Source organism: Hyla sarda, chromosome 4 (genome assembly GCF_029499605.1).
Source record: "Hyla sarda isolate aHylSar1 chromosome 4, aHylSar1.hap1, whole genome shotgun sequence".
NCBI lineage: Eukaryota > Metazoa > Chordata > Amphibia > Anura > Hylidae > Hyla > Hyla sarda.
Window position 1 is genome coordinate 295,424,881 of NC_079192.1, and position 57,225 is coordinate 295,482,105.

At 44.3% G+C, this 57,225-nt stretch overlaps 1 protein-coding gene and 1 long non-coding RNA gene across 3 annotated transcripts; one reads left to right on the forward strand and one right to left on the reverse strand.

Moving 5' to 3' along the window:
* Positions 1-23,965: 23,965 nt before the first annotated feature.
* Positions 23,966-40,121, forward strand: LOC130369388 (speedy protein 1-A-like). 2 transcript variants are annotated; one of them, XM_056574580.1, is made up of 6 exons: positions 23,966-24,122; positions 32,519-32,691; positions 38,393-38,451; positions 38,593-38,675; positions 39,559-39,727; positions 39,810-40,121. In XM_056574580.1, the coding sequence occupies exons 1-6, from the start codon at positions 24,076-24,078 to the stop codon at positions 39,996-39,998; spliced, it is 720 nt and encodes a 239-aa protein (XP_056430555.1). In that variant the 5' UTR covers positions 23,966-24,075; the 3' UTR covers positions 39,999-40,121. The 2 variants fall into 2 exon arrangements, with proteins under 2 accessions (XP_056430555.1, XP_056430556.1); XM_056574581.1 differs by lacking the exon at positions 38,393-38,451.
* LOC130369392 (uncharacterized) lies at positions 38,398-43,241 on the reverse strand. Its single transcript, XR_008892737.1, has 4 exons — positions 42,551-43,241; positions 41,370-41,476; positions 39,493-39,717; positions 38,398-38,634 (listed from the first exon to the last, which is right to left on the reverse strand). It is a non-coding gene; the product is annotated as an uncharacterized LOC130369392 (long non-coding RNA).
* Between the last annotated feature and the right edge of the window lie 13,984 nt (positions 43,242-57,225).

A 57,225-nucleotide genomic window follows, 5' to 3' on the forward strand; every position in this document is an offset into this window, starting at 1 on the left:
GCTGAACTTTGGCTGAACTAAGAATGCTTTTTATGGTGTAGAACAAGAAGGTGTTGAGGGGGTGGGGCAGTGTGATTCACACTTTTATTAGGGGAGGGTCTTATTCATATTTATCATTTTTTTTATTATTCTTTTTTACACATTTTTTTGTTCCCATAGAGGACGATAATATGAAATCACTGGATCGCTAACAAAGTTCAATGCTGTGAACCGCTTTAGGTCATCCATTGTTAGGATGTCTTGCAAATTTGGTGAAGACTTCAGGAAGTGCTTGACAACCAGATTCAACACGTGTGCCATGCAGGGCGCATGTTTCACACTTCCTTGTCGCAGCGCGGACACAATGTTCTTCCCGTTGTCGGTCACCATGGTTCCCATTTCCAGTTTTTGTGGAGTAAACCATACTCCGATTTCTTGACGAATGAATTTTAGCAGTTCCTCCCCTGTGTGACACAGTTTGCCAAGGCAAACCATGTGAAGAACAGTGCGACACCGCCATGCCCTACACACATGGTACGATGAAGGGCCCCTGAGATTTGATAGTGCAGTGGAGGCCGAGGACACGTGGAGGGTGAGGAGGCAGAGTTGCACACTGTCACCAACTGGACCAACTGCCTGAGAGCGAGAGCGTGGAGGAGGAAACGGTGTGACCTGTCCAAGTTGCTGTTGTGGCTGTGCAGGAACCACATTTACTGAGTGGGCCGTAAAATCACATGTATTGTCCCTGCCCGTAGTTACAGCTCCACACGTCAGCGCTGCCGTGCACTTTTGAACACACCGACAGGCTCAAGGACTGGCACACCTTCTCTTGTACAAACTTATGCAGGGCTGGTACTGCCTTCTTCGCAAAGAAATGACGACTTGGGACTCTCCGCCTCGGCTCGGCACAAGCCATCAATTCTCTGAAAGGTGCAGAGTCTACCACTTGAAATGGGAGGGACTGCAGCACCAGCAACTTGGAAAGGAGGACATTCAGCTTCTGCGCCATTGGATGAGTGGGCGCATACTGTTGTCTCTTGGACATGGCTTCGCCTATGGATTGTTGGCAGAATGGCTGACTACAAGTAGGAGCAGAAGCATCTGTAGCGACAGAAGGAGGGTATGACACACAGCTCCCTTCACCTGAGGTGATGGATCCTTGGTTGGCTGAAGGAGGGAGTGGCGTGCCACTGGGTGATGCCACAGGCTGGACCACCACATCTGAGCCACGGTTGTCCCAGGCCGCTTTATGCTGGCGCATCATATGTTGACGCAGGGCCGTGGTGCCAACATTGCTACCCTGTCCACGCTTCACCTTCTGCCGACATATCTTGCATGCGGCTGTGTTAACTTCCTCCGGATGCTTGATGAAAAACTGCCAGACCACGAGTATCTGATTTTACCACCAACAGTGCGCAATAATTGACTGATACTGCCGCCATCTCGAGGCACCCCTGTTCCACTACCTCCTGGGAAGGTAGGCTGCCGCGAAGCAGTTGGTCTACCTCGGGCACATTTGGCTCCTGAATTTCCACTTCTGCCACTATGCTGACTGCCAACCATGCTACCACCTTGCTGGCTCATCTGCTGCCTCAGGGGCAACCTGCAACCCTCTTTTGCTGATGATGATGAAGCCCCCTCTGCACCCGGATCCCAAGTGCTACCGGGAGCTCAGGCCTGCTGCCACTCGCCCCTAGTCTGCTGCGACCTCTGTCTGATAAATTTAGGACTCTGACACTCCTCTGAGCACATCCTGGCACTTCACTGCCTGACATACTTAGTGCGTACACAAGGGGAGTAAAATATGCTTCACTACACGCCTTTCACTGTATGTAGGCTTGTTGCAGATTAACAGGTTCAAAAAAGTACACTACTTAGATGTAGCTATGTGGTATGCTTGTATGACAGAAAAAAAAGGATCTATAGTACACTTGGAAAACTTATTTTTGCAAAACACCAGCCGGTGATTACTTTTGCCTGGACTTTCCCAGTATCTAGACTTGTTACAGATTCACTGATACAAAATAGTAGACTGCTTTGATGTAGGTATGTGGTATGCACTTATGAGGGCAGAAAAATGCTCTACAATGAGCCTAAAAACTCTGTAAGTTTTGTAAAACACCAGCCGGTGAGTACTATTGTTTGGACTTTCACAGTATGTAGGCCCTTGACAGATTAACATGTACAAAATGGTACACTTATTAGATGTACGTATGTGGTATGCACGTATGAGGGCAAGAAAATGCACAACAATACGAAAAAAAACTCTGTATTTTTGTAAAACAACAGCCAGTGAGTACTGTTGCTTGGACTTTCACTGTATGTAGGCCTTTCACAGATTAACAGGTACAAAATGGTACACTAATTAGATGTACGCATGCGGTATGCACTGATGAGGGCAGAAAAATGCTCAACAATATGCCAAAAAATCTGTATTTTTGTAAAACACCAGCCGCTGAGTACTGTTGCTTGGAGTTTCATAGTATGTAGGCCCTTGACAGATTAACAGGTACAAAATGGTACACTTATTAGATGTACGTATGTGGTATGCACGTATGAGGGCAAAAAATGCGCAACAATACACAAAAAAAACTCTGTATTTTTGTAAAACAACAGCCAGTGAGTACTGTTGCTTGGACTTTCACAGTATGTAGGTCTTCCTCAGATTAACAGGTACAAAATGGTACACTAATTAGATGTACGTATGCGGTATGCACTGATGAGGGCAGAAAAATGAGCAACAATACGCAAACAAAATCTGTATTTTTGTAAAACACCAGCCGGTGAGTACTGTTGTTTGGACTTTCACAGTATGTAGGCCTTTCACAGATTAACAGGTACAAAATGGTACACTAATTAGATGTATGTATGCGGTATGCACTGATGAGGGCAGAAAAATGCGCAACAATATGCCAAAAAAACTCAGTATTATTGTAAAAAAAAAACTGCCGGTGAGTACTGTTGCTTGGACTTTCACAGTATGTAGGCCTTTCACAGATTAACAGGTACAAAATGGTACACTAATTAGATGTACGTATGTGGTATGCACGTATGAGGGCAAAAAAATGCGCAACAATACGCCCAAAAACAATGTATTTTTCTAAAACACCAGCTGGTGATTACTTTTGCCAGGACTTTCCCAGTATCTAGACTTGTTACAGATAGAAAATAGTAGACTGCCTTGATGTAGTATGTGGTATGCACGTATGAGGGCAGACAAATGCACTACAGTGCGCTGAAAAAACATATTTGTGAACAGCAGCAGGACACAGCAGTGCAGCACCACAAAAAAAAATTAAAAACGGGGATTAAACCCAAAATTGCACTCTGTCACAGAGTGTTAAGAATGGTGTGAACTGGTTTTTATACCGTCTATAGACTATTAGAACCAGCAGATGATTTCTTGTGGAAAAATCACACAGAATTGCGCTGAAAATTCTTCCCTGCCTCCTGTGATAAGGTTAATGAAGTTCAGGCAGCTTGTTGATATGTATGAGGCAACGAAAAGCTATCTGCCCCTCTCTGATGAAATGCTCAATAAAGTGAATGGGAGGTTTATGGCGTAAAAATCCTTCTCAGTCAGAACAAGCAAAGCACTGCACTTCTCTCTGTCCACAACGCTGATTTAACCCCTTAAGGACACAGGGCCAATCCATACGCCCCCATTTCCAAGTCCTTAAGGACGCATGGATACGCCCTGCGCATTCCCGGCCCCCGCCGCTAGCCGGAGGGGAGCGGGTGCCGGATGCCTGCTGAAATCGTTCAGCAGGCATCGCGGCATATCGCCCAGGGGGGTCATTATGTCCCCCCATGTCGGAGATGGCGGCAGATCGCTGGACAATTCAGCCAAGCGATCTGCGGCGATTCTGGGTCAATTTGGTCTCCAGTGACCCGGTAGACCCGGAATTACAGGCTGTTCGGGGCCGTCTCTGACGACCCCGAACAGCCATAGCCAGCAGGGGTGAGGTGGCACTGGTGCCACCTCACGATCGCCCTGATTCGTCGGCCGGTTTACCGGCTGACCAATCAGGGCACCTGCTGCGGGTGTCACTCCCGCAACTCGCTCCGCCCCTCTTCCGGAGGACGTGAGCGGGTGCGGGAAGTTGACCCCGGCAGCTGGGGACCCCGATCCCGGGCATCCCTGTTGGGATCGGGGCCCCAGGAGCGGCGGCGGCGACGAGGGACTGACCTGTGTGCGGCGGCGTGGAGCAGCAGTTGGTGGTGAGTGACAGCCTCCTGCTGTTGCTTAGCAACAGCTCCCAGCATGCAAAAAGGGCATGCTGGGAGCTGTAGTTATGCAACAGCAGGAGGCAGACCACCACAACTCCCAGCATTCCCTTATGGGCATCCTGGGACTTATAGTTTTGCAACAGCTGGAGGCACATTTTTTCTATGGAAAAGTGTACCTTCAGCTGTTGTATAACTACAACCCCAGCTTGCACAAACAGCTAAAGTGCATGCTGGGAGTTGTAGTGGTGCATCTGCTTGTTGCATAACTACAACTCCCAGCATGCCCGTTGGCTGTCGGTGACTGCTGAGAGTTGTAGTTTTGAAACAGCTGAAGGCACACTGGTTGTGAAACTCAGTTTTTTTTTACCTAACTCAGTTCACGACCAGTGTGCCTCCAGCTGTTGCAAACTACAACTCCCAGCAATCACCGTACACCATGCACCGTACATGCTGGGAGTTGTAGTTTTGCAACAGCTGGAGGCACACTGGTTGTGAAACACTGAGTTAGGTCACAAACTCAGTGATACATAACCAGTGTGCCTACAGCTGTTGCAAAACTAAAACTCTCCGCATGCTGTGAGTTGTAGTTTTGCAACAGCTGGATGTTCCCCCCTCCCCAATGTGAACGTACAGGGTACACTCACATGGGCGGAGGTTTACAGTAAGTATCCGGCTGCAAGTTTGAGCTGCAGCAAATTTTCTGCCGCAGCTCAAACTGCCAGCGAGAAACTACTGTGAACCCCCGCCCGTGCGACTGTACCCTAAAAACACTACACTACACTAACACAAAATAAAAAGTAAAAAACACTACATATACACATACCCCTACACAGCCCCCCATCCCAATAAAAATGAAAAATGTCTGGTACGCCACTGTTTCCAAAACGGAGTCTCCAGCTGTTGCAAAAAAATTACTACCAGTATTACCAGACAGCCACTGACTGTCCAGGCATGCTGGGAGTTTTACAACAGCTGGAGGCCCCCTGTTTGGGAATCACTGGCGTAGAATACCCCTATGTCCACCCCTATGCAAATCCCTAATTCAGGCCTCAAATGCGCATGGCGCTCTCACTTTGGAGCCCTGTCGTATTTCAAGGCAACAGTTTAGGGTCACATATGGGGTATCACCGTACTCGGGAGAAATTGTGTTACAAATTTTGGGGGGTATTTTCTGCTATTACCCTTTTTAAAAATGTAAAATTTTTGGGAACACAAGCATTTTAGGTAAAAAAAATACCTACGTGAAACACCTGTGGGGTATAAAGGTTCACTTAATCCCTTGCTACGTTCCCTGAGGGGTCTAGTTTCCAAAGTATAATGGCATGTGGGTTTTTTTTTTTGCTGTCCTGGCACCATAGGGGCTTCCTAAATGCGACATGCCCCCAGAGCAAAATTTGCTTCCAAAAAGCCAAATGTGACTACTCCTCTTCTGAGACCTGTAGTGCACCAGCAGAGCACTTTTCACCCCCATATGGGGTGTTTTCTGAATTGGGAGAAATTGGGCTTCAAATTTTGGGGGGTATTTTCTGCTATTACCCTTTTTAAAATTGTAAAATTTTTAGGAAAACAAGCATTTTAGGTAAGAATTTTTTTTTTTTTTTTTTTAACATTTGCAAAAGTCATGAAACACCTGTGGGTTATTACGTCTCACTTTATCCCATGTTACATTCCCCGAGGGGTCTAGTTTCCAAAATGGTATGTCATGTGTTTTGTTTTTTTTGCTGTTTTGACACCGTAGGGGCTTCCTAAAGGTGACATGCCCCCCAAAAACCATTTCAGAAAAAAGTTCTCTCCAAAATCCCCTTGTCGCTTCTTCGCTTCTGAGCCCTCTACTGCGCCCGCCGAACACTTTACATAGACATATGAGATATGTGCTTACTGGAGAGAAATTGGGCTACAAATACAAGTAAAAATTTTCTCATTTTACCACTTGCAAAAATTCAAAAATTGGGTCTACAAGAACGTGCGAGTGTAAAAAAATGAAGATTTTGAATTTTCTCCTTCACTTTGCTGCTATTCCTGTGAAATTCGGGTTTGTCAGCTTCGATTCGCTCATCTCTAATCACTACACACTATCACTACATACACATTCATGCCCTACACACTATCACTACATAAACATTCATTCCCTACACACTATCAATACATACACATTCATCCCCTACACACTATCAATACATACACATTCATCCCCTACACACTATCACTACATACACATTCATCTCCTACACACAATCACTACATACACATTCATCCCCTACACACTATCACTACATAAACATTCATTCCCTACACACTAGCACTACGTACACATTCATCCCCTACACACTATCACTACATACACATTCATCCCCTGCACACAATCACTACATACACATTCATTCCCTACACACTATCACTACATACACATTCATTCCCTACACACTATCACTACATACACATTCATTCCCTACACACTATCACTACATACACATTCATTCCCTACACACTATCACTATATACACATTCATTCCCTACACACTATCACTACATACACATGCATTCCCTACACACTATCACTACATACACATTCATTCCCTACACCCTTTCACTACATACACATTCATCCCCTACACACTATCACTACATACACATTCATTCCCTACAGACTATCACTACATACACATTCATTCCCTACACCCTATCGCTACATACACATTCATTCCCTACACACTATCACTACATACACATTCATCCCCTACACACTATCACTACATACACATTCATCCCCTACACACTATCACTACATACACATTCATCCCCTACACACTATCACTACGTACACATTCATCCCCTACACACTATCACTACATAAACATTCATTCCCTACACACTAGCACTACGTACACATTCATCCCCTGCACACAATCACTACATACACGTTAATTTCCTACACACTATCACTACATACACATTCATTCCCTACACACTATCACTACATACACATTCATTCTCTACACACTATCACTACATACACATTCATTCCCTACACACTATCACTACATACACATTAATTTCCTACACACTATCACTACATAAACATTCATTCCCTACACACTATCACTACATACACATTCATTCCCTACACACTATCACTACATACACATTCATTCCCTACACACTATCACTACATACACATTCATTCCCTACACCCTATCACTACATACACATTCATCCCCTACACACTATCACTACATACACATTCATCCCCTACACACTATCACTACATACACATTCATTCCCTACACACTATCACTATGTACACATTCATCCCCTACACACCATCACTACATACACATTCCTCCCCTCCACAGGTGTCAAACACAAGGCCTGCGGGCCAAATCCGGCCTGCCAGACCTCGTCATGTGGCCCGCGTAGCTGCTGCTGGCCGCCAGCCTTCACCAACGTCTGCCCTCTAGCGATCCTCCATCGGTCCTCCTGGTCCTCCGCCTCTATGGTTGTACGCACGGGACGTCGTCAGTGACGTCCCGTGCGTACAACCATAGAGACGCGGGAGGACCAGGAGGACGGCAGGAACATCGCTCTCCGGCCGGGGCCTGGTAAGTGACCGGCGGCGCGTTATCTTCTTCTCTTCAGCATTCCAGTCACCGCTTGACTGGTCCTGGCACCTACTGCTATGGTCCATAGGCCATAGCAGTAGATTGTGACCCCGGGCCGGAGGAGTGGTGACCAGATCACAGTGGAGACAGCACACAGACATACAGCCTCCAGCCATACACTGTATATGGCTGGAGGCTGTATGTCTGTGGGGAGGGAGGGAGGGGGGGGAGGTGCTGCCAACCTAATGTGGGGGGATCTATACTGCCAACTAATGTGGGGGAACATGCTGCCTACCTAATGTGGGGGAACTATAATGCCTACCTAATGTGGGGGGAACTATACTGCCTACCTAATGTGGGGGAACATGCTGCCTACTAATGTGGGGGAACATGCTGCCTACCTAATGTGGGGGGAACTATACTGCCAACCTAATGTGGGGGAACATGCTGCCAACTAATGTGGGGGAACATGCTGCCTACCTAATGTGGGGGGAACTATACTGCCTACCTAATGTGGGGGGAACTATACTGCCAACCTAATTTGGGGGAACATGCTGCCTACTAATGTGGGGGAACATACTGCCTACCTAATGTGGGGGGAACTATACTGCCAACCTAATGTGGGGGAACATGCTGCCAACTAATGTGGGGGAACATGCTGCCTACCTAATGTGGGGGGAACTATACTGCCTACCTAATGTGGGGGAACATGCTGCCTACTAATGTGGGGGAACATGCTGCCTACCTAATGTGGGGGGAACTATACTGCCAACCTAATGTGGGGGAACATGCTGCCAACTAATGTGGGGGAACATGCTGCCTACCTAATGTGGGGGAAACTATACTGCCTACCTAATGTGGGGGGAAATATACTGCCTACCTAATGTGGGGGGGAACTATACTGCCAACCTAATGTGGGGGAACATGCTGCCTACTAATGTGGGGGAACATGCTGCCTACTAATGTGGGGGGAACTATACTGCCAACCTAATGTGGGGGAACATGCTGCCTACTAATGTGGGGGAACATGCTGCCTACCTGATGTGGGGGGAACTATACTGCCAACCTAATGTGGGGGAACATGCTGCCAACTAATGTGGGGGAACATGCTGCCTACCTAATGTGGGGGGAACTATACTGCCTACCTAATGTGGGGGGAAATATACTGCCTACCTAATGTGGGGGGAACTATACTGCCAACCTAATGTGGGGGGAACTATACTGCCAACCTAATGTGGGGGAACATGCTGCCTACTAATGGGGGGAACATGCTGCCTACCTAATGTGGGGGGAACTATACTGCCAACCTAATGTGGGGGAACATGCAGCCTACCTAATGTGGGGGGAACTATACTGCCTACCTAATGTGGGGGGAACTATACTGCCAACCTAATGTGGGGGAACATGCTGCCTACTAATGTGGGGGAACATGCTGCCTACCAAATGTGGGGGGAACTATACTGCCAACCTAATGTGGGGGGAACTGTACTACCAACCTAATGTGGGGGAACATGCTGCCAACTAATGTGGGGGAACATGCTGCCTACCTAATGTGGGGGGACCTATACTGCCTACCTAATGTGGGGGGGGAACTATACTGCAAACCTAATGTGGGGTAACATGCTGCCTATCTAATTTGGGGGGACCTACAAGGTACTGTACATTGCGGTAGGAGGGGTAGTCTTATATGGCGAGTATATCCCAAACTCTACATTTTAACTGTAAAAGTTGGGGGTCGTCTTATACACCCAGTTGTCTTATACGCTGGCATATATACGGTATGTGGGGGGGAGGGGTCCTACAGATACAACCGGCCCTTTGAGGGTGACCAAACTGCTGATGCGGCCCCCGATGAATTTGAGTTTGACACCCCTGCCCTACACACTATCACTACATACACATTCATTCCCTACACACTATCACTACATACACATTCATTAACTACACACTATCACTACATACACATTCATCCCCTTCCCACTATCACTACATACACATTCATCCCCTACACACTGTCACTACATACACATTCATCCCCTACACACTATCACTACATACACATTCATTCCCTACACACTATCACTACATACACATTCATTCCCTACACCCTATCACTACATACACATTCATCCCCTACACATTATCACTACATACACATTCATCCCCTACACACTATCACTACACACACATTCATCCCCTGCACCCTATCACTACATACACATTCATCCCCTACACACTATCACTACACACACATTCATCCCCTGCACCCTATCACTACATACACATTCATTCCCTACACACTATCACTACATACACATTAATTCCCGACCCACTATCACTACATACACATTCATTCCCTACACACTATCACTACATACACATTCATTCCCTACACATTATCACTACATACACATTCATTCCCTACACACTATCACTACATACACATTCATCCCCTACACACTATCACTAAGTACACATTCATTCCCTACACACTATCAGTCATGTTATAGCGTAATCCTCCCTTAGTATTCCCAGAGGAAGGGCCATACAGCAGCCATGGATTCCCTACAGGTTTCCTCCCTTATGGGGGGGTTTTCCTGTCCTGAGCGCTGCTGTACGCTCTTCCTGTCCTGAGTGCTGCTGTGCGCTCTTCGTGAATGATTGGAGGTAACAACACATTTAAAATACATATAAAATATAATAAACTTCACATTAATTACATTTTTACCTTGTCTGAGTCACTTCTTCTATTAGAATTTGTAACAAAGTGTGGATGATGAGCGGAGTGTGACGCGAATGCCCTGATGTAATCTTCAGAGGTTTTTTCCTTCTCCCTAGTAAATAGTAAAGTAGAAAAAACGTATGTGGTTAACTTTTTGCAGTCACATTAAAAGGGTACTCCACTGCCCCAGCGTTCAAACATTTTGTTCTGTTTGCGAGCTGCTGGGGTTGTGACGTCATGGCCACACCCCTTGTGATGTCACACGATGCCACGCCCCCTTAAAGCAAGTCTATTGGAGGGACGTGGTGCATGCCAAGTACCCTCCCAGAGACTAGCATTGAGGGGACGTGGCGTAACGTCACAAGGTGCGTGCCCATTACGTCATGACCCCCGCTGCTTGCACCCAGCATTCTGAACAGAATGTTCAGAATGATGGGGCAGTGGAGTACCCCTTTTAATTGTATGCTTGGAACCCTAGCTATAGTGATGTAGAGGTAACAGTCACACAAGGGCCCTGATGCCTGAGGGGGTCCATGAAGTGTTATGAATGGCACAGGTTGGTTTGGGGGTCCTTGTTACGCATTGCACATTGAAGCGTATGCTTCATGTATGATGCATATTTTGTCTCATGGTGGCCATACACAGTGGACAAAATTTGGCTGAACTAAGAATGCTTTTTATGGTGTAGCCAGAAAGAACAAGAAGGTGTTGACAAGATGTAAGGTGGTCTTCAATGGGTTTAGAGGCTATCTTTTGCAGTGCTATCTGGTTAATAATAATAATTATAAATAAATATATCAAACAGGTAAAGGAGGATCTCGGCTTATTTTCACCCAAGGCAAAGATTTATTTTGGCATCTGCCCCTTCAAAAAACTTTGCATACAGATCCATGGAGGGCATGTGCCAACCCCCACTCTGTATGCGAGGAGAGCCTGACGCAGTACAGGAGATTGGAGAGGGGTGGGCGAGGGGGTTGTCCAAGCGGTTGGACCCCCCGTGATGAGACACTTATTCACTATTCTTTGGATAAGGGATACATTTTCTACATTGGACTACTCCTTTAACCCCTTAAGGACCAAGGGCGTACAGGTAAGCCTTTGCTCCCTGGTACTTAAGGACCAAGGGCGTACCTGTACGCCTGTGGGAATTTCGGTCCCTGCTGCGCGCCAGGTGGGGACCAGATGGGGGTGACTGCTGATATCTATCAGCAGGCACTCTGTGCAAATGCCCTGGGGGGGTCATCAGACCCCCCCATGTCGGTGATTGGCGCAAATCGCAAGTGAATTCACACTTGCGATTTGCGCCGATTCCGGGTCATACGGGTCTATGGTGACCCGGAAAATAAGGGGGATCGCGGTTGTCCAAAACACCCACGATCCCCCTGAAGGCCTAGGAGTGAGGTGGCAGGGGTGCCACCCCTCCTATCCATGCTATTGGTGGTCTAGACGCGACCACCAATAGCAGATCGGGGGCGGGGGGCTTTACTTTTGGTTTCCCCGTTCTGCCCACCCACAATAGGCGGGGCAGAACGGGGAAACGACAGAGGACCGACGCCGAAGATCCAGTTACCCCGCGGGCGAGGCTGCAGGCGACGATCGGTGGAGGAGATCGGAGTCCGGCGATGTCGTGCAGCTGGCTCCCTGGATCTGAAAGAAGCCGGTAAGTTGCCTAGCAACATCTGGAGGGTACAGTTTGACACCACTATACAGTGGTCTCTAAACTATAATCCTCCAGATCTTGCAAAACTACAACTCCCAGCATGCCCAGACAGTTGTTAGGGCATGCAGGGATTTGTAGTTTTGCAACAGCTGGAGGGCCCCAGTTTGGAGATCACTGGTAGTGATCTCTAACTGTGGCCCTCCAGATGTTGCAAAACCGCAACTCCTAGCATGCCCAAACAGCAGTTTGCTGTCTGGGCATGCTGGGATTTGTAGTTTTGCCAACAGCTGGAGGTCCACAGTTTGGAGATTTCTAAATTGTAGCCCTACAGATGTTGCAAAACTGCAAATCCCAGCATGCCCAAACAGCAAACAGCTGTCTCTGCATGCTGGGAGTTGTTGTTGCGTACCTCCAGCTGTTGCATAACTACATCAGCAGGAGGCACACTGGTTGGAAAATACTGAGTTAGGTAACAGAACCTAACTGAAGGTTTTCCAACCAGTGTGCCTCCAGCTGTTGCAAAAGTACAACTCCCAGCATACACGGTCTGTCAGTACATGCTGGGAGTTGTAGTTTTGAAACAGCTGGAGGTTTGCCCCCCCCCCCCCATGTGAACGTACAGGGTACATTCACACGTGCAGATTTACAGTAAGTTATCTGCTTCAAGTATTCAAATTTTTCGCCGTAGCGCATACTCCTAAGGGTAAGCTTACTGTAAACCGCCGCCAGTGTGAACGTACCCTAAAAACACTACACTACACTACACTACAAAAACACATAATAAAGGGTTAAACACTACATATACACCCCCTTACACTGTCCCCCCCCCCCCCCCCCCCAATAAAAATGAAAAATGTATTGTACGGCAGTGTTTCCAAAACGGAGCCTCCAGCTGTTGCAAAACAACAACCCCCAGCATTTCCGGACAGCCACTGACTCTCTCTCATGTGGAGCCCTGTCGTATTTCAACAGTTTGGAGCCCTGTCGTATTTCAACAGTTTAGTGCCACATATGGGGTATTCCCGTACTCGGGAGAAATTGCACTACAAATTTTGGGGGCTTTTTCTCCTTTTACCCCTTATGAAAAAGAAAAGTTGGGGTCTACACCAGCCTGTTAGTGTAAAAAAAAAAAAATATTTCACTGACATGCTGGTGTTGCCCCATACTTTTTATTTTCACAAGAGGTAAAAGGAAAAAAAGACCCCCATCATTTGTTGCGCAATTTCTCCTGAGTACGGAAATACCCCATATGTGGGTGTAAAATGCTCGGGGGGCGCACAACAAGGCTCAAAGATCCAAAGATCTGTCAAATGCCAGTGGGGTGTAAATGCTCACTGCACCCCTTATTAAATTCTGTGAGGGGTGTAGTTTCCAAAATGGGGTCACATGTGGGGGGGGTCCACTGTTCTAGCACCACGGGGGGCTTTGTAAATGCACATGGCCCCTGACTTCCATTCCAAACGAATTCACTCTTCAAAAGCTCAATGGCGCTCCTCCTCTTCTGAGCATTGTAGTTTGACCACAGAGCACTTGACGTACACACATGGTGTATGTCCATACTCAGAAGAAATGGGGTTACAAATTTTGGGGGTAATTTTCTCCTATTATCCCTTGTAAAAATGTAAAAAAATGTTTTCATTTACACATCCAACTTTAACAAAAAGTCGTGAAATACCTGTGAGGTGTTAAGGCTCACTGTACCCCTAGTTACGTTCCTTGAGGGGTGTAGTTTCCAAAATAGTATGCTATGTGGGTATTTTTGCTGTTCTGGCACCATAGGGGCTTCCTAAATGCGACATGCCCCCCTCCCCAAAACCATTTCAGCAAAATTTGCTTTCCAAAAGCCAAATGTGACTCCTTCTCTTCTGAGCATTGTAGTTCTCCCGCAGAGCATTTTATGTCCTAACATGGGGTATTTCCATACTCATAAGAGATGGGGTTACAAATTTTGGAGTGCATTTTCTCCCATTAAACTTTAGAAAAATGGTAAATTTGGGGGAAAAACAGCGCTTTAGTGAAAAATTTATTTTTTCTATTACACATCCGACTTTAACGAAAAGTCGTCAAACACCTGTGGGGTTTAAAGTTTCAGTGAACCCCTTGTTACGTGCCTTGAGGGGTGTCGTTTCCAAAATGGTATGCCATGTGTGGGTTTTCTGCTGTTCTGTCCTAAATGTGAAATGCCCCCCAAAAACCATTTCAGCAAAATCCACTTTCCAAAATCCCATTGTCGCTCCTTCCCTTCTGAGCCCACTACTGCGCCCGCCGAACACTTGACATACACATATGAGGTATTTCCTTACTCGAGAGAAATTGGGTTACAAATTTTGATAGGATTTTTCTCCATTTACCCCTTGTAATAATTCAAAAACTGGGTCTACAAGAACATGCGAGTGTAAAAAATGAAGATTTTGAATTTTCTCCTTCACTTTGCTGCTATTCCTGTAAAACACTTAAAGGGTTAACACACTTACTGAATGTCATTTTGAATACTTTGAGGGGCGCAGATTTTATAATGTGGTCATTTGTGGGGTATTTCTAATAAGAAAGCCCTTCAAATCCATTTCAAACCTGAACTGGTCCATGAAAAATTCTGATTTTGAAAATTTTGTGAAAAATCGAAAAATTGCTGCTGAACTTTGAAGCCCTCTGATGTCTTCCAAAAGTAAAAACATGTCAACTTTATGATGCAAACATAAAGTAGACATATTGTATTTGTGAATCAAAATATAATTTATTTGGAATGTCTATTTTCCTTACAAGAAGAGAGCTTCAAAGTTAGAAAAATGCAAAATTTTAAATTTTTTCATCAAATTTTTGAATTTTTCACTAAGAAACGATGCAAGTATTGACAAAATTTTACCAATAACATAAAGTAGAATATGTCACGAAAAAACAATCTCGGAATCAGAATGATAGGTAAAAGCATTCCAGAGTTATGTGAAAGTGGTCAGATGAGCAAAAAATGCTACAGTGAAAATTGGCCTGGTCCTTAACCCGTTTTTTCATTTGACATTTTTCCTCCTTACCTTTAAAAAATCATAACTCTTCCAGTTTTTCACCTAAAATTCTATGTGACAGCTTATTTTTTGCGCCACCAATTCTACTTTGTAATGACATCAGTCATTTTACCCAAAAATGTACAGCAAAACGGGAAAAAAAATCATTGTGCAACAAAATTGAAGAAAAAAACACTATTTTGTCACTTTTGGGGGCTTCCGTTTTTACGCAGTACATTTTTCGGTAATAATTACATCTTATCTTTATTCTGTAGGTCCATACGGTTAAAATAATACCCTGCTTGTATACTTTTGATTTTGTCGTACTTCTGAAAAAAATCATAACTAGAAGCAGTAAAATTTATATGTTAAAAATTGTCATTTTCAGACCCCTATAACTTTTTTATTTATATGGGAACGGGATGATGTGAGGGCTCACTTTTTGCGCCGTGATCTGAAGTTTTTATCGGTATCATTTTTGTTTTGATCGAAATTTTTAATCACTTTTTATTTATTTTTTTATGGTTTGAAATGTGACCAAAAATACGCTATTTTGGACTTTGGAATTTTTTTGTGCGTACGCCATTGACCGTGTGGTTTATTTAATGATATAGTTTTATAGTTCGGACATTTACGCACGCAGCGATACCACATACGTTTATATCTATTTTTATTTACATGTTTAATATTTTATTATGGGAAAAGGGTGTTTTTTTTGCAGTGTTATAGCCCTCATAGAGGGCTATAGCACTGCACACTTTGATTCATTGCACAGATCCCTGCCATGGGTTACCATTGCAGCGATCAGTGTTATCGGCACTTGACTGCTCCTGCCTAGATCTCAGGCACGGAGCAGCCATTCGGGGATCGGACGCTGAGGAGGCAGGTAAGAGCCCTCCCGGTGTCCTGCTCCCGACTGACTAGCCAGGATAGTTTCACTTTCACTTTAGAAGCGGCGATCAGCTTTGACCGCAGCTTCTAAAGGGTTAATACCGCGATCGGCGATGTGTGGTATTAGCCGCGGGTCCCGGCCGTTGATGAGCGTCGGGACCGACGCGGTATGATGCGGGATCGCGGCGCGACCCCGCTTCATATTGCGGGAACCGGCGCAGGATGTAAATATACGTCCTGCGTCGTTAAGGAGTTAAGGGTTTAAACTGAAAGTGCCCATGGTTTGCTGTCTTTCCATGGATTAGAGATATTTATGAAATGTCTATTTATAAAAATAAGTTAAAAAAAAGTTTTCCCTCTCCTCCACACAGACCCCGGTACAGAAACATGCTATACCTGACCTCATTACAGATCACTTCTGATACACGTGGACAGGGGTGTAACTATAGGGGTGCACATGTATCAGTCACACAGGGGCCCTGGTTTCAGAAGGGCCCCAAGGCTCCACTGTCCCATAAAAAGACACCAGTATTTGAAATGGCACATGGTAGACATGGGGCCCTGTCACAGACTTGCACTGGGGGTCCAGAAGCTACAAGTTCCACCTATGTACGTGGACATAGGTTTGGAGCATAGGCGTGCGCACGGGGTGTGCCGGGTGTGCCCAGGCACACCCTAATCAAGCCCAGGGAGGCATCCGAGGCCACCATGAGCAGCCCGCAGAGGACCCCCCCGTCACATTCAGGACATCCCTGTGTCCCGAAAGATCTTTTCGGGACACAAGGATGTCCCGGTTACCTTTCTACAGTGGCCCCCGTGTTAACTTTCAAAACACAGGGGCCGCCGGGAAGTAGCGCACGCAGGGACGTCATTGACGTCCCGTGCGTGCGCCCATAGCAACAGAGGAGCAGAGATTCAAGGAAGAGGATGCGCGCGCCGGCCGGAATGGTAAGTGACCAACAAGAGCTGGTGTGGGGGAAACTATGTGGGGGAAACTATACTGCACCTAATGTGGGGAAAACTATACTGCACCTAATGTGGGGGAAAGTATACTGCACCTAATGTGGGGAAACTATACTGCACCTAATGTAGGGGAAACTATACTGCACCTAATGTGGGGAAACTATACTGCACCTAATGTGGGGGAAATATACTGCACCTAATGTGGGGGAAAGTATACTGCACCTAATGTGGGGGAACTATACTGCACCTAATGTGGGGGAACTATACTGCACCTAATGTGAGGAGAACTATACTGCACCTAATGTGGGGAAAACTATACTGCACCTAATGTGGGGGAAAGTATACTGCACCTAATGTGGGGGAACTATACTGCACCTAATGTGGGGGAACTATACTGCACCTAATGTGGGGAGAACTATACTGCACCTAATGTGGGGAAAACTATACTGCACCTAATGTAGGGGAAAGTATACTGCACCTAATGTGGGGGAAAGTATACTGCACCTAATGTGGGGGAAGGTATACTGCACCTAATGTGGGGGAAAGTATACTGCACCTAATGTGGGGGAAAGTATACTGCACCTAATGTGGGGGAAACTATACTGCACCTAATGTGGGGGAACTATACTGCACCTAATGTGGGGAGAACTATACTGCCAGCCTAATGTGGGGAAACTATACTGCACCTAATGTGGGGGAAAGTATACTGCACCTAATGTGGGGGAAAGTATACTGCACCTAATGTGGGGGAAAGTATACTGCACCTAATGTGGGGGAAACTATACTGCACCTAATGTGGGGGAACTATACTGCACCTAATGTGGGGGAACTATACTGCCAGCCTAATGTGGGGGAACTATACTGCACCTAATGTGGGGGAACTATACTGCACCTAATGTAGGGGAACTATACTGCACCTAATGTGGGGGAACTATACTGCACCTAATGTGGGGGAAACTATACTGCACCTAATGTGGGGGAAACTATACTGCACCTAATGTGGGGGAAACTATATTGCACCTAATGTGGGGGAAACTATACTGCACCTAATGTGGGGGAACTATACTGCACCTAATGTGGGGGAACTATACTGCACCTAATGTGGGGAGCTATACTGCACCTAATGTGGGGGAACTATACTGCACCAAATGTGGGGGAACTATACTGCACCTAATGTGGGGGAACTATACTGCACCTAATGTGGGGAAACTGTACTGCACCTAATGTGGAAAGATATACTGCACCTAATGTGGGGAACTATACTGCACCTAATGTGGGGGAACTATACTGTACCTAATGTGGGGGAACTGTACAGCACCTAATGTGGAAAGATATACTGCACCTATTGTGGGGAACTATACTGCACCTAATGTGGGGAGCTATACTGCACCTAATGTGGAGGAACTATACTGCACTTAATGTGGGGGAACTATACTGCACCTAATGTGGGGGAACTATACTGCACCTAATGTGGGGGAACTACACTGCACCTAATGTAGGGGAACTGTACTGCACCTAATGTAGGGGAACTGTACTGCACATAATGTGGGGAACTGTACTACACCTAATGTGGGGGAACTGTACTGCACTTAATGTAGGGGAACTGTACTGGTGCAGTACAATTCCCCCACATTAGGTGCAGTACAGTTCCCCCGCATTAGGTGCAGTACAGTTCCCCCACATTAGGTGCAGTACAGTTCCCCTTCATTAGGTGTAGTACAGTTCCCCCACATTGGGTGCAGTACAGTTCCCCCACATTAGGTGCAGTACAGTTCCCCCACATTAGGTGGCACCTAATGTGGGGGAACTGAACTGCACCTAATGTGGGGGAACTGTACTGCCAACCTAATGTGGGGGAACTGTACTGCCAACCTAATGTGGGGGAACTGTACTGCCAACCTAATGTGGGGGAACTGTACTGCACCTAATGCGGGGGAACTGTACTGCACCTAATGTGGGGGAACTGTACTGCCAACCTAATGTGGGGGAACTGTACTGCCAACCTAATGTGGGGGAACTGTACTGCCAACCTAATGTGGGTGAACTGTACTGCTAACCTAATGTGGGGGAACTGTACTGCCAACCTAATGTGGTGGGAACTGTACTGCCAACCTAATGTGCGGGGACTTATACTGCCAACCTAATGTGGGGGAACTATACTGCACCTAATGTGGCAGGACTTATACTGCACCTAATGTGGGGGGACTATACTGCACCTAATGTGGGGGAACTATACTAACTGTGTGTATGTGTGCGTATATATACATATATGCACGCGCGCGGCGTGAGTTTGTGCTTTAGGGTGCACACCCTAATGCAATAGGCTGCGCACGCCTATGGTTTGGAGTTACAGGTATATTTGGCCATGTTAGGACCCTTGGTCCTACTGTACGTGCAGTAAAGACTTTTGAGGTGGGATTTATCAAAACCTGTACCGAGGAAAAGCTGACTGGATGCAAAGGCCTCTGAAGCAATCTAATTGGTTGCTATGGGCAAATGGTCAACTTTTCCTCTGCACAGGTTTTGATAAATCTCCCTAGTGGTGCAGGGAAATGTTCCATACGTTGCAGGTTTCTCTTATAGTAATATTTAGGGTTGCCACCTAGCTGGAATTTCACCAATACAGCCAGTATTTTGGCCACGCTGCCGGTAATGTTATATTAAAAATACTGGCAACACAAATGCCGGTGATTTTTTGGGCAGGGGGGTGGAGGTTGCAGCCTCCACTGGTCACTTATTTAGAGTGGCCACGGGCCAATCAGCTGAACAGGAACCGGCGCCGTGCCCACTTTAACCCCATAAGGACTCAGGGTTTTTCAGTTTTTGCACTTTCGTTTTTTCCTCCTTACCTTTTAAAAATCATAACCCTTTCAATTTTCCACCTAAAAATCCATATTATGGCTTATTTTTTGCATCACCAATTCTACTTTGCAGTGACATTAGTCATTTTACCCAAAAATTCACGGCGAAACGAAAAAAAAAATCATTGTGCGACAAAATCGAAGAAAAAACGCCGTTTTGTAACTTTTGGGGGCTTCCGTTTCTACGCAGTGCATATTTCGGTAACAATGATACCTTATCATTATTCTGTAGGTCCATACGGTTAAAATGATACCCTACTTATATAGGTTTGATTTTGTCGTACTTCTGGAAAAAATCATAACTACATGCAGGAAAATGTATACGTTTAAAAATGTCATATTCTGACCCCTATAACTTTTTTATTTTTCCACGTACAGGGCGGTATGAAGACTCATTTTTTTGCGCCGTGATCTGAAGTTTTTATCGGTACAATTTTTGTTTTGATCAGACTTTTTGATCACTTTTACTCATACATTATGGTATAAAAAGTGACCAAAAATACACTTTTTTGAACTTTGGAATTTTTTTGCGCGTACGCCATTGACCGTGTGGTTTAATTAATGATATATTTTTATAGTTCGGACATTTAGGCACGCGGCGATACCACATATGTTTATTTTATTTTTTTACACTGTTTTATTTTTTTATGGGAAAAGGGAGGTGATTCAAACTTTTATTAGAGAAGGGGTTAAATGACCTTTCTTAACATTTTTTTTAAACTTTTTTTGCAGTGTTATAGGTCCCATAGGGACCTATAACACTGCACACACTGATCTCTCATGCTGATCACTGGCATCTATTAACACGCCTGTGATCAGTGTTCTCTTCCAAAGAGGTACATTCCACATTAGTATAGCTATTATAAACACATATACCATTTAGGAGCATGGAAAAGCCAGGTAACAATCTATCACCTAGCTTTTCCATGCTCCTGAATATCATATCTGCTTATATTAGCTCAGATGTTATAAACAGATGTGCCTATATGTAGAATTGTCCAAACTATTTAAATATAACGTTAATTAAACCACATTTTTTAGTATTTTTAGTCACATCATATACAAGAAAAAACAAATAAAAAGCAATCAAAAAATCCCATCAAAACAAAAATGGTGCCAAAAAAACAACAGATCGCGGTGCAAAAAATTAGCCCCATACATCCCAGTATTTGGAACAATAAAAGAGTCATAGGGATCAGAAGAGGACAAAATTTCCCCCACATATGTATTGTATATCTTATACCACTTCCTGTGATGTCACGCATATAAAATTAAATATGCAAATTAGCATGGCCGGTATTTTTTTGCAAGAAAGGTGGCAACCCACGTAATATCACAGGAGTAATATTCTCCTTCAGGACACAGTTATACATGAGGAGATGTCTCTGTTAACCCCTTAATGAAGCAGCGATATTTCAGTTTTTGCATTTTAATTTTTTCCTCATCTCCTTTTAAAATCCATATGCAATTTTAGGGGGTATAGGTTCTACGCAGTGCACTTTACAGGAAATGGATCAAGTTATATTTATTTTGTATGTCAATACGATTACAACGATACCCAATTTATATAGATGTTGTTTTATTTTACTAGTTTAAAAAAATGATTAATTTTAGTAAAAAATAAATACATAGCATGCTTCAAATTATCCTCTTCTGACTTTGATAACTTATTTTTTGTATACAGGGATCTATGTGAGATGTTTAATTATTTGTGCTGAGATCTGTTTTTATCGGCACCATATTTGTTTTGATGGGACTTATAATCGCTTTTTATTCATGTTTTTCTGGTATATGAAGTGACCAAAAATCCGCAATTCATGACTTTGTTATTTTTTTACTTTCTCTTACGTTTACATCATTGACCAAGTGGTTTTATAAAAATTATATTTTACTAGTTTACTAGATAACACCACAAATGTTTACATTTATTTTTGTTATGTGATGTCCCGGTACAGGACCTGGTCCTGTCCCTTGTCTAAGGTCCCCGCGATCCCGCATCATATCGCGTCGGTCCCAGCGCTCATTAACGGCCGGGACCCGAGGCTAATATCACACATCGCCGATCGCGGCGATGTGCAGTATTAACCCTTTAGAAGCGGCGGTCAAAGCTGACCGCCGCTTCTAAAGTGAAAGTGACCCGGCTGCTCAATCGGGCTGTTCGGTGAAATCGCGGCGTCCCGAACAGCTGACCGGACACCGGGAGGGCCCTTACCTGCCTCCTCGGTGTCCGGTCGGCGAATGACTGCTCCGTGCCTGAGATCCAGGCAGGAGCAATCAAGCGCCGATAACACTGATCACAGGCGTGTTAATACACGCCTGTGATCTGTGTAAGAGATCAGTGTGTGCAGTGTTATAGGTCCCTATGGGACCTATAACACTGCAAAAAAAATTTAAAAAAAAAGTGTTAATAAAGGTCATTTAACCCCTTCCCTAATAAAAGTTTGAATCACCCCCCTTTTCCCATAAAAAAAATAAAACAGTGTAAAAAAAATAAACATATGTGGTATAGCCGCGTGCGTAAATGTCCGAACTATAAAAATATATCATTAATTAAATCGCACGGTCAATGGCGTACGCGCAAAAAAATACCAAAGTCCAAAAAAGCGTATTTTGGTCACTTTTTATACCATTAAAAATGAATAAAAAGTGATCAAAAAGTCCGATCAAAACAAAAATCATACCGATAAAATCTTCAGATCACGGCGCAAAAAATGAATACTCATACCGCCCCGTACGTGGAAAAATAAAAAGTTATAGGAGTCAGAAGATTACATTTTTAAACGTATACTTTTCATGCATGTAGTTATGATTTTTTCCAGAAGTACGACAAAATCAAACCTATGTAAGTAGGGTATCATTTTAACCGTATGGACCTACAGAATAATGATAAGGTGTAATTTTTACCGAAATATGCACTGCGTAGAAACGGAAGCCCCCAAAAGTTACAAAATGGCGTTTTTTTTTCGATTTTGTCGCACAATGATTTTTTTTCCCGTTTCGCCGTGCATTTTTGGGTAAAATGACTATTGTCACTGCAAAGTAGAATTGGCGACGCAAAAAATAAGCCATAATATGGATTTTTAGGTGGAAAATTGAAAGGGTTATGATTTTTAAAAGGTAAGGAGGAAAAAACGAAAGTGCAAAAACGGAAAAACCCTGAGTCCTTAAGGGGTTAAAAAAGTGTGCGTGTGTGTGTGTGGGGGGGGGGGGGGCAGTGTGATTCACACTTTTATTAGGGAAGGGGCTCATTCACATTTATAATTTATTTTTTTTATTATTCTTTTTTACACTTTTTTTTTGTTCCCATAGAGGACTATAATATGAAATCACTGGATCGCTAACAAAGTTTGATGCTGTGATCGGCTTTAGGTCCCACGATCAACTTTGCTTTCGGGATCTAAAGGGTTCATAGGCATAATAGGGATATTATCTGGCCCAAGGCTGATGATTCCCCCCATGGTATGGTGTGGGATGTCATCACAATCTCGCTCCAATGCTGGTTACTCCTTCCCAGGACATCCCCATATGACCTAGAGCGGGAATGGGTAAAACTATATAGATTTTCCCATCCCAAGTAAGAAATGCTACTTCTAGTTTATATTACTATGAAATAATGAATCTCATTCATCTCGTGTCCTTTATAACAAATACATTGAATGCTCAGGATAACATATAACATAGCACATTTTTATGTTGAGGTTTTTATGTATTTTTTAACTTTGGCTTCCAATGTTGCTGTTTTTCAACCATCAGTTCATTGGGATGATGCAATCATAGTGCAGGCCCATGTAACATATTGTACTGCACTATCCAATAGCCAGACCCATCGACCAATAGGATCGCAGGGTTTTACAAATAAACAACAACAGAAAATGACAGTTGGTGCCAGTCTGCGATTGCTCTTCTAGAGTTGAGACCGGCTCCTTATTTCTCTGCGAGAAGTGACTTTTTTGGACAGCGACCCCCACCAATTTCTACACATTTTGAGGAGAGGAGGAGAGGCGAGGAGGCGAGTAGGAGGCGGAGGAGAGGAGGAGGCGGCGGAGGAGAGGAGGAGAGGCGAGGAGGAGAGGCGAGGAGGAGGAGACTGCAGAGGAGAGGCGAGGAGGAGGAGAGGCGAGGAGGAGGAGGAGGAGGCGGCGAGGAAGAGAAGAAAAGAAGAGGCGACACCATGAGGAAGAGGAAGAGAGAACTGACAGCCCTGTATGAGGAGGAGTGGTAAGTATAAAGGACACATCACTACACCATTTTATAGGGGTACATTTACAGACAAAAACTTCCAAACTAAGAGTTGTTTTTCTGCCATCCACTAGGGGAAGATTTATCAAAAATGTAGAGAAAATGTTGACTAGTTGCCATAGCAACCAATCAGCTTCCCCCCCTTTTTCAGAGTCCTTTAAAAAAAAAAAAATTTTTAAAAAGCAATCTGATTGGTTGCTATGGGTAACTGCAACACTATTCTCAGCCAAACATTTTGATAAATCTCCCCCAGTACTGTCTATGATGTTTTTTCTTTTCTAACGTTTGCACTGAGCATGTCCCATAAACTGTCATGTGCAGTGCAACCGCACTACTGAGCCTCCATGTATAACTGCTACCAGTGTATATGCTAATTGCCCCTAATGTTATATGTGATAACTGCCCCCTAATGTTATATGTGATAACTGCCCCCTAATGTTATATGTGATAACTGCCCCCCTAATGTTATATGTGATAACTGCCCCCCTAATGTTATATGTGATACCTGCCCCCTAATTTTATATGTGATAACTGCCCCCCTAATGTTATATGTGATAACTGCCCCTAATGTTATATGTGATAACTGCCCCCCTAATGTTATATGTGATGACTGCCCCCCTAATGTTATATGTGATAACTGCCCCCTAATGTTATATGTGATAACTGCCCCCCTAATGTTATATGTGATAACTGCCCCCCTAATGTTATATGTGATACCTGCCCCCCTAATGTTATATGTGATAGCTGCCCCCTAATGTTATATGTGATAACTGCCCCCCTAATGTTATATGTGATAACTGCCCCCCTAATGTTGTATGTGATAACTGCCCCCCTAATGTTATATGTGATAGCTGCCCCCTAATGTTATATGTGATAACTGCCCCCCTAATGTTGTATGTGATAACTGCCCCCCTAATGTTATATGTGATGACTGCCCCTCTAATGTTATATGTGATAACTGCCCCCTAATGTTATATGTGATACCTGCCCCCCTAATGTTATATGTGATACCTGCCCCCCTAATGTTGTATGTGATAACTGCCCCCCTAATGTTATATGTGATGACTGCCCCTCTAATGTTATATGTGATAACTGCCCCCTAATGTTATATGTGATACCTGCCCCCCTAATGTTACATGTGATAACTGCCCCCCTAATGTTATATGTGATACCTGCCCCCCTAATGTTACATGTGATAACTGCCCCCCTAATGTTATATGTGATAACTGCCCCCAATGTTATTATAGTCGGGCAGCTATATGTATCATACCACCAGAGGAATTTAGATTAAGAAGTTTTCTGGGACTTTTCCATTTATGGTCCATCCTCAGGACTGGCTATTAATGTGTTGTTGGTGGTGGACCAACACCAGGCACCTCACCCCTGCCCTACAGCTGTTTGGCAGAGCCATGGGGGGAGATTTATCAAAACCTGTCCAGACAAAAAGCTGCTGAGTTGCCCATAGCAACCAATCAGATTGCTTCTTTCATTTTGCAAAGGCCTTTTCCAAAATAAAAAATCGATCTGATTGGTTGCTATGGGCAACACAGCAACTTTTCCTCAGGACAGGTTTTGATAAATCTCCCCCCATGATGGTTTTCACATATAAACAATGGAGAAGATTTATCCAAACCTGGGCAGAGGAAAAGTGGGGCAGTTGCCTATAGCAACCTATCAGATTGCTTCTTTTTAAAAATGAAAGAAGCAATATGATTGGTTGCTATGGGCAACTGCACCACTCTTCCTCTACACAGGTTTGGATAAATCTCCTCCAATGACGGGAGATAGAGAAGAGATTTCGGGTCATTGTGAAATGCTGGTGCCAGGACACTGCAGCACAGCCCCCATTCAATTTAATGGAACTAAGATTTGACAGCAGTGGAAAGACCATAAATGTAAATGTCCCAGAAAACCACTGGAAAATCTCTTTAATAAATATGATAACTGCCTCTTCAATGGTAAATGGGATTTCTGACACCCAGTGTTATATGTGATAATGCCACTATTTTTGTTTCGATAATGCCACTATTTTTAGGCCTTTTAGATCGCTTTTTATACATTTTTTTCTGGTACATGAAGTGACCAAAAATCTGCAATTCTGCTATTTTTTTACATTTACGCCATTAACCGTGCAGTTTTGTTACCATTGTACTTTAACCCCTTAAGGACTCAGGGTTTTTCTGTTTTTGCACTTTCGTTTTTTCCTCCTTACCTTTTAAAAATCATAACCCTTTCAATTTTCCACCTAAAAATCCATATTATGGCTTATTTTTTGCGTCGCCAATTCTACTTTGCAGTGACATTAGTCATTTTACCCAAAAATGCACAGCGAAACGGAAAAAAAAATCATTGTGCGACAAAATCGAAAAAAAAACGCCATTTTGTAACTTTTGGGGGCTTTCGTTTCTACGCAGTGCATATTTCGGTAAAAATTACACCTTATCATTATTCTGTAGGTCCATACGGTTAAAATGATACCCTACTTATATAGGTTTGATTTTGTCGCACTTCTGGAAAAAATCATAACTACATGCAGGAAAATTTATACGTTTAAAAATGTCATCTTCTGACCCCTATAACTTTTTTATTTTTCCACGTATGGGGTGGTATGAGGACTAATTTTTTGCGCCGTGATCTGAAGTTTTTATCGGTATGATTTTTGTTTTGATCGGACTTTTTGATCACTTTTTATTCATTTTTTAATGATATAAAAAGTGACCAAAATACGCTTTTTTGGACTTTGGAATTTTTTTGCGCGTACGCCATTGACCGTACGGCTTAATTAATGATATATTTTTATAGTTCGGACATTTACGCACGCGGCGATACCACATATGTTTATTTTTTATTTTTTTTACACTGTTTTATTTTTTTTATGAGAAAAGGGGGGTGATTCAAACTTTTATTAGGGAAGGGGTTAAATGACCTTTATTAACACTTTTTTTTTACATTTTTTTTGCAGTGTTATAGGTCCCATAGGGACCTATAACACTGCACACACTGATCTCTAATGCTGATCACTGGCGTGCATTAACACGCCTGTGATCAGCATTATCGGCGCTTGACTGCTCCTGCCTGGATCTCAGGCACGGAGCAGTCATTCGTCGATCGGACACCGGGGAGGCAGGTAAGAGCCCTCCCGGTGTCCGATCAGCTGTTCGGGACGCCGCGATTTCACCGCGGCGGTCCCGAACAGCCCGACTGAGCAGCCGGGTCACTTTCACTTTCACTTTAGAAGCGGCGGTCAGCTTTGACCACCGCTTCTAAAGGGTTAATACCGCACATCGCCGCGATCGGCGATGTGTGGTATTAGCCGCGGGTCCCGGCCGTTGATTAGCGCCGGGACCGACGCGATATGATGCGGGATCGCGGCGCGATCCCGCTTCATATCGCGGGAGCCGGCGCAGGACGTAAATATACGTCCTGCGTCGTTAAGGGGTTAATAGTTTGGACATTTCTGCATGCAGCAATACTTAAAGGGGTACTCCACCGCTAGGCATCTTGGGGGAGATTTATCAAAACCTGTCCAGAGGAAAAGTTGCCCAGTTACCCATAGCAACCAATCAGATTACTTCTTTCACTTTGCAGAGGCCTTGTTAAAAATGAAAGAAGCAAGCTGATTGGTTGCTATGGACACCCTATCCCCTATCGCTGGGACACCCATGACCTCCGCGCACTGACCCGTGACACCCCGTGTTCTGAACAAATGCCAAGTTCTGGTGGCAGTGGTCGTGATGTCACGCCATTCCCCCTAGTGACGTCACGCCCCCCCCATGGATGTCTATGGGAAGGGGTGTGACGTCTCCCATAGACATGCATGGAGGGGATGTGGTGTTTTTTCTTTTTGATTTTTTACATTTTTTTTACAGCGTTCAACATGCAGCATGAATAATTCAATTATTTTATTATTTGGGTCATTATGGATGTGGCGAAACTCAATATGTTTTTTAAATTTTTTATGTTGTTTTCAGAAAAAGTTGATGCTTTTTTTTATTTACATTTTATTTTTAAGAGCCCTACAAAAGGACTGACAGCGATCAGTGTGGAAACTCCTCACATGCAGCTGTCATGATTTGACTGAAGTATATGAAGGGTTAATCTACTAGAAGAGGTTCCTCCGCTCCTTGTAGCTCCAGCAGGAGCACGACTATCATACTGATCCCTACACGGGAGACCCCCATTGACTTATGAAAGCACTGAAAATATGGTGGGCAAGACTAGGAACCCTTAACCACCAGGCCATTTTACACCTTAGGACCAGAGCATTTTTTGAACATCTGACCACTGTCACTTTAAACATTAATAACTCTGGAATGCTTTTAGTTATTCTTCTGATTCCGAGATTGTTTTTTCGTGACATATTCTACTTTAACATGGTGGTAAATTTTTGTGGTAGCTTGCATCCTTTCTTGGAGAAAAATCCCAAAATTTGATGGAAAAATTGAAAATTTAGCATTTTTCTAACTTTGAAGCTCTCTGCTTGTAAGGAAAATGGATATTCCAAATAATTTTTTTTTTGATTCACATATACAATATGTCTACATTATGTTTGCATTATAAAATTTACAAGTTTTTACTTTTGGAAGACATCAGAGGGCTTCAAAGTTCAGAAGCAATTTTCCAATTTTTCACAAAGTTTTCAAACTCACTATTTTTCAGTAGTGTTGAGCGGCATAGGCCATATTCAAATTCGCGAATATTCGCGAATATATGGAAGAATATTCGTCATATATTCGCGAATATTCGCATTTTATTTTCGCATATGCAAATATTTGCATGCACGAAAATTAACATATGCGAAAATTTGCATATACAACAATTTGCATATGCGAAAATTAACATATGCAACTATTCGCATATGTGAAAATTAGCATATGTAAATATTCGCATATGCGAACATTCGCTCGCCAGTCTCACACAGTAGTATTAGAGCCTTCTTTACACTACACAAGCTGGAAGCAGAGAGGGATGATCACTGTTATGTGTACTGTGAAAAAAAAAAATTATAAAAAAAACAAAAAACGAATATTCGTCATTACGAATATATAGTGCTATATTCGCGAATATTCGCGAATTCGCGAATAAAATTCGTATTGCGAATATTCGCGAGCAACACTATTTTTCAGGGACCAGTTCAGGTTTAAAGTGGATTTGAAGGGTCTTCATATTAGAAATACCCCACAAATGACCCCATTATAAAAACAGCCAATACCCAAAGTATTCAAAATGACATTCAGTCAGCGTTTTAACCCTTTAGGTGTTTCCCAGGAATAGCAGCAAAGTGAAGGAGAAAATTCAAAATCATAATTTTTTACACGCGCATGTTCTTGTATACCCATTTTTTGAATTTTTACAAGGGGTAAAAGGAGGTAATTTATACTTATATTTGTAGCCCAATTTCTCTCGAGTAAGGAAATACCTCATATGTCTATGTAAATTGTTCGGCGGGCGCAGTAGAGGGCTCAGAAGCGAAGGAGCGACAAGGGGATTTTGGAGAGTACGTTTTTCTGAAATGGTTTTTGGGGGGCATGTTGCATTTAGGAAGCTCCTATGGTGCCAGAACAGCAAAAAAAAGCACATGGTATACCATTTTGGAAACTAGACCCCTTGAGGAACGTAACAAGGAATTAAAAAAACGTTTTTTTTCACTAAAATGGGTGTTTCCCCCCCAATTTCACATTTTTGCAAGGGTTAATAGCAGAAAATTCCCCCCAAAATTTGTAACCCCATCTCTTCTGAGTATGGAGGTACCCCATAAGTTGACCTGAAATGCACTACGGGCGAACTACAATGCTCAGAAGAGAAGGAGTCATATTTGGCTTTTTGAGAGCAAATTTTGCTCGGGGGGCATGTCGCATTTAGGAAGCCCCTATGGTGCCAGGACAGCAAAAAAAAAAACAAAAAAAACACATGGCATACCATTTTGGAAACTAGACCCCTCAAGGAATGTAACAAGGGGTACAGTGAGCATTTATACCCCACTGGTGTCTGACAGATCTTTGGAACAGTGAGCTGTGCAAATTATTTTATTTTCACGGACCACTGTTCCAAAGATCTGTCAGACACCTGTGGGGGGTAAATTCTCACTGCACCCCTTATTATATTCCATGAGGGGTGTAGTTTCCAAAATGGGGTCACATGTGTTTTTTTTTTTTTGCATTTGTCAGAACCGCTGTAACAATCAGCCACCCCTGTGCAAATCATCTCAAATGTACATGGTGCACTCTCCCTTCTGGGCCTTGTTGTGAGCCCGCAGAGCCCTTTGCGCCCACATATGGGGTATTTCCGTACTCGGGAGAAATTACGTTACAAATTTTGGGGGGCTTTTTTCCCTTTTACCTCTTGTGAAAATGAAAAGTATAGGGCAACACCAGCATGTTAGTGTAAAAAAAATATTTTTTTACACTAACATGCTGGTGTAGACCCCAACTTCACCTTTTCATAAGGGGTAAAAGGAGAAAAGGCCCCAAAATTTGTTAGGCAATTTCTCCCGAGTACGGAGATACCCCATATGTGGACGTAAACTGTTGCCTTGAAATACGACAGGGCTCTGAAGTGAGAGAGCGCCATGCGCATTTGAGGACTACATTAGGGATTGCATAGGGGTGGACATAGGGGTATTCTACGCCAGTGATTCCCAAACAGGGTGCCTCCAGCTGTTCCAAAACTCCCAGCATGCCTGGACAGTCAATGGCTGTCCGGCAATACTGGGAGTTGTTGTTTTGCAACAGCTGGAGGCTCCATTTTGGAAACAGTGCCGTACCAGACGTTGTTCATTTTTATTGGGGAGGGGAGGGGGGCTGTGTAGGGGTATGTGTATATGTAGTGATTTTTACTTTTTATTTTATTTTGTGGTAGTGTAGTGTAGTGTAGTGTTTTTAGGGTACAGTCACACGGGCGGGGGATCACAGCGAGTTTCCCAGCGCAAAATTTGATGCATACTCACTGTAACCCCCTGCCCATGTACATTCACAGGGGGGGGGGCAGCCTCCAGCTGTTGCAAAACTACAACTCCCAGCATGCCCAGACAGCCGAAGGGCATATTGGGAGTAGTAGTTACGCAACAGCTGGAGGAGAACAGTTTGCGGACCACTGTAGCCCTCCAGATGTTGCAAAACTACAATCCCAACCATGCTCAGGCATGCTGGAAGTAGTAATTTGGCGAAATCTTTAGAGCCAGATGTTGCTGAACTACAACTCCCAGTATGCCTGGGCAGTCTGAGCATGATTGGAGTTGTAGTTTTGCAACATCTGGAGGACTACAGTTTGGGAACCACTGTGCATTTCCAGATGTTGCAAAACTACAAATTCCAGCATACCAAGACTGTCCAGGCTTGCTGGGAGTTGTAGTTCTGCAACATCTGGAGGGCCAGATGTTACAGAACTACAACTCTCAGCAAGCCTGGACAGTCTTGGTATGCTGGGAGTTGTAGTTTTGCAACATCTGGAAGAGCACAGTGGTCTCCAAACTGTGGTGCTCCAGATGTTGCAAAACTGCAACTCCCAGCATGCTCACCCAGCCTTTGGCTGGCTAGGCATGCTGGGACTTGCAGTTTTGTAACTGCCAGTAACAGCAGGGAGCGCCGCTTTACGGCGGTGCTCCCTGCTGCAAAGAAGACGCCATAGAAGAGCAGAAGAAAGAAGACCTACTCACCTCTGCCAGCGGTCCCGCGTCGTCTGTGCCGATCCTGCGGTCCCCGCTCCGTCGCTTCCATCTTCCCCTGGCCTGTCCAGACATCCAGGGGCCAGGCAGAGCAGGGGAAGTAGCCGACCCCCCCCCCCCCCCCCCCCCCCCATGCGCCTTGCCACCGCTCTCCTGTCCTCCAGGATGGTCCCGGCTATCTGTGACAACCGGGATCATCCGTATTTTCCGGGCGATCGGGTCCCAGAGACCCGATCAGCCCGGAATCACCGCAGATCTCTTGATTTCACAACCGATTTGCGGCTATCGTGGACATGTGGGGGTCCCGGGACTCCCTTAAGCATTTGCACGGCATGCCTGCTGAACGATTTCAGCGGGCATGCCGTTCCGATCTCTGCCCAGCGGGCGGCAGGGATCGGAAAACGCCAGGGCGTAACATTACGCCCTTGGTCCTTAAGCACCAGGGCGCAAGGGTGTAACATTACGTCCTTGGTCCTTAAGGGGTTAAAAGGGAACTCCACTGATCTGTGCAGACACCCGGCATTCTGCCACGCCCCCTCCCATAGACATGAATGGAGGGGGCATGGCTTGATGTAACGAGAATATAATGTTGTACCATATGGTCTCATAGATTTCCATGGTGTCATATTATGGCTCCTTATAACCGGGATGGTCCATTATTTGGTCGGGTGCATGAGGCCTAATACTATAGATGTTATCTCTTCTATCACAGTTCAGCATCTGCCACCCAGGAGGAGCCGGAGAAGACGGAGGACCAGCCAAAGGAGGAGGAGACGGACGGCGAGCCCAAGAAGAAGAGGGAGCAGACGGACAACAACCGGAGGGAGACCACTGATGACGTCATCCTACAGCCGGAGGAACGGGCCGCTTTTTACAGACTCCTGGGTAAAAATACATTTTTCTTTCAATGACAAAAAGTATAATATTTTATCACATGATAAAATAAAGTGTTCTTATCCCCTTAAAGGTGCCCCCCCCCCCCCCCAGGAGATAGATAGTTGCCCCCAGTGTAGATAGATTCTGCCAAGGGGTAGATAGCGGTTCCCAGTGTAGACAGGTGCCCTCCAGGAGGTAGATAGTAGTTTCCAGTGTAGATAGGTTTCCGCCAGAGGTAGACAGTAGTAATGATTGGCAGGGGACATATTCGAATTTGCGATATTTCACTATGTTCGTTCTTTTGTTTTTTTTCCATGCGAAAATTCATAATAAAATTCGCATAGTGCGCATGCGCAATTATATCTCCAGTGTGCCGATATTCGCAAAAATATTTGCATAAATATTCACATAAATTTGCATAAAAAAAACGAATATGTGACATTACGAATATATCACTATTTTCTAAATATTTGCAAAATCGCAAAGTGCTGATATCCGTGGTAAAAATTTGCATTTGGAAAATTTGCTCTCAATACCAGTACACAGTTGCCCCACAGTGTAGACAAGTGCCCTTCAGGAGATAGGAAGTTGCCTCCAGTGTAGATAGATTCCCCCCCCCCCCAGAGGTAGATAGCTGTTCCCAGTGTAGACAGCTGCCATCCAGGAGGCAGGTAGTTGCCTCCAGTGTAGATAAATACCCCCCCCCCCAGAGGTAGATAGCTGTTCCCAGTGTAGATAGGTTTCCCCAAACGTAGGCATTTTTTCCACAGTATAGACAGGTACCCTCCAGGAGGTAGATAGTTTCCCCAATTGTAGACATATCCCTGTCACCCAAAATGTTTAATAAATTAAATACATATATAATTAAATAATAATTAAAAAATACATATTTACATTTAGATATGTCGCGAATTGTTTGCCAGCGAACAGTTCCCGGCAAATTTAGCATGTTCGCATCGCCGGGCGAACATATATGAAGTTCCATCCGCCCCCTACACTTTAACATTGCAGTAAACTTTGACCCTGTGAGTCAGAGTCAGCAGACACATTACAGCCAATCAGCAGCAGTCCCTCCCTTCCAGACCCTCCTACCTCTTGCACGGACGCCATTTTAGCCTCATTCAGCATGCTGCAGGCTTAGGAAGTGGAGGGTCAGAGAAGCTGCTCCTGCTGTATAGGGAAAGCGATAGTTAGGTTGCTGCTAGGTGGTGTATTCAGGGTCCAGTTTACTTCTAAAGCACTAGTGTAACATCTGCTTTAAGGACAGCACCCCAAAAAAGCCCTTTTTAGGGCTGAAAGATATCAGCCCTTGTTGGGAGGGAACCGCTGGTTAAAAGGGGTACTCCAGAATCAAACTTAATTTCCTTCAAGCAACTAACTACTACAGTATTCAAAGGGCTGAAAGATATCAGTCCGTGTGTCTTGCAACAGCTGGAGGCACCCTGGTTGGGAGGGAACCGCTGGTTAAAAGGGGTACTCCAGTATAAAACTTAAATTCCTTCAATCAACTAACTACTATAGTATTCAAAGGGCTGAAATATATCAGTCCGTGTGTTTTGCAACAGCTGAGGGCACCCTGGTTGGGGACCACTGCATAAAAGGGGAACTCCGCTGGCAAGCTTTTTTTCTTTAAAGCAATTAACTACTACAGTATTCAAAGGGCTGAAATATATCAGTCTGTGTGTTTTTCAACAGCTGGAGGCACCCTGGTTGGGGACCACTGCATAAAAGGGGAGCTCCGCTGGCAAGCTTTTTTTCTTTAAAGCAACTAACTACTACAGTATTCAAAGGGCTGAAATATATCAGTCTGTGTGTTTTGCAACAGCTGGAGGCACCCTGATTGGGGACCACTGCTTAAAAGGGGAACTCCGCTGGCAAGCTTTTTTGCTCATTGTCACACTAGTGCAAATCACATTAGGTGTGACAGTTGTGCAAATAAAAAAATAAAACTTTTTTGGCTGTTAAATAAAATCAGTCGTCACTGTCAGTTCACGTCACAGTTGCCATTTTTTTTGCCTGCAGGGCAAATTGTGTCACCCTAGTGCAAATCACATTAGGTGTGACAGTTGTGCAAATAAATAAAAAAAATGACAGGCAGAGGAAGGCCACCCCGCAGGGGCCGTCGTGGTCTTGGGATTCCCTTTGGCCCTAGAATGGCCAGTGTTCAGAGGCCACGTAACCTGAACCCCCAAAGTTCTGAGGACTTAGTTGACTGGCTATCACAAGACACCCAATCTACTACAGCTTCCGCTTGGAACCTTGACGCACCATCCTTCTCCTCCTCTAGCTTAGCTTCGGGCACCTCTCATGCTACCACTTGCCCGCCTGCCACCACCACCAACACTAGCACCACAGCAGCTTTACTTGATCCGTCAGAGGAGTTATTTACACATCAGTTTGAAGACATGAGTGATGCGCAACCATTATTGCCAGAGGATGTAGTTAACAGGGATATGTCTGAGTCAGGCAGCATTAAACACATGGAAGTACGGTGTGATGATGATGTTGTACCTGCTGCTGCTTCCTTTCTTGAGGTGTCAGATAGCGGTGAAGGTGTTGATGATGACGATGTGTCCGTGCATGCTACGTGGGTGCCCGCTAGAAGAAGAGGGGGAAAGTTCAGATGGGGATACAGAGAGGAGGAGGAGACGAGTTGGAAGCAGAAGGAGGTCGTCGCAAGGAGCTAGTGGTACAGTCAGACAGTATGCATCGGCACCCGGGGTCAGCCAGACAGGACGCCAATCAACGCATGCTGTTGCCACCACCAGAATGCCGTCATCGCAGAGTTCAGCAGTGTGGCATTTTTTTTGTGTGTCTGCCTCTGACAACAGCGAGGCCATTTGCAACCTGTGCCAGAAGAAACTGAGTCATGGGAAGTCCAACACCCACCTAGGCACAACTGCTTTGCGAAGGCACATGATGTCACATCACAAACGCCTATGGGATCAACACGTCAGTACAAGCAGCACACAAAGTCAAAGCCGACATCCTCCTCCTGGTCCAGCATCTTCAGCCAGGTCAACCACTGCTGCCCTCCTTGCCCCCTGTCAACCATCCGCCTCTCCGTCTCTCGCCTTGAGCAGTTCCTGCTCATCTGCAGATGTTTGAGCGCAAGAAGACAATGTCTCAAAGTCACCCCCTAGCCCTGCGTCTGACAGCTGGCTTGTCGGAACTGCTAGCCCGCCAGCTTTTACCATACAAGCTGGTGGAGTCTGAGGCTTTTAAAAATTTGTAGCTATTGGGACACCGCAGTGGAAGGTACCCGGACAAAATTATTTTGCACAAAAGGCAATCCCCAACCTTTACTCCATTGTGCAAAAGGAAATTATGGCATGTCTGGCACACAGTGTAGGGGCAAGGATCAATCTGACCACTGATACCTGGTCTGCAAAGCATGGTCAAGGCAGGTATATCATCTACACTGCGCATTGGGTAAACCTGGTGACGGCTGCCAAGCATGGAATGCGTGCCTCTGCAGAGGAGTTGGTGACACCGCCACGACTTGCAGGCAGGCCTGCTGCCACCTCCTCTACTCCTCCTACTCCATCCTCTTCCATAACATCCTCGGCCGAGTCCTCTTCCACTGCTGCGTCTTGCTCCACATCACCGACACCCCCCCCCCCCCCCAGCTCCCCAGGTGGTATTCCACATCCTGGATACGGAAGTGTCACGCCATCTTGGGGTTGACTTGTGGCGAAGAGTGCTGTATCAGGCAGTAGATGAGAGTGAAGAGGAAGAGTTGTGGACACCATCACCACCAGAAACAGCCTTATCAGCATCGCTTGCTGGACCTGCGGCAACGCTGGAAGAGGATTGTGAGGAAGAGGAGTCAGAGGAGGAATGTGGCTTTGAAGAGGAGGAGGAAGACCAACCACAGCAGGCATCCCAGGGTGCTCCTTGTCACCTATCTGGTTCCCGTGGTGTTGTACGTGGCTGGGGGGGAAGAAGATTATGCTTTCCCTGACATCACTGAGGACGAGGAACGGGACATGAGTAGCTCGGCATCCGTCCTTGTGCAAATGGGGTCTTTCATGCTGTCGTGCCTGTTGAGGGACCCTCGTATAAAAAGGATGAAGGAGAACGACCTGTACTGGGTGTCCACGCTACTAGACCCCCGGTATAAACATAAAGTGCCTGACATGTTACCGCATTACAGCAAGGCGGAAAGGATTCAGCAGGTCCAAAATAAATTAAGAAGTATGCTGTACACAGTGTATAAGGGTCATGTCACAGCACAACAGGGATCTAACAGGGGAAGAGGTGAAAGTAACCCTCCTCCTCCTCCCACGAACACGCCAGCAAGGACAGGATGCTGTACAGACATGCTGTTGATGGAGGACATGCGGAGCTTTTTAAGTCCTACGCATCGCCACAGCCCTTCGGGGTCCACCATCAGAGAACGACTTGACCGACAGGTAGCAGACTACCTGGCCTTAACCGCAGATATCGACACTCTGAGGAGCGATGAACCCCTTGACTACTGGGTGTGCAGGCTTGACCTGTGGCCTGAGCTATCCCAATTTGTGCTCGAACTTCTGGCCTGTCCTGCTTCAAGTGTCCTGTCAGAAAGGACCTTCAGTGCAGCAGGAGGTATTGTCACTGAGAAGAGGAGTCGCCTTGGTCAAAAAAGTCTGGATTACCTCACCTTTCTTAAGATGAATGAGGGATGGATCCCTAAGGGACTGACACTGGGCGATACATTTGACTGAAGAAGCCTGATCAGATGAGCTGCCTTGGGCTAAAAATGGTCCACACTCTGCTGTATTTGAACTCTGAATGCTGGATGACCTGCGTGACTTATCCGCCACCAACTGGGGTTCAAGACGCAATGTTTTAGGGCACTTTCTGCCTGGCGAAACAAACAGAAATTTTTCTGGCCTCTGCTACAGCAGCGGCTGCGACAATACCCAATTTTCCAGCCAGGTGTACATGCCTAATTTTACTGGCCTCTGCTGCTGCAATTTTTCTGGCCGCTGCTACAACTGCGGCTGCGACAATACCCAATTTTTACAGTCCAGGTGTTAGTCCCCTTGAAACAACTTTTAAATCACTATTGTGGCCAGAAAGAGTCCCTGTGGGTTTTAAAATTCGCCTGCCCATTGAAGTCAATGGCGGTTCGCCCGGTTTGCGAACATTTAAGGAAGTTCGCGTTTGTGGTCCGCAAACCGAAAATGTTATGTTCGCGACATCACTATTTACGTTCTCTTTACTGCCATAACAACATGGACGACCCTTGGTGCACACAGAGGGATGTTACCCTGTGTGTGTCTGAGCCGGAGACAGTGGGCAGAGGTCCTGCACCTCTCCCAACCTGCAACCAGGGAAAGTGCCCTAGACCCATAATTCTAGAGATCTCCAGCAGTTCTGCCACCCTGCCGGGCTAGGAAGATGGTGGTTCCCCAGGCAGGTGCCTACTCAGCCAACCCCCAATCTTGGCCCTATAAAACAGACATATACATCGTAAATAAAGATCAGTATTATCATAGCCCTAATACTGAAGTCCATGTTCTTCAGGAAAGATAATGTTCCCTCTACAGAACCTTCTCTCTCCTGCTCTGGTGCTTCTGTACAATGTATGGAATATAGTGTATAATGTGTCAGCGACTGTATACACACATGTATATGTATATTATATGTAGAATTGTTATAGATAGTATAGAAGATATTGATTGAAAAGATAAAAATAATGATATTTCTGTTATTTTTGTAGACGAAGGACACATCCAGCTATTTCTAGGCAGGGACAGCTGCTATAAGATCGCGGACAAGGTAGTATATAAAGGGAAAGAATAGATGTTATACAGATAGAAGTAAATACAGGGTTATACTGGAGACATACAGGTACTGTATAATAGAATGTATTTAGATAAGAAATGTATTACCAGCCTCTAACTCTTCTCATCCCTCTAGTATCTCCTGGCCATGGTCCTCATCTACTTCCGAAGAGCCAACCTGCGTAAGGAGGAATATAACACCTACTTCTTTCCAGCGCTGTGAGTTTTTATTAATGTTATTGCATATATACACATCTATATAACTACATAAATATATATATATATATATATACACACACACATCTATAGAAATACATATATATATATATATATATATATATATATATATATATACACATTAATATAAATACATACATATATCTATCTATATGTATATATATATATATACAGTAACCCCCCGACCTACGATGGCCCCGACATATGATAAAATCGACATACGATGGCCTCTCAGAGGCCATCGCATGTCGATGTCAGCATCGACATACGATGCTTTTATATGTCGGGGCCATCGCATTAACTGCTATCCGACAGCGCAAAATGCTTAAGCTGCTGTCGGATAGCAGTGTAATGTGCCCCAGCAGGTTCACTTACCTATTCCCGATGCTCCGGGTCCACTTCGCGATCCTCCGGTGTCTTGCGCATCTTCTCCAGGGTCCGGGCCTCGCTTTCCGGCGTCGTTATTACGTCACTACGCACGCCGCGCCGGCGCAGCAGCATAATAACGTCACCAGAAAGCGAGGCCCGGACCCTGCAGAAGATGCGCAAGACACCGGAGGATCGCAAAGAAGACACCGGAGAAGCGGGACAGCATCGGGAGCCCCTGGAACAGCAGCGGGAGCGGTGAGGACCTGGTCCGGAGCGGCGGGGACAGGTAAGTACAGCTTCCTATACTTTACATTGCACGGATCCCTCAACATACGATGGATTCGACAAACGATGGGTCGTTTGGAACGAATTACCATCGTATGTTGAGGGACCACTGTATACTGGGCACTCTATATTGTAATATTACTACCAATGGTTCTTCTCCTCTTCCTCTTGTTGTATAATTTTTATTTCTTTATTTTTTTCTTCCTTTTAGGTTTCTTGCCAACCAGTTTGAAGAGGATGAGATGTTTCGACGCGAGATCTACCCCTGGGCCCTCGGACCGATGTGGACGGCGATGAAGACCTGGATGCTACACCTGCGGAACCTGCTGCTCCTCCGGATGAGATTCCACGCTTGGGTGACCAGAGACACCTGTGATCGGGTCAGTGACATAAAATAAAAACTATACACTAGGAATGAAAGTCTGTTTTTATTAAAACAATTTATATTGTGATTAATTCTAGATCATGGCACAAGACCCCGAGTACTGGGCATGGAAGAGAGAGCGGAAGGAACATCACGGCTGGGCTATACGCTGGTACCGGAGGGATCCTGGAGAATACATCCCGAGAGGCCCATGGTGGATCCCTCCCGCCTGCTCCATCTGTATCACCGATCTGCAGCCTTGTGCCGGGGAAGAGAACACCAAATGAAGAAGGGCGAAGAAAGAAGAACAGAACGGATGAAGACCAAGCCGCCCCGGATGTGTTCTTCAGGGCACGTTCCCATTCGGCATATATGTAGCGTATTTCATGCTGCGCAAAGTCTGCAGAAGCAGCAGGAAATATGCTGCGTATCCCTCGCTCACCATACACACAAGGCTTTCTGGCGGCAGCCCTATGTGCGCAGTGAGTTTTGGAGGCAGGGCTCCACCTCCAAAACTCACTGAAACATAGGGCTGCCGCAAGAAAGCCTTGTGTGTATGGTGAGCGAGGGATACGCAGCGTATCTCCCGCTGCTGCTACAGATTTTGCACATATTGTATATTTATTGTTACACATAATGCACACACTAAATCACTGTACACAAATCACAAACACAAAATACATACACATTCATTCCCTACACACTATCACTACATACACATTCATCCCCTACACACTATCATTACATACACATTCATTCCCTACACACTATCACTACATACACATTCATTCCTTACACACTATCACTACATACACAATCATCCTCTACACACAATCACTACATACACATTCATTCCTTACACACTATCACTACATACACAATCATCCTCTACACACAATCACTACATACACATTTGCAGTCATGTTATAGCGTAATAGGGGCATAGATGCCCATAGATGCCCACAACAAGGAAATAATTCTACAGCTGTACAAATCACTAGTCAGACCACATATAGAATACTGTGTACAGTACTGGGCACCAGTGTACAAGAAAGATATAGTGGAGCTGGAGAGGGTTCAAAGACGGGCAACCAGGGTAATAAGGGGAATGGGAGGGCTACAGTACCCAGAAAGATTATCAGAATTGGGTTTATTTAGTTTAGAAAAAAGAAGGTTTAGGGGAGACCTAATAACTATGTATAAATATATCAGGGGACCATTCAGAGATCTCTCCCATGATCTATTTATACCCAGGACTGTATCTATAACAAGGGGGCATCCTCTACATTTAGAGGAAGGAAGGTTTCTACACAACCACAGACGGGGGTTCTTTACTGTAAGAGCAGTGAGACTGTGGAATTCTCTCCCGGAGGAGGTAGTCATGGTGAACTCTGTAAAAGAGTTCAAAAGGGGTCTGGATGCATTCTTGGAGAATAATAACATCGCTGGTTATGTATACCAGATTTATAGGGACAGAACGTTGATCCAGAGATTTATTCTGACTGCCATATTTGGAGTCGGGAAGGAATTTTTACCTCTAATATGAGGGTTTTTTGTCTTCCCCTGGATCAACTCAGTAGGGACTTACACATTAAAAACACATTAAAAATACATATAAAATATAATAATAAACTTCACATTTAATTACATTTATTTACCTTGTCTGAGTCACTTCTTCTATTAGAATTTGTTACAAAGTGTGGATGATGAGCGGTGTGTGACCCGAATACCCTGATGTAACCTTCAGAGTTTTTTTTCCTTCTCCCTAGTAAATAGTAAAGTAGAAAAAACGTATGCGGTTAACTTTTTGCAGTCACATTAAAAGGGTACTCCACTGCCCCAGCGTTCAAACATTTTGTTCTGAACACTGGGTGCAAGCTGCTGGGGTTGTGATGTCATGGCCATGCCCCTCGTGATGTCAAGCCATGCCACGCCGCCCTAAACGGAAGTCTATGGAGGGGCGTGATGCATGCCAAGCACCCTCCCAGAGACTAGCATTGAGGGGACGTGGCGTAACATCACAAGGGGCGTGGCCATTACGTCATGACCCCCGCAGCTTGCACCCAGCATTCTGAACAAAATGTTCAGAGCGATGGGGCAGTTGAGTACCCCTTTTAATTGCATGCTTGGAACCCTAGCTATAGTGATGCAGAGGTAACAGTCACACAAAGGCCCTGATGCCTGAGGGGGTCCATGAAGTGTTATGAATGGAACAGGATGGTTTGGGGGTCCTTGTTACACATTGCACATTGAAGCGTCTGCTTCATGTATGATGCATATTTTGTCTCATGGTGGCCATACACTGTGGACAAAATTTGTCTGAACTTTGTCTGAACTAAGAATGCTTTTTATGGTGTAGCCAGAAAGAACAAGAAGGTGTTGACAAGGTGTAAGGTGATCTTCAATGGGTTTAGAGGCTATCATTTGCAGTGCTATCTGGTTAATAATAATAATTATAAATAAATATATCAAACAGGTAAAGGAGTATCTAGGCTTATTTTCATTGACCAAGTGGTTTTATAAAAATGTTATTTTATCAGTTTACTAGATACCACAAATGTTTACATTTATTTTTGTTTATTTGGTGTCCCGGTACAGGACCTGGTCCTGTCCCTTGTCTAAGGTCCCCACAGCTAGAGTCCCTCCATGTCTATAGGGCTCTCCTGTAGGGCTTACCCCTAGTAGTCTTAAGTAAAGTGTGTACATATTAATTTAATGTAGAGGAAATATATGTATAGGACCTTAGTGGTCACGTGATTCACAGTTGTAATGTATAAAATGCTTAAGGACCTTTCGGGGTCATGTGATGTACCCAGAGTTCACTGGGTTCATAACTTACAGGTTTACTATGAAATAATGAATCTCATTCATCTCGTGTCCTTTATAACAGATACATTGAATGCTCAGGATAACATATTTTGGTGTCTCAGTACAGCTATATTGTGTCAAGGTATTGTAGGCCCTGTCAGATTGAGACCTCCAGTGTCCTGGGGGCTCCCCTGCAGAGACTCAACCATTTCTAATATGTATTTGCACTGTTATAACTTAATAATCTGTTATTAGGTTTCTGTAGCTTTAAGTACGTTACCTAGCAACCTCATGCTCAGTCAGGGTATGTGAGAGTGGAGGACTGAGGGCTAGACTAAACTTTTGTGTAAGGTATTATGTTATTGCTTGTATGCAACTTTATTGTTAATCCCAAGGGAGAGACAGACAACTCTATGGTCCACAGCTGCCTGGCCAATGGGCTTTAGTTTAGCCTTCCCTCATAAGGGGTGGCATTTCCTGTGTAGTTCAGTTCAGGGTCTGCGCAATTCAAGTGCAGTTCAGTGGAGTCTAGGTAGAGTTCAGTGGAGTTGAGGAGCAGAGTTCAGGGGTCAGCAGTTCTAGAGTTCAGAGGTGGAGATCAAGAGTTCAAGAGAGAACTCATATCAGTCAGAGTACAGAGTGGAGAAATATCAAGCCTTTACTTTAGCCTTGATCAGAGAATTCCTAAAGGACAAGCCACTATCTTCCGGCGAAAAGCCACAAATCTACCGACACTTCAGTAAGTGACTTTAATCTCAAGCCTAATATAGCGCAGACCTAAAACTCCTAGTCCGGCCGTAAGAGCCAAGCATATATGCAATATCAAGTCCAGGCACTGCAAGCTGTGTGGTCCTCTAGAGACTGTCAAATCACCGGCCTATAACACGCACCCTCTTTTTACACGCACCCTCATTTTACCAAGGATATCAGCGGCGCCGATAGCCAGGGGGAGAGAAGTGGCAGCGGCACCCATTGCCGGCGCCGCTGCCCCGTTGCCTCCCCCATCCCCGGTTGTATAATTAGTTGTTGCCGGGGTCGGGTCCGCGCTGCTTCTGGCCTCCGGTGTGGCGTCCCCTGCGTTGTTGCTATGTGCTGCACGGCGCGGCGCAATGACGAGTGACGTCACTCGTCATTGCGTCTCGCAGCACATAGCAACGACGCAGGGGACGCGACACCGGAGGCCAGAAGCAGCGCGGAACTGACCCCGGCAACAGGTAATTATACAACCGGGGATGGGGGAGGCAACGGGGCAGCGGTGCCGGCAATGGGTGCTACTGCCCCTTCCCTCCCCCTGGCTATCGGCACCGGCAATGGGGCAGCGACACCGATAGCCAGGGGGAGAGAAGGGGCCGCGGCACCGATAGCAAGGGGGAGAGAAGCCGCGGCAGCAGGGCTCTAGACCCCAGGACAGGCAGGGGCAGAGAAGCCGGCAGGTCTCTGCACCTGCAAAAGCCGCTGCAGTTCATTGATTTAAAGCGCCCGCTTTAAATAATTGAACTGCAGCGGCTTATCGGCGTATAATACGCAGATAGACTTTAGGCTAAAAATGTTAGCCTAAAAAATGTGTGTTATACGCCGATAAATATGGTAATTTTTCAAACATTACAACAATTATCCTTGTTTATCAGTTTGGGTGTTAAATGGATTTAAACCTAATATTGCAAATGTGTTAAAAAGAAAAAATATATAAACTATCACAAAAGCATTCAATATTTTATTCATAAAAGTGTTGAACTGTACAAAATGTTTTCAGGTTATAAAACAAGTTACTTTCACACAAAACACAATGGCAAACAGTCCCTTGTTAGAAATCACTCAATTTTTTGGAATTTCACTCGGCCTCTTGGCTGTCTGTTATTGTGTGAGCCAAACTTACACTTTTTCTCGAGTGATTTTGGAAGTACTCCGAGTATATTTTGTTTTTGTCGGGAACACACCTATTTTGCATAAAACACGCCCATTTCAGAGTGAAAATAAAAACACTCCGAGTGGTTTCTAAAGTGTCGGTTGTGCGGCGTAAAATTTGGTCGCAGAAATAGTCTGCGACTAAAATTTAGGCGCAATAACCGAGAAAAATAGTCGGTTGAGTATATGCCCCACTACCATTCCTTTACAGGAGATACTTCTAATATACATGATTTAATATTAGAAGTGTGATGTAACAGGACAGGGCTCAATACATCATACTGCTGCTTAGCCTATCATTGACATCATTGCAGCCAGCAATTGGCTAAGTGCAGTGTCACATGACGGGCACCAAAAGCAGGAAGAAGACTGGGGCTGAAGGACGGGAGAGTGATTTCAGCGAGACCTGGGAGCTGCTAAAGGTAATTAAGGTTTATTAATTTATTTGGGGCAGTCCTGGCCTAATGGCAAAATGGAATGGCGGATTGTACAACCAATATGGAGGTAGCCTCTTCCCCCAAATAGGTAACAAAAAAATTGGTCAGCACATTACACACAGGTGTTAAAGATGTTATAAGTATACAGGTGCACGCTACAGCAGCACACTTTTTCTATAGAGGTGTATTCACACGTACACTATCCTGTACATGTAGGAAAAAATGATATATAATAAAAATTATATACAAAACCAGTCCTCAAAGGACAGTAGAAAATAGAAGAAGAAAAAGAAAGAAAAGAAAAAGATGGGGGGGAAAAGGATAGAATAGAATGAAGGAGTAAAAGGAGGAAAAGGGAAAACTAGAAATAATGGAAAATATAGAAAAAATTATATATATATATATATATATATATATATATATAAATAGTGGATAAATGATTGCAAATGAAAATGAATGCTAATAGACCTGAATCAAGGATGAATACATTGATAAATACAATATAGACAATATTTAATATAATATGACCTCTCACATCTGGGCAGGGCCCTTGCACCAGATGTAAAATAAATACAAATATATTGATAAAATTAAATGAGAAAAATAATAAAAATCAACCACCTAAAAATAGACAAATAAATAGGTATATATATAGCCTATGAATATAGCCTTGCGGTGTCTATATATGGGAGAAAAATATAGTCCGACAATATGGTATGGTAATGCCTGATATGTCCAAATGTCAATTCAGGGAGCGATGTTGCCAGAAATAGCTCAGTAATAGTTCAACAGTAGTTCAGGGGTAATAACAAATAATGATACCTGCAATCCGGGATGTGATTTTTCTTATTACTTCCAATATGTTCAGCCGGCGTCCTCGCAACTGGCAGTTTCATCGGCGAGGCCAGCAGTCGGCGCTGGCATGGAGTGGCGTCAGGCCTCTGTGCGGGTTAGCAGTCTCGGCAAAAATGCAGGCTGGCAAGGATGTGCGTCCGGCCGGAGTAATCTTTGTAGATAGGAACAGGTAACTGGACTTCTAGTAATCCCTGGTGTCCTCGTGTTAGAAAATGACAATAGATCGTGCGCACGATCATAAGTGGTCCAGAAAATAAGGTGCTGCAGCGCTGCCAAAGGCTAAAACATAAGCTTTAAAAGTCATAAAAGGTGGTAGTGATGTAAAAATAAAAATAGTATACGACTATACGCGTTTCAAGACAACAGTCTCATTCCGCAGTAGCAAAAAAAATGTATATCCATTTTGCAACAACTGGAAGCACACTAGTTAGGAAACACTGTCTGTTACCTAATTCAGTGTTTCCCAACCCTTGTGCCTCCAGCTGTTGCAAAACTACAACTCCCAGCATGCACTCACAGACCATGCATGCTGGGAGTTGTAGTTTTGCAACAGTTGAAGGTTACCTCCCCCCCCCCCAATGTGAATGTACAGGGTACATTCACAGGGGCAGGGGTTTACAGCGAGTTTCCCGCTTTAAGTTTGAGCTGCGGCAAATTCTCCGCCGCAGCTCAAACTCCCAGCGGGAAACTCACTGTAAACCCCCGCCTGTGTGACCGTACCCTAAAAACACTACACTACACTACACAAATAATAAAGAGTAGAACACTACATATACATATACCCAAACACAGCTATCCCCCCCCCCGCCTCCCAATAAAAATAAAAAACGTCCCGTACGCCACTGTTTCCAAAACAGAGCCTACAGCTGTTGCAAAATAACTCCCAGTATTCCCGAACAGCCATTGACTGTTCAGGCATGCTGGGAGTTTTGCAACAGCTGGAGGCCCCCTGTTTGGGGAACACTGCCGTAGGGTATTTTGGCGGTGAAGGCAAGTAGAGCTGAGCGAATTTACAGTAATTTGCTTCGTCACAAACTTCTCGTCTCTCTGTTTGCTGACTTTAGCCTGCATTAATGAGTTCAGCTTTCAGGTGCTCCAGTGGGCTGGAAAAGGTGGATACAGTCCTAGGAGACTCTCCTAGAACTGTATCCACCTTTTCCAGCCCACCGGAGTGCCTGAAAGCTGAACTAATTTATGCAGGCTAAAGTCAGCAAACATCGAGCCGAGAAGTTCTTGATGAATCAAATTACTGGAAGTTTGCTCATCTCTAGAGGCATGGTTACATCTGGGTATGGTTACATAGGCGCCATGCTTACATCCGGGTCCACCCCTATGCAAATCCCTAATTTAGGCCTCAAATGCACATGGTGCTCTCTCACTCCGGAACCCTATTGTATTTCAAGGCAACAGCTTAGGGCCACATATGGAGCATTTCCGTACTCGGGAGAAATTGCACAACAAATTATGAAAAGGTAAAGTTGGGGTCTACACTAGCATGTTAGTGTAAAAAAATGTAATTATTTACACTAACATGCTGGTGTTGCCCCATACTTTTTGTTTTCATAAGAGGTAAAAGGCAAAAAAGACCCCCAAAATTTGAAACACAATTTCTCCCAAGTACGGAAATACCCCATACTGTATGTGGACATAAAATGCTCTGCGGGCGCACAACAAGGCTCAGGAGTGAGAGCGCACCATGTACATTTGAGGCCTAAACTGGTGATTTGCACAGGGGTGGCTGCTGGTTACAGCGGATCTGACATAAACGCAAAAAAAAAAACACCCACATATGACCCCATTTTGTAAACCACACCCCTCACGGAATGTAACAAGGGGTATAGTGAGCCTTAACACCCCACAGGTGTTTGACAAATTTTCGTTAAAGTTGAACATGAACAAGGGGTTCCATTAGCATTTATACCCCACAGGTGTCTGACTGTTTTTTTGAACAGTGGTCCGTGAAAATTAAAAATGTAATTTTTCATTTGCACACCCACTGTTCCAAATATCTGTAAAGCGCCAGTGGGGTGTAAATGCTCACTGCACTCAATACATTCTGTGAGGGGTGTAGTTTTCAAAATGGTGTTACATGTGGGGGGGTCCACTGTTCTGGTAGCACAGGGCTTCGTAAACGCACATGGCCCCCGACTTAAATTCCAACCAAATTCTCTCTCCAAAAGCCCAATGGCGCTCCTTTTCTTCTGAGGATTGTAGTTTGCCCGCAGAACACTTTACATCCACATATGGGTATTTTCATACTCAGGAGAAAAAGCCCCCCAAAAATTTGTAACACTATTTTTTTTCTATTACCCCTTGTAAAAATGAAAACTTTGCAGTAACACCAGCATTTTAGTGAAATTTTTCATTTTCACGTCCAACTTTAGTGAACATTCGTCAAACATCTGTGGGGTGTTAAGACTCACTGTACCCCTTGTTATATTCCTTGAGGGGTGTAGTTTCCCAAATAGTGTGCCATGTGGGTATTTTTTTTGCTGTTCTGACACCATGGAGGCTTTCTAAATGAGACATGCCGCCCAAAAACCATTTCAGCAGAATTCGCTTTCCTTCCCTTCTAAACCCTCTAGTGCACCCACAGAGCACTTTACATCCACATATGAGATATTTCCTTACTCGAGAGAAATGGGGTTACAAATTTTGGGGGACATTTTCACCTATTACCCCTTGTGAAAATGAAAAATTTGGGGTAACATCTGCATTTTAGTGAAAACATTTTTTTTTTTCATTTTCGCGTCTATCATCTGTTGGGTGTTAAGGCTCAATATACCCCTTGTCACATTACATGAGGGGTGTAGTTTGCCAAATAGTGTGCCATGTGGGTGCTTTTTGCTGTTCTTGAACCATGGGGGCTTCCTAAAAGTGATATGCCCCCCCCCCCCCCCCAAAAAAAAACGATTTCAGCAAAATTAGCTCTCCAAAATCTTATTGTTGCTCCTTCCCTTCTGAGCCCTCTACTGCACCCACAGAGCATTTACATCCATATATGAGGTATTTCCTTACTCAAGAGAAATTAGGTTACAAATTTTGGTGGGCTTTTTCTCCTTTTATTCTTTGTAAAAATACAAAATATGGGTCTACAAGGATATGTTAGTGTAAAAAAATAAGATTTTGAATTTTTGCCTCCATTTTGCTGCTATTCCTGTGAAACACCTAAAGGGTTAACAAACTTTCTCATTTTGAATAATTTGAGGGTGCAAATTTCTTACAGAAAGGCCCCTCAAATCCACTTCAAACTTAACTTGCCCCTGAAAAATTCAGATTTTGAATTTTTTGAGAAAATTTGGATAATTGCGGCTACACTTTGAAGTCCTCTAATGGGTTCATAAAGTAAAAACATGTCAAATTTATGATGAAAACATAAAGTAGACATATTGTATATGTGAATCAAAATCTAATTTATTTATGTCAATTTTCCTTACAAGCAGAGAGTTTCAATTAAAAAAAAAATGCAAAATTTTAGAATTTTTCATGAAATTTAGGATTTTTTCACCAAGAAATGATGCAAGTATCGACGAAAATTTACCACTAACATAAAGTAGAATATGTCACCAAAAAAACTATCTGGAATCAAATTCTTAAGTTAAAGCATCTTAAAGTTATTAATGCTTAAAGTGACAGGGGTCAGATTTGCAAAAAACGGCTACGTCCTTAAGGTCAAAATGGGCTGCGTACTTAAGGGGTTAAAGGACAACTGCAGTGTTAAAACACTTACCCCCTATCCACAGGATAGGGAATAAGTGTTTGATCGCGGGGGGTCTGACTGCTGGGACCCCCACGATCTCCTGAACATAGCCCCCGCATTAGCGCTCAGTGAGAGTGCTAATGAGCGTAGCGTCGACTTAGAGAGGTCGACGGTACGCCCCCTCCCCACACAGTTCTATGAGAGAGGTGGGGAGGCACGAAGGCTGCCTCCCTGCCTCTCCCATAGAACTACATGGAAAAGGCGTGTCGGCCGCCATGCTGCGGCCGGCATGCCTCCTGCAAGTTGTCCCGTGCAGGAGATCGCGGGGGGAGTCCCAGCGTTCGAACCCCCCACGATCAAACACTTATCACCTATCCTGCGGATAGGGGATAAATTGTTTTCCGCCACAGATGGCCTTTAATTCAGTCATCCTGGTTATCGCTGTATATTGGATCCAACATAACCCACACTGATAATTCAGCATAACATCAGAGCCAATCCATTAAGGTGGCATATTCTCATTCCTATGTACTTATTTTGTTTTATTTTATACCTATAATTGTTTTCTTAATCAACTATTTATTACTGGATCTGGAGCAAGGGCCCTGCCCAGATACCAGTCTATGTATTTAAAGGGATAATTTATTATTTAAAAGGGTATTCGGGGCAAAAACATTTTATCCCCTATCCAAATGATAGGGGATAAGATGTCTGATCGTGGGGGGCCCGCTGCTGAGACCCCTCGCGACCTCCCTGCAGCATCCGCATTCTATGCGGGTGCTGAATCTCCAGTTTTGGAAACCTCTGGGTGACGTCACGCCACGCCCCCTCCATTCATGTCTGTGGGAGGAGGTGTGGGGGATATCGCGGGGGGTCTCAGCAGCGGGCCCCCTGCGATCAGACATCTTATAACCTATCCTTTGGATAGGGGATAACATTTTTTGCCCCGAATACCCCTTTAAATAATAAATGACGCTATTTTATATGACATCAGCTACATTGTATTTCTCTCGTTTCATTTTCAATTAATTCAGAAGCAAACAGAAAGCAGGTATCCCGGCTCAATCCCTGGTCTGGATGCTGGGCACGGAGTGGGTGTGGACCTCACCCGGATAAATCACAAAGAAAGAGAGGAACTCCAGCTCAGCTCAGGAAGATACGGCTTTATTCACATCAACGAGGCAACAGGTAACAGGGAGGAAGTGACGCGTTTCGGCCAGGTGCTGGCCTTAGTCGTACCGTACGACTAAGGCCAGCACCTGGCCGAAACGCGTCACTTCCTCCCTGTTACCTCGTTGATGTGAATAAAGCCGTATCTTCCTGAGCTGGAGTTCTTCTCTTTCTTGGTGATTTTCAATTAATTACACACCATAATATCATTCATTCCTTGAGGTCTGATTTCCATTATTATTGTTATTTACAATAGCAGAATTGCCCTATAGTAATTCCGCAATGTGCACAGTTCATTCGTATCCCGTTAAAAACAATGGGACTCTGCTGCAAGCAGAATTTCGCTGGCGGAATGTCCACAGTGTGGATGAGCCCTAAGTCCCCCAGACTTGAATTTTTTTTAAACCAACTGGTGTCAGAAAGTTAAACAGATTTGTAAATTACTTCTATTAAAAAATCTTAATCCTTCCAGTACTTATCAGCTGCTGTTATGAGCCACAGGAAGTTCTTTTCTTTTTTAATTTCATTTCTGCCTGACCACAGTGCTCTCTGCTGACACCTCTGTCCATTTTAGGAACTGTCCAGAGTAGGAGCAAATCCCCAAAGAAAACCTATCCTGCTCTGGACAGTTCCTAAAATGGACAGAGGTGTCAGCAGAGAGCACTGTGGTCAGGCAGAAAGGATATTCAAAAAGAAAAGAACATCCTGTGGATCATAACAGCAGTTGATAAGTGCTGGAAAGATTAAGATTTTTTAACCCCTACAGAACCCATGACGTAACGGTACGTCCCGACACCCTGGGTCTTAAGGACCAGGGACGTACATTTACGTCATGGGCAGTTCTAGTCCCCGCCGTGCGCCGGGAAGGGATCGGAGTGGGATGCCTGCTGAAATCATCCAGCAGGCATCCCGTGCAAATGCCCAGGGGGGTCATCAGACCCCCCCATGTCGGCGATCGCGGCAAATCGCAAGTGAATTCACACTTGCGATTTGCGTGATTCCGGGTCATTACGGGTCTATAGTGACCCGGAATGTAAGGGGGATCGCGGGTGTCTAAGACACCCACGATCCCCCTGAAGGCATAGAAGTGAGGTGGCACGGGTGCCACCCCTCCTATCCCTGCTATTGGTGGTCTAGACGCGACCACCAATAGCAGATCGGGAGCGGGGGGGGTTTACTTTCGTTTTCCCCGTCCTGCCCACCCACAATAGGCGGGGCAGGACGGGGAAACGACGGGGACCGGCGCCGAAGATCCACTTACCGATCCGGGCGGGCGATGGAGGCTGCGGGCGACAGAGATCGGCGGGCGGCGATGACGTGCGGCTGGATCCGACGGAAGCCGGCGAGTTGCCTAGCAACATCTGGAGGGTACAGTTTGAGACCATTATACAGTGGTCTCTAACTGAAGCCCTCCAGATGTTGCAAAACTACAACTCCCAGCATGGCCAGACAGCTGTTTGGGCATGCTGGAATATGTAGTTTTGCAACAGCTGGAGGGCTACAGTTTGAGACCACTATATAGTGGTCCCTAAACTGTAGCCCTCCAGATCTTGCACAACTACAACTCCTAGCATGCTCAAACAACTGTTTGCTGTCAGGGCATGCTGGGAATTGTAGTTTTGCAACAGCTGGAGGACCACAGTTTGGAGATCACTTTGCAGTGTTCTCTAAAACTGTAGCCCTCCAGATGTTGCAAAACTGCAAATCCCAGCATGTACAAACAGCAATCAGCTGTCTCGGCATGCTGGGAGTTGTAGTTGCGTACCTCCAGCTATTGCATAACTACATCTCCCAGCATGCCCTTCGGCGATCAATACATGCTGGGAGTTGTAGTTTTGCAACAGCTTGAGGCACACTGGTTAGAAAATACTGAGTTAGGTAACAGAACCTAACTGAAGGTTTTCCAACCAGTGTGCCTCCAGCTGTTGCAAAAGTAAAACTCCCAGCATGCACGGTCTGTCAGTACATGCTGGGATTTGTAGTTTTGAAACAGCTGGAGGTTTGCCCCCCCATGTGAACGTACAGGGTACATTCACATGGGCAGGCTTACAGTAAGTTTCCTGCTTCAAGTTTGTGCTGCGGCAAATTTTTCGCCGCAGCTCAAACTCCTAGCGAGAAACTCACCGTAACCCGCCAGTGCGAATGTACCCTAAAAACACTACACTACACTATACTAACACATAATAAAGGGTGAAACACTACATATACACCCCTTACACTGTCCCCCCAATAAAAATGAAAAACGTATTGTATGGCAGTGTTTCCAAAACGGAGCTTCCAGCTGTTGCAAAACAACAACTCCCAGCATGTCCGGACAGCCACTGACTGTCCAGGCATGCTGGGAATTTAGCAACAGCTGGAGGCACCCTGTTTGGGAATCACTGGCATAGAATACCCCTATGTCCACCCCTATGCAATCCCTAATTTAGTCCTCAAATGTGCATGGCGCTCTCTCACTTCGGAGCCCTGTCGTATTTCAAGGAAAGAGTTTAGGGCCACATATGGGGTATCTCCGTACTCGGGAGAAATTGCACTACAAATATTGGGGGCTTTTTCTCCTTTTACCCCTTATGAAAAGGAAAAGTTGGGGCTACACCAGCTTGTTAGTGTAAAAAAATAAAAAAAATTTACACTAACATGCTGGTGTTGCCCTTTACTTTTTATTTTCACAAGCGTTAAAAGGAAAAAAATTTGTAACGCAATTTCTCCTGAGTACAGAAATACCCCATATGTGGGCGTAAAATGCTCTGTGGGCGCACAACAAGGCTCAGGAGTGAGAGCGCACCATGTACATTTGAGGTCTAAATTGGTGATTTGCACAGGGGTGGCTGATTTTACAGCGGTTCTGACATAAACGCAAAAAAATAATTACCCACATGTGATCCCATTTTGGAAACTACACCCCTCACGTAATGTAGTAAGGGGTACAGTGAGCATTTACGCCTCACAGGTGTCTGACAGATTTTTGGAACAGTGGTCCATGAAAATGAAAAATTTTATTTTTCATTTGCACAGCCCACTGTTCTAAAGATCTGTCAAACGCCAGTGGGGTGTAAATACTCACTGCACCCCTTATTAAATTCTGTGAGGGGTGTAGTTTGCAAAATAGGGTCACATGTGGGGGGGGGGTCCACTGTTCTGGCACCACGGGGGGGGGGGGGGGGCTTTGTAAACGCACATGGCCCCTGACTTCCATTCCAAACAATTTTTTTCCCAAAAGCTCAATGGCGCTCCTTCTCTTCTGAGCATTGTAGTGCGCCAGCAGAGCACTTGACGTCCACACATGGGGTATTTCCATACTCAGAAGAGATGCGGTTACAAATTTTGGGGGGTCTTTTCTGCTATTAACCCTTGCAAAAATGTGAAATTTTTGGGGAAACACACATTTTAGTGAAATTTATTTTATTTTTTTTACATATGCAAAAGTCGTGAAACCCCTGTGGGGTATTAAGGCTCGCTTTATTCCTTGTTACGTTCCTCAATGGGTCTAGTTTCCAAAATGATATGCCATGTGTTTTTTTTTTTTTTTTGCTGTTCTGGCACCATAGGGGCTTCCTAAATGCGACATGCCCCCCGAGCAAAATTTGCTCTCAAAAAGCCAAATATGACTCCTTCTCTTCTGAGCATTGTAGTTCACCCGTAGTGCACTTCAGGTCAACTTATGGGGTACCTCCATACTCAGAAGAGATGGGGTTACTAATTTTGGGGGGTCTTTTCTGCTATTAACCCTTGCAAAAATGTGAAATTTGGGGAGAAACACATTTTAGTGAAAAAAAATATATTTTTTTTTACATATGCAAAAGTCGTGAAACACCTGTGGGGTATTAAGGCTCACTTAATTCCTTGTTACGTTCCTCAAGGGGTCTAGTTTCCAAAATGGTATGGCATGTGTTTTTTTTTGCTGTTCTGGCACCATAGGGGCTTCCTAAATGCAACATGCCCCCCAAAAACCATTTCAGAAAAACGTACTCTCCAAAATCCCCTTGTCGCTCCTTCGCTTCTGAGCCCTCTACTGCGCCCGCCGAACAATTTACATAGACATATGAGGTATGTGCTTACTCGAGAGAAATTGGGCTACAAATATAAGTATACATTTTCTCCTTTCACCCCTTGTAAAAATTAAAAAATTGGGTCTACAAGAACATGCGAGTGTAAAAAATGAAGATTGTGAATTTTCTCCTTCACTTTGCTGCTATTCCTGTGAAACACCTAAAGGGTTAAAACGCTGACTGAATGTCATTTTGAATACTTTGGGGGGTGCAGTTTTTATAATGGGGTCATTTGTGGGTTATTTCTAATATGAAGACCCTTCAAATCCACTTCAAACCTGAACTGGTCCCTGAAAAATAGTGAGTTTGAAAATTTTGTGAAAAATTTGAAAATTGCTGCTGAACTTTGAAGCCCTCTGGTGTCTTCAAAAAGTAAAAACACGTCAATTTTATGATGCAAACATAAAAAAGACATATTGTATATGTGAATCAAATTTTTTTTTATTTGGAATATCCATTTTCCTTACAAGCAGAGAGCTTCAAAGTTAGAAAAATGCTAATTTTTCAAATTTTTCATAAAATTTGGGGATTTTTCACCAAGAAAGGATGCAAGTTACCATAAAATTTTACCACTATGTTAAAGTAGAATATGTCACGAAAAAACAATCTCGGAATCAGAATGATAACTAAAAGCATTCCAGAGTTATTCATGTTTCAAGTGACAGTGGTCAGATGTGCAAAAAACGCTCTGGTCCTGAGGTGTAAAATGGCCTGGTCCTTAAGGGGTTAATATAAGTAATTTACAAATCTGTTTAACTTTCTGGCACCAGTTGATTTAAAAAAAATGTTTTCCATGGGAGTACCCCTTTATATAAAATGTCATATGAAAAAGGAAATAATGCTAAAATATCCATACAGCACACAAAAACAAACATAACAACTGCAAATGACACAATATCTCTGTAGAGAAATGATAAGTTGGTTCCTGTAAATGTAAAAAAAATAAAAGTCAAATGTTCCTCATAAAAAAGAGAAAAAAATGTTCACTTAAGCATAAAGTCATAAAATAGACTATATAATGTCTGTATCTAATACGGATCTATATGTAACTGTAGCAGTAGCGCAATAATCGTTCTTAGAGTACTTATGTTAGATATGGGGAACTTCCACTCCTGCAAGAAAGTCATGTGTATTTGAATACACTAGTGGCTCGCCCCTCTGCCGTCTTCTTTGGTAGATGGTCCAGACTATGTCAGCTAAAGCTTTAGCTCCGATTTCAGACACTGACTGCGTGCATCCCAAGCTGATCAGGGAGATACCGATCTCATTGTCTCTCCTGTTGCCAGGGGGCAAGCTAAGAAGTCCCAACTTGTTGATGGGTAGATAGTCCAAAGGGACTTTGCAGGAGTACAGGAAGGTGATGAAAGCAAATGTTGTAGGTTTGACATCCATGTGATAGCAACTTGCATTCCTCTAGCCGAGAAACGCCCTGACTGGCTGAATAGTGTAATGTTCGGCTGGATTTCTAAACTGGAACAGACCTTAAAGTGCTTATGCATGAAATACAGTGCAATATTATATGCTGTATGGATATTATCAAACACGTTTCGACACCCCCATAGGTGTCTTTCTCAGCTACGGTATATAATAGCAGTCTGAAATGAGCCTGTATCTAGCTTTTGAATTTGGTTCGAAATTACAACAGATAATGGGGGAAATTTATAAAAACCTGTGCAGAGGAAAAGTTGACCAGCTGCCCATAGCAACCAATCAGATTGCGTCCTGTAATTCTTTTTAAAAATGAAAGTTATTTGATTGGTTGCTATGGGCAACTGGTTAACTTTTCCTCAACACAGGTTTAGATAATAGTTCATGAACTATTTCTTCCGTAACTATCTTCCGTAACAAACTAACCTCCGTTATCAATAACGGACTATAACAGATTAATACGGATATTAGAAAATCCCATAGACTATAATGGGATTTTCTAACGGACGTATAGGATTTTGTTACTGCCGTTTTCAGCTGATTTTGACACAGATCTTCCTACGGAGGATTTTGTAGTGTGAAAGAAGCCTTACAGGGGATCAGCAGAGAACAATTTTATACATATTTATTTTGTTAAAATTTGTATCATTTTAGTGACCCAGAGAAGAAAGAAAACACATCAGTTTTAGGGTACACTGCGTAAATCAAATAATATTTTGTTGGTCACACCATATTATTTCTAGTAAAATGAAAGGTGCCATTACAAAGTACAATTGGTAGCACATAAAACAAGCCTCATATAGGTCTGTAGGTGGAAAAATAAAAGTTATGGGGGAGATTTACTATCATTGTCTATTCTCCACAATACTTTAGACAAGAAAAGTCTCTGAGCATGGATATATTGTCCCTGCAATTTATCAAACGTTGCACAGCATTTAGTAAATCTTGCGAATGGACATTATTGTCTATTCTACAAAGCACTTTAGATGAGAAAAGTCGCATAAAAGTCTCAGAGCCTGAGACAAATAGACAAGAAAAGTCTCATAAAAGTCGCAGAGCCTGAAACAAATATATCAAAAGTTGCACGTTTATTATCACGGACTTCCCGCCACATAGAAAGTATACTATAAAGCGAACATCTCGTATGTCTTCTGTGAGGTGC

Coding starts and splice junctions, on each gene's coding strand:
- LOC130369388 (XM_056574580.1), top strand. CDS start 24,076: ATGAGGAAGAGGAAGAGAGAACTGACAGCCCTGTATGAGGAGGAGTG. Junction 32,692..38,392: donor CGCTTTTTACAGACTCCTGG/GTAAAAATACAT, acceptor TTATTTTTGTAG/ACGAAGGACACATCCAGCTA. Junction 38,676..39,558: donor ACCTACTTCTTTCCAGCGCT/GTGAGTTTTTAT, acceptor TCTTCCTTTTAG/GTTTCTTGCCAACCAGTTTG.